Source organism: Scleropages formosus, chromosome 14 (genome assembly GCF_900964775.1).
Source record: "Scleropages formosus chromosome 14, fSclFor1.1, whole genome shotgun sequence".
NCBI lineage: Eukaryota > Metazoa > Chordata > Actinopteri > Osteoglossiformes > Osteoglossidae > Scleropages > Scleropages formosus.
This window is the reverse complement of record NC_041819.1, coordinates 13,582,874-13,654,572: the sequence shown is the minus strand read 5'-3', so window position 1 is coordinate 13,654,572 and position 71,699 is coordinate 13,582,874. Positions and strand designations below refer to the sequence as shown.

The 71,699-nt window shown below is 47.2% G+C and overlaps 2 protein-coding genes across 3 annotated transcripts in view; both read left to right on the top strand.

Moving 5' to 3' along the window:
- Window positions 1-19,798: 19,798 nt before the first annotated feature.
- galnt10 (UDP-N-acetyl-alpha-D-galactosamine:polypeptide N-acetylgalactosaminyltransferase 10 (GalNAc-T10)) lies at window positions 19,799-65,910 on the top strand. Of its 2 annotated transcripts, XR_003798152.1 has the most exons (13): window positions 19,799-20,112; window positions 36,723-36,828; window positions 36,908-37,046; window positions 39,507-39,673; window positions 50,701-50,886; window positions 51,263-51,446; window positions 54,080-54,197; window positions 58,763-58,870; window positions 60,629-60,850; window positions 61,356-61,472; window positions 61,758-61,907; window positions 62,648-62,875; window positions 63,443-65,910. XR_003798152.1 is itself a non-coding variant. In XM_029258041.1 (12 exons), the coding sequence occupies exons 1-12, from the start codon at window positions 19,954-19,956 to the stop codon at window positions 62,810-62,812; spliced, it is 1,821 nt and encodes a 606-aa protein (XP_029113874.1). In that variant the 5' UTR covers window positions 19,799-19,953; the 3' UTR covers window positions 62,813-65,910. The 2 variants fall into 2 exon arrangements, 1 of the variants encoding a protein (XP_029113874.1); XM_029258041.1 differs by having other exon boundaries at window positions 62,648-65,910.
- Window positions 65,911-68,468: 2,558 nt separating this feature from the next.
- Window positions 68,469-71,699, top strand: part of LOC108920002 (histone deacetylase complex subunit SAP30L) — a 10,569-nt gene continuing 7,338 nt past the window's right edge. The window contains exons 1-2 of the mRNA XM_029258186.1: window positions 68,469-68,632; window positions 69,048-69,342. Of these exons, the coding sequence (XP_029114019.1) occupies window positions 69,157-69,342 (186 nt within the window). The 5' untranslated portion in view covers window positions 68,469-68,632; window positions 69,048-69,156. The remainder of the gene's footprint in view (window positions 68,633-69,047; window positions 69,343-71,699) is intronic.

Genomic DNA, 71,699 nt, shown 5'->3' with positions numbered 1-71,699 from the left:
ATTTAAACTCATTATATTTTACATTTATTTACTTAGCAGATGCTTTTCTCCAAAGTGACTTACAATGGATACTATGTACTGTTATGAACCCACACACCTTATTCACCAAGGTAACTTACACTGCTAGATACACTACTTACACTGGGTCACTCATCCACACATCAGTGGAACACACTCTTTCTGTCACTCACACACCATGGGGAACCTGAACAGCACGTCTTTAGACTGTGGGAGGAAACCAGAGCACCCACACAGACACAGGGAGAACATGATAAAAATATTACTGATATTCATTCTATTTCTTTTACTTTTTCATTTTGAAATTATACATCATTTAGGGTGGTTTTGGGGTGACCCTGGGTTGGGGGTTGCAAAACACTGGAATTTTTCTTTATAAGAAATACAACAAAACTCTCAAGGACAGGGGTCTCGAACCCGCCAACAGGCAATCCTGCTGTGACAGGCTACAGCCGGGCCATGCTCATTTGTTAAGATTGTCGGTTACTCCTGGAAGCAGCTTCTTAAGGGAAGAGCAAGTACCAGGTGCGGCCAATCATATAATAAAGATCTGTATAAAAGCCTTAGGCTGAGCACTTCATAGTGTGCTGTGATGTATCACTACCAATCCATTTTTTTTTTCCCCTCCTTCCCTTCTTCTTCTTTCCCTTGCTGCTCACGGCTCATTTCACACTGCGTACAACCTTCTGGAGGTCAGCCTCCTCCGTATGTGTACCGTCTTCACACGTTGTTCCTGGTAACTCCTGAAAGTTTATTCAGACTTTTGTTTTTGTGCTTCAGCTCAGCATCTAAAACTAAGTATTACAGGGAATGTTTGTGTTTATCCACATAGCTGGTGCTTTTCTCCTAAACAACTCACTCTTGATCCAGTTGCAGTGATTTACCCATTTTTACAGCGGGGTATTTTTCACAGGCGCAGTCCAGGGTAAGTACCTTAACCTCAGGTTCTATAGCGGGAGGGAAGAGTTGAACCTTCCATCTGAGGCCAGAGGCAGCAACTCTAACCACTACATGTAGTGTCAGGTACTCGAAGGCCTGGCAGTGCCAGAGAAGCTGAGCGTGGCCCTCGCTCGGTGGTACCGCGGTGCTCTGAGCACTTCTGCAACAAGGAAGGTGTGCTGACTTCTCGTCTTCAATATTTTATGCCTCCATCTCCTTCAAATTCAAATCTTACTTCTCCTTCCCTTTGAAGGCTCACATTCTGTTCTGCTGCACTTTCAATTGATACAAACTGATATTATTTGTTATTTATGTCCTGCTTTTGGTGCTGTAAAATAGAAAAATATTCTCAGAAATGACTGACTTCAGGCAGTGAGAACGTAGACCTGCGTTTTATGTCGATTCAATATTTATTCGGTCAGCTGATCCTTTTCTCCAAGGTGACTTACAGTGGTTTACCCATTTATACAGCCTGGTAATTTTCACTGTATCAGGGTAAGTACCTTGATCAAGGAGATGGGATTTGAACTTGGGTCTTTCATGTGCAAACCACCTGATGCCCACTCTTACAATATTATCTATATCACTTGCATGTACCAATTTATCAGGTGCTTTACTATACTCTTTGATAGTATTCCTAAAATACGCAGTTTAGGACAAGACTATACAATGACTGCTTAAAAACCATCCTGGGTTTTTTTTCTATTTTTATTGGGGACAACAAACTTAGAAATGATGCAAGTTATACCTCAACTCTAATCCATTTTTTTTTTTTTTTTTTTTTTTTCTTCCCCCCCCCATTGCAAAGGTGGCCACTCTAACAACTATGCCACCTGCTGCTAGTTAATACAGTATTTCATTACAGCTGCCAAACAGTAACTGATGTAAAAAGAAATTACATGTGGCAGTCTTCAGAAATGAATGTTTATTAATAACTTTCTACATATTTAGTTGACACTTTTCCTCCAAAGCAACTTGGTATTAAGCCACCTGCAATTATTTATTTTGGTAATTTCAGTGTAAGTATCTTGCTCAAGGGCACTACAACTGACAGTGGGATTTGAACTTATGACCTTTAGGTGTAAAGGCAACAGTTCTAACCACGACAGAACCATCTAACTCTCAGACAAGAACACTGTGAGACAACTCCCGATTTGTTTGTTATGTTTAAAGGACTTCCTGCGCAAGTTCTAATCTAATGATCTTTTCTTTTTGACTGCGGCACCAATTTGCGTTTGCCGTGAATCTTTGACGATGTGTAAAAGCGGATGAAGGCGCCTCGGCCTCGGCCCCGTGAAACGCACCGCCACAAGCGGTGGAGGAGCCGCTGGATCTCCACGGATGGAGTCGGGGCTGCGCGGTGGGACTTTGAAGTGCGGCTCGCGGTGTCTCGGCACTGGAGATGCCCGTGATCGCTGGGAGGAGGGCCTGCCTCTTTCCGCTTTGATGAATAATACATTGAACCTCAGTTTAAAACACTTTCTATTTGATTTGAAATATTTATACCTCTTTTCTCTTCCCTCCATAAGACAGGCAGGTACAAGGATAGAGACTGTAAGGTGCCGAAATGTTATTTATTCGCTCTCTCTCTGAGCAGCAGTCCTGATTGACGCCTCCAGATTGATGTTTACGCACGACGGCGGTGACCGTGACTTGCCCGGCATCTCCGCTGTTAACCAGACTCTCGGGTGAGGCCCGATTCCAAAAAAGAGACGGAGGAGACGTTTCGCCGTCCTTGGAATCTTTCTGCTGTTTTTAACCGCTCTTTACTCAAGTAGCTTCGGCTCAGCGATCAGAAAAGTGGTTGCATATTTCAGAAAAAGTGAAGCCTGTTGGATTTCAATATGTCATGGGCAAGGAATCATTTGTAATTCCTTTAAAGCAGCTATGACAGACAGACAGACAGAGGCACTCTGTAGCTCCCAGCTGACGTATTTGCGCCTACTCAGGAAAATGAACCCAGCGCACGTCTGGCTTCCTTCGGATCTTGTCAGCACCTGAGAAAAGTGATACATGGTCACCCTGTGAAATAAACTTTTAGGCAGAAGAATTAAACAGGACCTCCACCCAGCAGCAACCTGTCCATCAATGATGATGTAACTGCCACAAACATTTATTTAGCAGATGCTTTTCTCCAAAGCAACTTCCAATGAACTCTATGTAGTGTTACCAGCTCACACACCTTAGTCACCAAGGTGACTTACACTGCTAGATACACTACTTACACTGGGTCACTCATCCATACATCAGTGGAACACACTCTCTCTGTCACTCACGCACTATGGGTGAACATGAACAGCATGTCTTTGGAGTGTAGGAGGAAACCAGAGCCCCTGGAGGAAACCCACAAAGACACAAGAAGAACATGTAAACTCCACCCAGACTGAGCAGGGATTGAACCCGTGTCCTCTCACACCACCCAGGCACTAGGAGATAGCAATGCTACTCGCTGTGCCAATATGCCACAAACCTCCACGGTCTTGCGTACACAGCTCCCAGGTCTGCATCTGCTTCTTTCACTTTACATTCCAACATGGATAGATACATATATATACATAACATAGATGTGTATTGGGTGTATGAATGGTCAGCTTAATAGATGGACTGATAGACACATACATATGATGGACGGATGGGCTTTCATTCATTCATTCATTGTGCTCTTTCTCCTGCTCCAGTGTTCCCCATTTCTATTCCCCACCCATTAGAAAACCCACAATGATACTCTTAATTCTATACTAATAAATTATGTGAATAGACATCAGCTGGAAAAAAATAGATTATTCCCTTCTGTCCAGAGGCATCTGATTTCGTTACGTCGTACGAACAGGTGTTTCGGAGCAGACTGCACGAAAATGTCCTCTAGCGCCTCTTCTGTTCATAAAGCCTAAAGCCTGAACGTCCGCTTCGCTTCCAGCAGACCTGAGCTCTTAAAGGAGGATCGCCAAGTATTCTCTTAAAGCTTCCACCATGATCAAATACATCTAATTACTGATTTACTAGTATTATTTATTAACTATTTAAAAGTTGTTTTAAATATTCATTGTGAGATGCCATTGATGTTAATTACAGCACATCAACACAGGAAGGCAGTATGAATTTAATAGAGTGATAACAAGATAATTAAAATTCAGCATACAATATGAATACTACTACTGTACACATTTTTGTGGAGATTATTACATTTTGTTTTTATTGTACATTCCGTAGTAAAATCCAATTAAATGGTGCAGTGCTTGATGATGAAAAGCTACTTTGAAAAAAACATGGCGGAAATCAACCCTCAATTTGCATGTCAAACTAGAACACACACACACACACACACACACACACACACACACACACACACACACAGAGACAGAGTCTGAAACCCCTTGTTCCAAGCAGGGTTGCTGCAAACCGGAGCCTAACCCTACAGCACAGGGCGCAAGGCCAAGGGAGGAGGGGACACACCCAGGACGGGACACCTGTCCATCACAAGGCACCCCAAGCAGGACTCGAACCCTAGATGCACCAGAGAGCAGGACCCAGCCAAACCCACTGCGCTCCTCTTAACTAGAACACAATAGAGTACTTTATAAAGTTGCATCATCAAGACATCGAGCTGCTCCATTGCTGCAGAAATAAGTAAAAGAGAGAAGATTTGCAAACATATGGTTTAATAATAACCTGCAGCGGACTTTCCAGCGTGTGGAGTCTCTTGGTTGATGCCGTTGCCATTCTTTCCAGTTGTACCCTGCCCGCGTGCCGTGGTGGAGGGCCCCTCGCCGCATCTTGGGCTCAGCTCTGATGAAGGAGAATTACTAATGATGCTGCGCAAGTGCTTATTTTCATCTGCTTCAGCCCTCGTCCCAATGCTTTTGTTGATAGTAAAGTTGAAGAACTGCGCTGTCCCACACAGAAATTTAACAGCTCAGAAGGGCAACTGATACAACGGGAGACAATCGCCTCCACCTTTAAATCAAGTGCCTTCCCATTAATTAAGGTAGCTGACACCTTCCTCCACAGTGATTTACCATGTTAAGCTACCTACTTACAGTGATTTAGCAGCGCAGTGACTTTCAGAGGAGCAACTCAGGGTAAGTACCTTGCTCAAGAGTACTTTAAAGGCTTGAACCTGCAACCTCCCACTCCAACGGTAGCAGCACTAAACTCTACACTTCCTGCTGCTGCTGAATGTGACAAGTGGAACTAGAACATTACATACAGTTTAAGAATGTGTTTTTTTTTTTAAAGCGCTCTGCTATACTTAAGATGAACACATACCCTCTTGCACATGTTTAGAAATTTGCCTTGATGTCCCGCATCATGTTGAACTGTAATTGTGAAGTCAAGCTGTTGACTCGTTGCCCGAAATGAAAGTGCAGATGTACTCAGGTCAACGCTGCCGCTTGCATTCACTGCTGTGCACAGCTCTCACTCATATACCTCTAAGATGTTCAAATATTCCTCAGCTGAAACAAATAAACAGACTACCCCATGGATCTAATACGGTTCTTGCAAGTCACATTTGTCTATGTTTTTTCTGCCTTCTTGCTTAAATTTAAATGTATTATTATTGTTATTCACACACAATTTCTGCAGCGAAGTCAGTTTATCCCAATAAGATTATCATCCAGTCAACCGAGGCACCATCTGTCGGCTTTTACCTGTTTTCAGATTTTTTTTTTTTTAAATCCAAAAAAGCTGCTTAAATAAATAGGGAAAGAGTTGAGTTTTTAATACGAGCCCAGCTGGTCAAGCTCTCACCGCCGAATTCGATTCAGTTTCAGGACCGCGAAGGAACGCAATCTCCAAGGTGTCAGCGGGAGAGCGATGTTACTGCATCCCAGCAACTACGGTTTAGAGCATTTTCACTCGCCACCGTCGACTTGTAGTAAGGCCTCCCCTGGCCAGCGCTTCGAGATGCCTATGTGACAGATAGCAGTCAGGTGGGAGTTTTGTAATTCCATTCATATGCTGACATCTCCCAAGGGTGAGAAGAAACACTCAAAGGTGTGTTCCATTTTCAGATGGGTTATGTTTTGGGAAGGAGAGGGTTCGAGCGCAGTTTATTTACAGCTTGTCTGGAGAGTGTAGATTAGGTGTACGTGGACCGTCTTTCCGGTCAGCTCTGACTGTACCAGGGCAGTCAGAGGGTCAAGCAATTTGACAGCCTGCCGCTCTTGCTGCCTTATACCCACATGGCAGCAGGTTTAATGCCGCAGGTGCTTCAGGTCCCCGAACCCGAGTACCTCGCAAGGCTTAGACAACCTTGAACCCAGAGCGAGGTGCTTTTGGAGGAAGGTCAAATGAGGACACGGTCTGCAGGGAGTCTGGGGTAAGCAGATGCAGGCCACGATGACACCTGTAGGCACCACTTTGAGGTGTGTTGTGCCTCTCGTGTTCAGCAGCGGATGGGGTTGTCCCTATTCGCCACTTGCCCCACCATCCTTACTGGTCAATTTATACCTTATCAGCTGACAGGCCATTCAAACTGCATTAAGAAAATGACATTTTTACACACAGGTTGTGCGTAAATAATTTTACAGATTTTGTAGACAGGTTGTGCAGGTGTTCCCCATTTCTCCACATTTAGTTAGCTGTCCAGTTCAGGGTCATGATGATCCAGAGCATATCCAGAAAACACAGGCGATGGACCGTGGTACACCGTGGACAGGATGCCAATCAGTCGCAGAGCAAAATCACACTCTTTCAGCCACAGACACACACACTATGGGTAATTTAGAGTTACAAGTTCACCTGAAACGCTTCTTTGTACTGCAGGAAGAAACCAGAGCACCAATAAGAACATGCAAACTCAATCCAGACAGAGCTGTATTTGAACCCACAACCAAATGTACATCTCGCACAGATTTTGTAGAGTGAAAAATCCAGTTTACACACACATACTGTATGATTGCTTGATCAAGATCAAGGAAGCCAAGTGAATAAAAGCTATAAATGAAATATTCTGTCTTTAAATGGATGTGTCGGAAGCAAAACTGAGATGTTAGAAGAGTTTAATACTGTCACTGACTCTCAGGATCCTCTTTTTTTTCATATTCAAAAGCAAACTGTCATGTTGCAGCTGCCGACATGCTTTTTCGGTGATGAAGGGTGCATCAGATTTTGGCCACTTGTGCAAACCAAGCGTGCAAGGTTATGACCTCCTGTCATACCGTGAACCCGGGTGCCATTCTGGAGACCTGCTTGTGATCCTCTCTCACCATAGAGCCGACCGATCTCAGAACAGCGCCAGTCAGGTTTGCTTTCCTAAGCTGAACATGTATAAATCTGCACCTTCCACTGATTTTAAAGGAAAAAAAAACCTTCTTCTTCGCAAGTTGCCCTCATTTCTCTGCGGTCAAAATAATGGCTGTTTTTCCCAATTCCTGCATCCAGCCATACATACTGATGTGTTCTGCTGCTTTCCTTTGCAAGAGACCAAGGGAATGATTAATGCAGGTGTCATTATGCTTCAGAATTAATATTAAAACATCTGGTAAAACCACGTTCCAATGTCATCTAACAGTGCATGGGAAATTCCTATCGAATACGGTTCAGCTCAGCGGCACGGATTCTACAGCTGGCTTTCGCTGCGGGCCTGTCTGTTCTGGCTCGGTCCAGCGGCTCTGCTAACAAGGCCCTGCTATCGTGTCGTTCGGAAGGATCCAGCGTGCAAAGATATAAACAAGTGAGCACGTAAAGAATCGGGTGTCGATCGGAAATCCCTGTTTTAGAGACCGTTTCTCAGAAGTGCAGATCTGCACTCGTTAAATGTCAGTTCTCTCCGAATTTTATCCCTTGGTACTTGCTCAAGGCGTGCAGTCGTGCGTACCACCAGGCTTCCTCTCAGGTCCACGAAGACAGAAGATCTCTGCAACTGTTTTGGAGGCAACAAAACACTAATGCTTAATCTCTTTTTTTAGCAGTAATGCTAGGAAGGTTTGCAGCTGCATGATGTGACAGCTCCTGGGCTGCGTGTTTGTTGATTCAAGCCCGATTCGGTCTGGCTGAAGTTGGCATGTTCTCCTTGAGTTTGCGTGGGTTTCCTCCTGCAGTCTGAAGACTTGTGTTTCTGGTGAACTGGTGACTCTGAACTGCTCTTAGTTTGTGTGTCAGTCAATGAGCGTGTATGACCAACGGCCCATCCAGGTGTACTCCGACTAGCCTCGCACCCTCTTCCTCTTGGATAGACTCTGCACCACAGTGACCCTGAACTGGACAAGCGATTAATGAGTGAAAGATTAACAATGACACCTTGACAGCCCTCACCTTTTCCTTCCATTTCCGGAAGAAATTAGCTTGCTGCCACAATTTCAATGAGCCCTCAAACTTCTGACACCATCCGGCGAGTTATTTTCCAGATAGGTTCCAGACAACTGTGATCCTGTACTGGACAAGCATCTATTGATGACGAACTGACAATTTCAGCCTTTTTTTTTTTTTTTTTTTTACAGCTGTAAGTGTATTGAAAAAGCAATGAGACAAAACATCTAAATTATGTCATAAGACATTTTAGCCATGTCAGGTGTCCTCAGCATCCCTCCTACACTCTAGTCCTACCTTACCGTAACAGAAATCACCAATTCCCAAAAGCACCAACTGTCTATTGCTCTGTCTTCGATGAACCCAGATTTGGAAAAACGTGTTGTAAGACTAAGGGATGAAGACATCATAACACCATCGCACTCTGAAACCTGACTGAAACCATCAGACTACAGTAAGATGATAAGTGGCAGGAAATTATACAGCCCATGGCAGCAGATAAAACAAGGCAAAACCTATTTATTAGATTCGGTCGTGGCTGTAATGAACGGTTTGGTTCTGTGACCTGCTGCTGGCTGCGAAAGACAGGAGAAGGTGAAGACAAGGCGTGAGGATCCCTTAGGAGTCATTCTATACCACCATGTGACAGCGAGGCATCGCACACATTTCATTACAGCCGTCACCATTTCCCGTTTACAGACGGGATAAATCCCGCAGGTTTAAATACGTGCCGTGAAGCTCGACCTGCTTTCGGGTCCCAAAAGCAGTAATGTTTGACGCAGCAAGTATCGGTGCTTATTATAAACCCCAGACAAATAAACATTTCTTATGTGATCAGTATATGGTCAATGAGAAATACCTGTAGGCAGCAGGTGGTTTGTGCAGGTGGTCTGAACGTTCCAGAAGCAGATGTGTGACCAAATGGTTGCTGGCTCGAACCCGCGGAAAGGGATCTTCCTTTGTACCCATGAGGGAGGTTCTTAATCAGAGTTGTGCCAGCAGACATCCAACTGTGCTGCTGCCATATGGCAAACCAATGTGTCTACCATAAAAAGGAATTTATTTGTAGGAAAAATATGACATCACAGCAACACATTGAACACATTCAAAATTTTGTGTTTGTTTATTAAAGCACTCATGTCCTCGAACTCTGTTGCACTGCCTTTGCTCAGACATTTTTTCATCCCCCCCTCCGTTTTTGATCAAATGCATTCAACCCTGTGTTATTAATTTAACCTTTACATGCCGATTATTGATACGCGAAACAACTGAAATACTTCTAACCCCGATAATTGGCTGTAGGAACAAAAAGACCATTGAAAGAGAAACTCATTGAAGCTTATTATGAAAGTGGTCTTAGTTTCCTTTGCCTTTTGTATCCTTTCCATTCAGCACCACTTCTGCCTTTTCACACCAGCTCACAGAGGAATATCCACTGGCTGGCAGATATTTAATGAATTCTCCTTTTTAATTACTTTTTTCTCCCACCCGCCTAAGAGTGCCTCTCTGCGGTTTTTCATGACTGCCCTCCCCGACCTCACCGTGGACGTGCGCACCTTTCCATCTCTCCCATTCTTTTACATTTTAGAGATGGGCGCCTCCCTACGTCACAGCCCCGGTCCCCACCAACGTGGTCGAAATATCATCAGCATCAGCGTCTGCACGGGCACTTCCGGAGAGTTCCAGCGCAGCCATGAAACGTGAAGAATGAAGCCCAGTACCGGTACCTTTCTCTGTAGCGTGCGCAGGCTCACAGCTGCGCGCCGACCCGCAGCGAGAGGGAAATGTGGTTAAGTCAGCCCCAGGACCGAGGGTTGACATCACCTGCTGAGCCCACCTGCTGCCTCAGAGTCCTCATCCCATGAAAACAGACCCATCCAGTCTTAAACCTGTGGTGCGTGGTACACAACCGCACCGCCATCAGAAGTCATAGTCTATTCTATGGTGGCCGTATGCGTACGTCCCGTTTGTATTCTTCCAGAGTCAGAGAGAGTATAAAGGACATACCGTGGCAAATAGCATAGTATAGTTTCTCTAGGGATTAATTTGGACATTAAGCAGTTTCTCTTTCACTTTCTCTACACCAGCACTTGCTCTGTGCTTGTGGTTTAGCCTGCATACTAGAAATGAATATAGTGTAAAATAATTATTATTAATTCAGTTAGAAGACTCTTTTCTCCAAAGCATACTAAACTATATACAATTATTTACCCATTCACAGAGCAGGGTAAGTACCTTGCTAAGGGTACAACAGCAGGAGTGGGATTTGAAGATAGGAGATACCAGGTAGAAAGCAGCAGGTCTAACTACTACGTGACCTCCTGGCACAAAAAAGTAAACTCTCTCCATCATTTTCGCACATACTTAAAAACAGTTTTCCCATTTTCACAGCAGGGTGTTCTCATGATATCAGTTCCAGGTTCATGATCTGATCAGCTGTGCTGTATCAGGAGCGGGATTCAAATCTGGGACCTTTCATTTCCAAGGCAACAGCCCTGAGCACCATGCTACAAACCTGAATGCCAAATTCAGGTGCACAGAGCCTTTTCGTGCACCTTTAGATGGACCTCTCGCAAGTTCATGCAGATGAGCGACTGAGCGACGTTCAGCTTGCACCTGAAGGTCTCCACGCCGTCGTCCTGCTCCCAGCGGTCGTGGGGAAGCCAAGCGGTAAGCGCTGCGTAACTCGGGCGACGCCAGCAAAAGGGAAACTCTGCCGAGGCTGCAGGCCTCCAAAAGTGGCTTTCCGGGCAGGATGACAGATTGCTCCTTGCTACCAATTACGGGTGCTCTTGCAAGGCAGAAGCGTCTGCATGCCATGCCGGTGCTCTATTGTTTATGACACCTCACCGGGTGTTGCGGCGCTGAGGCTGACACCCTCCCTCCTCCCATGCAGCGCGGGCCCCCGCACGCCCAGCCCGGCACTGGAATTGGATCTGATAAGCTGTTGTTTGTCATCGTTTCCCAGCCGGGGCCGAGCGCACAGCAGCGCTAAAGGCCTCGCGACAGCGGCGTTGTGCACAAAGTGAGAACGGGAGGGAAAGCTGGAGCCTCGTCATCGGGTTGAAAACCCAAAACACCAGATGTGTGCTGTCGCCACAGAGGCTTCCCACAACTCCCACATCATTTACGTAGCATTTTTTACACGCCGTCCCTTCTTGCTCCGTTTAGGGTGTGAGATCAGCAAGTAAAATCAGCCAAGCCGCATCCAATTCCGACGGCTCATTTGAACCCGTGCGGAATGAGGATTTTCAGAGCTCACTTAGCACTGTTTACATGTGGTTGTTCAGCCTGCACTTTTTTTTTTTCCAAAACGACCATTTACACAGCCGAGTGAGTTTTACAGTATCGGTGAAGGGTAAGCATCTCGACCCGAGGGTGCTCCGGCAGGAGGCGGGATTTAAACCTGCGTCTTTTTAGTTCAAGGCATGTCTAACCGCTTCTCCACGTGCTGCCCAGTTGGAGTTACTCAAAAACAGAATGATTTTCTTGCCATGCTGTTTTTTTGTGCATCAAGCATTGTGTGGCTTCCAGTTGGCCATCCTGGCCTTCGCTCTTCTGGATAACACATTGTTCGGAAAATAATCCCAATGGGGCGTGAAGGAAAACAGAAGAGGATGGAAGATCTCTTCTCGTGTTGCTGATTCGGTGTCCCTCGATGTGCCGGTATCTCTTGGGCACCGGAGCAAACATTTGCCTGGAGCTATTCGAAGGACTACAAACAGACGTGTCAGTCACTCACTTCCCAGTCGGGGAGAGCAGAGAATTCTCCGGAAGCATGCTGACCAGCAGCAAGAGAGAGGGTATGCACAAAAATTGGATCGATTGCCATGACAACTTTGCTAGGTAGAAGAATGAGGTGAGAAACCTCTGGCCGAACAAGAGAGGCTCTCCGATGCCTAATTCACCGCTCACAATATTTGTGTATAATGAGGTTGCTTGTACACTCTTGCCGCGTTATTTTTTACTCCCAATATCCGGTTTTTCACCGTTGATTAGTAGCACTTAATCAGTTCGAATTTTCATTTATCCCATCTGTGACATCCAGTCAGGCACAATAAACTGAGAGTGCATTTTAAAATCATGCCAAGTGGCTGTGAGTGACCGTGAGATGCACGGCATTGTGGGAACCACGTACCCACGCTCTCAGCTGAGTTCTCACGCCCTAAAGTCTGGCTTACATACTCACGTGTTTGTGTTTGCGTCCTCTATTTTGCACCATTATGCTTAAGTTTTCTAATTATTAATTTATGTAAATATAACATAAAGCTTTCATCTTCCTCAAAGCCAGTCTACACATGCTATCTCAACGAGTTTACTGTGTGAAACTATTTATTTAATTTACATGTGTTGTTATTATTCATTGTTATTTCATCTATTTTAATGTGTTACACAACCTTTCCATTATGGTATCGGGCATAATTCAAGGTGATTTCAGGGTGAACTTGGGATGGGCTTGGGCCGTGTTTTAAATTTTTCTCCGGAAGAAACGATGGAATATTTCATTTTATTAAACAGTTTTTTGATACCTTGTCCAATTTCAGGAAATAACTAGGACCAGATTAACAGAGTTTAGTATTTTTTCTCTATCCCAGTATCTGTAATTTGTTATGCTCCTGTGACAAACAAGGGAATATAGTGCCTGTGGTCAAGGCAGGCTATAAAAATGATGTTCAGTGTAATACAATCAACCTGTCTGAGTTTGCAGCCTTCAGTTTCCATCCTGGATTCTCCCATTAGTGGTCACTGCAGAACTGTACTTTCAGAATAAATTTCACCTTGGGTCTTAAATAGATGTTTAACCACGAGCACTAAACCAAGAGCGCACATTACATCAATAACACTGGGAGGGAGAAGCAACTAGATGCAATTAGACCCCTCCCCGTGGGACTGATTCTTCAAATAAACATGACAACGTGCATCGATTTTACAAAAAAAGAAAAACAACGGATGTCAATATCTGTGAGAGCGGGCTGCCGGTGCCAGTCCTCTGCAGATTAAACATAACAGATTTATGGGCCAGACAGGAACCTAGGAAAATCATTCCCCGGTGTGTTCAACTGTTCCACAACATTACAGCCGGCCGGCCCATCAGTCCTAGTGTCATTACAGAGACCTCATTGTGCATGTCAGCACATGGGATATGGATGCCAGTCCGCCTTCAAACAGCACGCTGCGCCCTGTTGTGGGTTCGAAGTGGTCACAAAGGTCGAGATGGAGCATGGCAGTGGACGGCGTGTTTAAAACACCTTTCGCAGGGAAAATTCATTTCAATGGTAAAAACAATCGTGTTCCTAAACCCCAAAGCTGACACCCATTCGTGCTAAAATATCACCAAATCCCATAAAAAAATGTACACATTTACTGCAGTAGTTAACATTAGTTATCATAATACAAAATAACACGGCCATTTCTATTCAGGGGGGCACGTTGGCACAGCAGGGTCTGCTCTCTGGTGGGTCTGGGGTTCGAGTCCTGCTTGGGGTGCCCTGCGATGGACTGGAGTCCCGTCCTGGGTGTGTCCCCGCCCCCTGTGTTGCCTCGGTTAGGTTCCGGTTCAGCGCGACCCCACTTGGGACAAGCAGTTTCAGCCAATGCGTGTGTGTGTGTGTGTGTGTGTGTGTGCGCGCGCATGTGCGCACATTTCTATTCATTATTACTCTGCGATACTGAATGACTGTCTGCCTGCACTCATTCACCTCTTGCATAGCTATTATATACCACACACTTAATAAACACACACACATATGATGTTGTGTTTACATACCGTATTTCTTCAACCTTCAATGCAAAAAAAAAAAAAAACAAAGAGTAATGTCAAAAGAAATAAATGGAAACGATTCAAATGAACCGACACTCAGTGGACAAGCGGACATGGTTTGGAGAGTCCGAACAGGGACGTGATCACAAGCATTACAACAGGTCAAACTAGCAAACAAGGGCTGATGGACATTGAGAACTTAAAACTGCACAAGGCAAAATATAAGTAAGAAGAGCACATGGTGGGTCTGGTCTCAAGTCGAAATTCGGTCCTGTAAATGTGGGGAAATGTCTTGTAAGCCCAGGTAAGGATATTAAATCAAGTTCCTCTTAAAGTCGAAACCTTGTCATCTGAAGAGGCGTATCTTGGGATATGAGTCTAAAGGGCTTTATCTGATATGGCAATATGGTCCTTTGAAAATCCAAAGAAATAAGAGGAAATGTGGAAAAATGACAAATCCAAGAAAATATCCAAAAACACTACAGCCAGAGGAGAAAAGGTTTGGATCCCTTCTCCAACCTTCTCTCACCAGAAATCAACCTCTCAGTGCAATTTTTTTTTTTTTTTTTTTTGGGTTCCGTTTGTTCCCACAGCAACAGGTCTTTGCTATTCTGGAAACTGACTCCAGGTGGATCCCACCGCTTCTCAACCACATTCAGCTACCCCATCTACACACTCAGGGTGCTCCTGCTCTCATTGCTATTAAACCACCATTTTTAACAGTTCTTTACATCTATATTTATGAATTTAGCTGATACTTTTCTCCAAAGTGACTTATAATTACTTACCCATTTATACAGTTGAACGATTTTTATTGAGGCAATTCAGGGTAAGTACCTTGATCAAGGATATTACAGCAGGAGAGGGAATTCGAACCCGTGACCTCCAAGGGGCTCTAACGATTATGCCACTTGCCACCATTTCTTCTGTACACGATTTTATTATAATCATTTTCAGTATTTTACAGATGGTAATCGCAACGTCAAAGCTGCTGCTGAACAATTCTTTGCTTGCTTATACATCCTTCCTTACTCAAACTTCAGCCTTGATCCAAAACAGCCTTCACAAAAGAATATTTTATAGTCTATTAATTTAACAAGGGTTTTTCAATAACACGGCAGCTGTTCTTTCCTGGAGTGTCACATGTCCAGTACCTTAACTGCTGCAGTAAAAATCAGTAAAAGTACACGTGAGTGTAATGTTGTTAATGTTGCCTGTTGCCTTCATGTGTCATGTGTCTGCAAAATAGAGGAATAGGGACCCGGGACCTTAACCACGGCCACAGAGCTGGTAAAAAAAACAGAGCAACAGCAACTCGGATTTATACCACTAATTATGTCTGACCTATGGTGGGAACCTGGGTTCAAATCTTTTCCATGGCACTCTAGGTATCTATAGTGGGGAAGGCCACCGTTTCTTGGAGGGGTCCTCTCCTCTGTTGCTAATAGCAACACCTACAGTCATCCAGGTGCCTAGAGGGCTGTAGGAGGAACCACGCGAGCAGCGACCTCCTCCAGCCTTGTGTGGGCACCTGATGCCCGCAGTTCATCCACTGAAAAGGAGAGGGCGGCTCGGAGCACCCACGTCGGAGGACAAGACATGCCGTACTTTGAGGGGGAGGCAAGCTGCTGACTTTAAAGGGGTCAGAAATAAAAAAGGAACAACATGGACAGTTCTTTATCACCTACAGGTTGCTGGTTCGAATCCCACAGGGGTTCTGCTCTTCGTAGGGAGATCACTTCAGATGCAAGCTGTGAAGTAAGCAATACAACAATATTTGCAAGACGTCAGCCACACACCAAACACATCTGGAAAAAAATGGAACACGTGGAAGATGCCTCTATATATATGTGTGTGTGTGTATATAAATGTTCCGATCGATAGCTGTCACCTTGTCGTGGTGGTTGGGCTTGTACGCTGCCGTGACCCAAAGGGCTATACTGACTGGAGTAACGCTCTTTCGGGTTCAACCTTTTCAGGAAGACCAATGGGAAGCAGTGAGACAAAGAGCAGTGATCCTCATACTGGGCTGTTGACGGCAGAGGATCACGTTTCAGTGACAATGGCAACAACACCAACATCGACTGCGCAGAAGAAAGGCCTGGCGATCTACTTCCGTATCCTGCCACGAAACCTCTATGGATAGTAATAGTCATTTACATCACAACTATCCACAGAGTCGCCATGAGTTGACATCGACTTGACAGCACCTAACCACACATATCTGTAGATATATACAGTATATATAGATACACTTACACACAGTGCACGTGTGTTTATGCACGTGTACGAGTTGCATCTCAAGTGACGCAAGTGATGCATGTGTATTAGGGAATGCGTATGCCTCTCTTGTTTAAATTTTCTCTCACTGGATTCATGGAAGTATTGCCAGAGTGAGGTCGCACTTCCCTGTAATCACTGTTGTGTGTAATCAGAGCATTCACCTTTGATTCGAAACCACGCAGGAGAGGATTTTGCATATCGCGCGTGAATGGATTCCTCCGAGTGCCAATCTGTGTATGTGGTCTATTTATTCCTGCTGAATATGAACCTGGCGAGCGATGCCAGCGGGGAGCTGCGACAGTCCCGCCCGGACGACGCCTTGTTCGGTGAGTTTCGGATGAATCGCCCAGCCATCCGGCACGAAGGCTTTAGCGCCAATACATTAGCCTGCGTCTGCCCTGTGGCACGGCCCCCCACGCGCTCCTGAACGGGGCCACGATACTGCGGTGATTTATAGCGCATGGGAAATGTTAGCACCCATTATCCCTTAAGTGCAACGCCATTCCATTTGATGGACTCTACTCGGCCAGAACCTATTACCTCCGCAAATCTTGGACTGCCCAGGCAGGGAGCTTTTTAGGTTAGTAATTAGTAAGTGTCATCTTCTCCCCATAAAACATTCTGTCAGGGGCCAAATGTCAAGAAAATAACCCCAGGCTTGGCATAGAACACGTTCATATGAATCATCAAAATTCTGCCACGGAGTAAATGTGAACGACACTTAACATTAGGGAAATACCACATTTCTCTGCCTTATTGTTAAGATAATGTAGTTTAATTGACAGGATAAATGCATTTTTATGTGTCTTTTGAGTTTCGTACTATATTTGAATATGAATAATACGATGGGAGAAAGAAAGTCAGAAGGGTTCTCGTGTACTTTCACCGAGTCCTTTTCTTTCCATATGCTACCAAGGAGACAACGGTGACCTTTCCAGAACACTGATCCAATCCTCTTCATGAGGGACTCGGCAGATTATGAGCTGTGGCAGTAGACCGTATCGCCAAAATTCATTGCTGAAGCTATATTAGGACCACGTGTGCTGGAGCCCATATGGAGTCACTCGATCACGGTTTAGAGCAGGGTGCTCGACTCTGGTTCTTCAGAGCCACGGCCCTCCAGGTTTTAGAAAACAATTCAGGTAGCGCTTCACTCAAAGCCAAAGTGCTAGGAGAAGTGTCTTAATAACCAAAAAATTAACATATTTAAATGAAAACAGACCTAGTACTCTATTAAAAAAACAAAGCGACAATCAAGTGCAATATGTTTGAAATGTCTGTTTCTGGAATATGTGTATTGCATTTTTTTCTCTGTCACACACAAACATATATATATTCATGCATATATACTCTGATTATGTATTACAGAGAAAAAAGGGCATATATTTATTCTAGTGCACAGTGCCATGGAAAAGAAAGAACACACTGCCAAGTCCATGGTTTAAAATATTATAAATCATATATTATATAACTAAGCCTCATCATGTCCTCACCAAGTCCAAACTCTCATCATATTTTATTTAATTTAAGTCAACATGCAGAAACCATGAGTGCAAAAAGGAAGTGTATGTCACAGTTCATCCATTGGCCTCCTTCTCCTGGTCCTCTTCCTCCTCATCCTCCTTCTTACAGAATGCCTTCCGCTCATTAATGCTTGAGGGAATTTGTCTATTTGCAACTCTCTTAAGGTCCCACCGTTACGTCTTGCTGAGGTTGAGGTCTGCGCTTGGACTAGGACCCTCTAAACACCCAGATTCTTTTCCATTTCAGCAATTCAGCCCTAGATTTGTGGCACTGTTTGGTATCTATGTCCTGTCACATGACCCTGAGACTTCTGCTACTAGACAGATGGTCTCACATTTTCTTCTAGAATACCCTGGTATGGAGAGGAACTCTGAGTGAGACTGACACTTGCACAGAATGAGCTTAGATTTGTCTACTGTAAGGATTTTATGAAGACTAGATGATTGTATTTATATCCTAAAAAATAAGTTTGAAAGAAGGCACAGTTTCATTTTCATATCACTCTATATTGCAGTACATATTTTTCCACACAAGGCTCAAAGAAAACCAGCATGATGTGGAGTTCATCATATGACAGCCTATAAATAACTTTTAGCATATAATTTCATGTCTGACTGTCTGTGACATATTCATGCTGCTGTTGCCATGCACTCAAAGGGCACGAGTCTGAACGTCACAGTAAAAATTACTCTGCTGTAAAATTGGGCTAAATCGTTCTACATAGGTGTGAAAACAGAATCTTTACATTTCTTGGGGCAAGTAGTTAGTGGTTTTTTGGTTGTCGCTCCCACTTTCTACACAGAAAGGCCCAGGGTCAGCACCCTTGAGAAAGGTACTTAGCCTCAAGTGACAGAGTAAACATTAAGCAGCTGTGCAAATTAGGACATTTCCACTTGTTTACATTTGTTTACTTAGCAGACACTTTGGTCCAAAGCAACTTCCAATGAACTCTGTGTAGCACATAGCACACACCTTATTCACCGCAGTGACTTACACTGCTAGATACCCTACTAATGGGTCACTCATCCATACATGAGTGGAACACACTCTCTCTGTCGCTCACATACTATGGGGGAACCTGAGCAGCAAGTCTTTGGACTGTGAGAGGAAACCAGAGCTCCTGGATAAAACCCACGCAGGCATGGGGAGAACATGCAAACTCCATACAGATACAGACCGAGCGTTTCCGCAGAGCAAGCTGCAGAAACAGTGTCAGTGACTTTGGAGGAAGGTGTCACTGAACACATGATGACTCCTGGCTTTGGAACCAATCATGCACTCTCTCCAGTTATGCAATCATTACAACCATTTTTCTCTGCTCTCTGGTTGGGTCGATCCAGCAGGGTGGGGATGACTTTTGGGGATTTGTGCTGAGTTCCAGCCCAGTGTAATTACAGTTCAGCCGAAAAGTGTCATCAGTCATTTGTTTGAGGATCGGTCATTCCGAGTTTCCACTCGATCGGACCGCTGATGCAGCGACCCGACCCCGCGCGCTCTCTTTCACTCTTTCACGTCAAAAAGGACGGTTGCTGACATTTTAACGCCTTTTCTTTTTTTTTTTTTTTTTACACACAAAAGTACCGCACCTGTGCGTTATATATAGTGACACATCGCCAGGGAGACCTTTCCGCACAGTCAGTCACCAGCTTTTTTTTTTTTGCTCCACGTCCACGTCACAACTCGAAAAGAAGATCACGCCAGTCAACTTTTTCATCGTCGTGCACGTGGACCGTGGCGCGCGGGAACGTAGACCGGCGCTGGCGATCCACCCAGGCAGAACAGCGGTGTCACGAGGAGCGAGGGCGCGCGCACGCCACCGAAACCGAACGACGCATCGCTATTTATCGCCAGAACACGGGCTTCGAAACGTCGCGCTGAGGCGAAGGCGACGCCAGGGCGCCTGTTGATGCGGAGGAGAACGCCACGCGCCGCCCACGGACTGCCCCGTGCTGAGGACAGCAGCTCTGCTCTGCTCGGCTCGGCTCGCCACGGCTCGCCACGCCCCGCCCCATTTCGCTCCACTCCCCCTAGCGGAAGTGTCCGCGCGCACATCGGTGCCGCGCCGCGCCGCGCCGCTCGGTAGCGAAAGTTAAGTCTCCGCCTGGAAGGCGCCGCGCACCGAGGCTCTTCTCGCGCCCGCGGTTTGTGTCTTCGTTCCGTGGTGGGGGGCCGTTGAAATGCGGCGGAAAGAGAAGAGGTTACTGCAGGTGGCCGGCGTGCTGCTGGCGGCGCTGCTCTTCCTGCCCAACGTCGGGCTCTGGTCCCTATACCGAGAGCGTGTGCTGGAGAACGCGCCCGACGCCGCGGAGGGGCCCGGGGGGGTCGCGCAGATACAGGTAACACACAGCGTGTGCTGGGCGGTGTGACAGATGCAGAATGATTGTATGTGTCAGAGTGTGGATGGCGCGCGCACGCGAGGGAGCTCCCACACATATATCGAAACACGCGACGTGGCACAACTGGCCCAAGTGTCACCTGGTGGCGTCACAGAGCAGAAGTAACTGGTCGAACTGGCGTCGGTTTTTTTGTCGCCGCGTTGCCACCTTCTTCGCACGGCGACTGAGAAACGGTTGTGTGTGCGCGTTCACAAACGAGTGTATGCATTCAGAGCCGGTCCGCTGCGCGTGCGGCCGCTCGGACGGGTAGGTATTCCGCCCGTGTCTCAGTGTCACGCGCTGTTGTTTTCGGGGCGCAGAGCGCCCCGCTGCCCGGGCACTTCAGGAAGTCGGCGTGCTGGAGCGGCGCGCTCGGGCGACGTTTCCGCTGAGCGCGCGGCTCTCTTTCCTCTCACTGTTTACCGAGCGGGAGCCGCTCGCGAGCCGCACTGACGGAAGCGGCGCTCCGCTTCTCGGCGGAACTTTAGCCAGAACGGAGTGCGGTCGAACAGTGAGTTTGTGCGCTGCTCTCGCCACACTTTAAAGTTACTATGTACTTCACTCGACTCGCTTTACTTTCGTTGAACCACATATGATATGTCTGAGCTTAACGGTACAAGAAGTTTACGTTGAGAACGTCGTAAATACAGAACTAGTGAGTCGCTTCTTAATCATGTAATTTTTTTTTTTACCCTTCTCATTGGTGCTGTGTTTAGCTGTGACTTGTGTCGCCCTCCTCCCTAGTGAATAAGCATTTTCCAGTCAATATTCTTTTTAGGTTCTTGGATATGACTGGAATACATATGTTGTTGGGCAAAACATCCTGTCCATCCATTCGATTCATTACATTATCATTAACAGCTTGGCCAACACAGGGTCATGGTGGGCTGGGGCCTATTCTGGCAGGGCATACCCTGGATATGACATCACTCCATTGCACTGCAGACACTCATTCTCAGACACACACACAGCAATTCTGAGGTACCAGTTCACCTGAAACTCATCTTTACACTGTGGGAGGAAACCAGAGCATCCAGAGGAAACCCACGTGAACACGTGCGCAGCGCCACATGTTCCTACAGCCAGGAACTGTGAGGTACCAGCAGTGCCTACTGCTCTACGGTATGGCCCGGTAAAAATGACCAAACTCTTTAAATGGATAAATCTAACATTGTAGGTCACGTTGGAGAAATGCATTGCTAAATAATCTTTAATAGTATAATAACTAATAATGAACCCTGTGTTTCATGGATGTCATTATCACAGTTTGACCACTTGTTTGTTGCAGACACTTAATTTTGAAAACCTGAGGACATCATCCCTACTGTTGGGGGGGGGGGGGAATGCCACAGCACAGAAATGTCCCTTGAGTTATTTATTTCTTTAATTTTATTGATTTAATGATACCAGAATTACATTGTGTATTTTTTTTTTCTGTCTATGTTGTCTTCACTCACCTGTAGTTAAGTTATTGTCGAAATAGTAACTCAAACTAAATTACAATTGTCAATAAATTGTCTAGAGTCTCATAAATGATCTGGGTAAGTTTATGTTCTGTATTGATAATATCATTGTTATGATCAGTGCTTTAAGATGATAATCATACCTGGAAGGCTGCAGACCTGCAGGTTTTCGACAGAATGTTTTAATTTGCATCTGCGCTGCAACTGTAACCCAGAATGAGAGGGTTTATTATCTGAATAATTACTACACATTACTTAGTAATGTGGGAAAAGATGAGGTAAAACAAAGTCCTGTGAAGTAAGACTCCCCAGGTTGAGGTTTTTCTCACCTGTTGCACATCACACCACTTCTACATCTTGGGTTGTGGCTACCAATTTCTAGCAGGTTTTTTAAAAATTTCTTATTTTTTGTAAATTAATTTCAGGTCACTTCATAGTCTTCATTGGTACAGTTATTGGCCATTTTTCTTGCTATTTGTTAAGAGAAGCCTTTCACCCAAAACACACTGAAATAGGTGTTTCTAAACAGCTGTCAAAATAACTGCAGTGCCGTTGAAATGTTCTTTGTTGTCAAAATGGAAATAATAAATATATGTTGATAATTAAATAAGCCTATTAAGAAAGTTGGAAGGAGACTTGCATACCATGAGCTTGCCAGCAATTAATTTTTACATTCCTGGTTCAAGTGATGAAGTGGGAACCGACCTCGGAGCTTAGAAAGGAAATGAAGCGCAACTTAAAATAGTCACAAAAAATTCTGTTCAGACAATCTGAGTGTTGTTTTCAGCTGTCATAAATATTTTAGAAGGCATCCACTGTCGACAGGATGCCAAATATTTATTAAAAAAAAAAAAGTGACATCGCTGAGTGTGATTTGCACATAGCTGGTCCTAAAGCTGTGTCTGAGAAATGAGCTTTCAAATAAAATGGAGCTTTGCAGGTTGAAGTCTTGATCTTGCTTGGACTCAAAGTTTCTATAATCTTCCTTGATGGGTTTTAATATGCATGCAAACACACTCATCTCTTAAAGAATCATCTCTCTTGAGAAACCTGAAAAATAAGAAGTCTTGCATCCTGTGTAATTATAACACACACACACACACCGCTTGTGTCAAGCCGGGGTCACAGCGAGCCAGAGCCTAACCCAGCAACACAGGGTGCAAGGCTGGGGGGGGAGACAGACACACAACGAGACGCCAGTCCGTCACAAGGCACTCCAAGCGGGACTCGAGCAGTGCAGGCACAGGCCAAACCCATTGTGCCACTGTACCCTCTCTAATAATTATAAGACATTTATTCAGTTTTCAAAAAAAAAAAAAATCATTGACTTTAAGAATCCTAAGGTTAACTCAAATGTACAGTCCTGTTTTCAAAAGAGAAAAAAATTCAGTTTTTACAGTGGTGCAGAATTATTTTCTATACGTTCACGTGTTTTGTGTCCATATTAGTAATGATTTGGCTAACGCCTTTCTCAAAGGTGACTTAATATGTTAGACTTGTAAACTACCCTCCTTGAAATTATTTCTCAATTTATTCTGCTGGTTAATTTGTACTGGGCAATACAGTGGCGCAGCTGGTTAGCACTGGTGCTTCACCACTCCTGGCTGTGGTTTCATGTTGAGTTTTTCTGTTTTCCATGTGTTCTGGTTTCCTCACACAATCCACTGACATGTTTCAGCTGAACTGGTCACTCTCAAGTGCCTGCACTGTTTGTGATTGCACTTTGATGTTTTGATGTCCTGTCTAGGGTGGACCCTCCCTGACCCCTCACGCTTTCAGATGCTGGACCACCAAAACCCAGTGTTGGACAGGTGGTTATTGATGGTAATTTTTGCTGAAGATACTCAGTAAAGGATGTTAAAGGGCGCTGCAACAGGAGCAGGGATTCAAACCCATGACTTTTGATAGCAAGGAGACGCCTGTAACAAACACACTGTCCGCTATTGATTTTCTCGGGGTTTGGCATGGTGAGCTGAAGTTTTGCCACAAATTCCTTCATCTCAGGTTGTACGGCTATGGAGGCTCTACTTTCTCCCGCCCACTGAAGTGGAGCAAAGGAGTGTGAGAACCTACTTAAGTTAAAAGCTGATTATATCGGACTGACTGGTGTGTCCGCTTCTTCTCCTCCTGTCAAGACCATTAATCCTTTCTAATAAGAACTACATGTTTTAGTAAATAACTAAAGGCCTTATATTTAGTAAAGATAAATATTAAACCAGCATCCCGAGGTCCTGATTAACAAAATATAGGCAGTTAATTTTGCGCTTTGATATGTTAATCTTTGAAAAAGATGATCAGCTTTAGAAAATGAAGTCGGATGCTGCGAGACTTAGAGTCGCTTGTGTGAGCCGCGTGCGGTTGACTCGGATGTGGGGCAGCGCCTTGGACTGGGCGGAGATGGGCACAAAGGGGGCGGTTGTTGGCAGTGGGGCTCAGAAGCAGCCACCTCTCGGGCCCAGACAAGGCGAGCCTTATCCTCCGGCGGCGCCCCCTGCCCTCGGCCTGCTCTGTATGCCCCTCAGGGTTCCAATTGCCCGCGCGGTTGAACCCGCGCCCAAAACTGAAGGCAGGTGCACAGAGCAAGGGGATGTTCTTGAGCAGACGTGGAGTGCCTGAAGGAGCACTGATGGGGAAGGGTATGGGGGGCCCCTCAGATGCTGTCGTCTGTCTGATTGTCCTTGCGCACATGACTCTCGAAGCCTCACTGTAAGCCTTGCATATTAAGAGCAGTCCTTTACATATGCCGTTTTTTTATTTTTGATTTAGTTTTTTGACAACACTTATCCAAAGCAGCACTGACCCATTTATGCAGGTGGAATGTTTTTGCTGGACCTTTTCAGGTTAAACTCATTCCTCAAGGGAACTGCAGCAGGGCCCCCATGCCGGGACTTGTACTGACAACCTTCACGGTTGATTCCCTGCGTGCTGCGGGCGGTGACCCTGGTGCTGCACTCACACTGCAGTCCTCGTGTTCTCTCGGGCCTTCCTGTGAAGTCGAGGTCGCCTCAACTTAGCCGGAACCCTTGGGCCTCGGTGTGCATTGATTTGATGTTGACTGACTGCACCTGGACACATTCGCTCTTTCATCATTTTCAAAGAGCAGCGCCACGAACTTCAAGGCTGATCGTCTGGTCCTGCCAAAATCCACCAGGAAGCCAAGCAGGGTCAGTTCTTCTTGTCCGGGAGTCCTCTGAGCCGCCCAACGATAGACATTCTTTATCAGAGAAAACTAACGCAGCCTTTTGCTGCTGCAAAAAAGTGGGATTTAAACTGACCAAAGCTTGCTCTGAGGTGGTAACCTCCATCTGTAGGGCACGGGGGGCAACCGAGGTGGAGGAGGGGCCTGGTTTCCAGAGCGTTACATAAGCCACATCTGCCTCCAGCCGGCACCCTGTCTCTAAACCCGTTCTTGTCCGAACCAGGGAGACGTGTTGACGGCGAGCGCTCTGCGCGTGCCCGGCCGACCGCGGCGCCATAGGCGCTGTGTACCTGGGAGCCACAGACAGGAACAGAGAGTGATGGTGAGGGCTGTGCCCCGTGCTTTCTAATGGAACGGAAGCGCCGGCTCGTGGGGTAATTAAGTCTCTATTACATCCACGCGAGGTAATCCTCTCCACTGTCCCTTGGCTTCCGTGTCTCCGCTAAGGCTCGTGCTAATTGGTCACCTCGGATAGAGCCACCACACGCCAAAGACCGACGCGGGCCAACATTAACGCGGCAGCAAGTGCATCGCACGTCATGTCGAATGCACGTTTGGTTTCCTCTCCCCTGACTCCTCTTGACAGCGCTCCCGCGCTGACAAGCTTGGCTAACGCAGCTCTCTTCTCCGAATGTCACGGCATGTTTTCCAACCTTTAATTTTACGATACTGACGGCTGTTTGTTGATATTTAAATGCCAGCTAAAACCAAAACTACTTAGGGTGCACTTTTTTGCGAAAAGCGCTGTTTGAAATTCACGGCAGTGGCTCGCGAGGGTAGTTTGTTCTTCCGTGCTGACGGAGGATTGGGAAAATCCCATGTCTTCATTTAATCTGTCACCCATTACAGTATTCATTTGCTGACAAAGGATTTGTGCTCGTAGACTGATGTTTGCGGAAGGAATTCGGGTCAAGTGCAGTGACTGAGTGCGAAGCAGATGCCGCCCCTGTGGGTTTTAAACTCGCAGCCTTAAAGAATACATGTGGGAGCAGCTCTTGTGCACAGCAGCCGTTTAACCCGTGACCCGTAATCCCAGACCGCCGTTGACCTTTAACCCCGCTACAAAGCTCAGTTGTTTAGAATAACGAGGGGTCGCGCCACGTGTCTCTTTGACTTCGTTTCCTGCGCTCGGCAGTCTGTGGAGATGCGTCTTGTCTCGATGTTACACTTATTGCTGAGCAGGCCATCTAGTCTGGGAATACAGCGTAAATTTTTAAACTATAACAAAAGCGACTGCAGCTGGCAAGTGACAGAAACTTGTGCCGAGAAGTAGTTGGCGTCTCCGCGAGCCGTACCCTTAGAACACTGGGCTTGACCAGCACATCGTTTATTTCGTTGTTCTAATTTATCATTTTGCTGGAGCTTCTTCCCGTCACCTTTACAGGACCCCTCATATATCGCTCATTTTGTCGTCCATTATACATTTTAATACCTTAACCTCTCACAGGAAGTAGAAACAGCGATTGATATTTAAGAGGGGTACTGTTGAAGTTTCGTCCAAATATGTGGATGACAGAAGTGTTTAACTTCTGCTGGAGGAGTTAACGTTTGATCTGCGTAATAATTCAGATGAATTCTGGAATGCTAGGACACATCTCGGTTCTACATGATCACCCTTCTGAGTTATTGTAACCTTTGGCTCTTATTTTATGTGTGTGGAAACTTTTGCCATTTCTTGGTGTTCTGATTCAGTTCCGTTTTGTAAATTTTATTTGATTTTAAAAAAAAAACACGTGTTTGTGAGAGACCAGGAGGTTGTCAGTTCAATTCCTTAAGTGGTACTCGGGTGTTCTGCCTTTTGGAGACGATTCTTTGCCTGAATCTGCTTCAGCAAAGTAAACACAGCTGTAGAAATGGGCACAGTGGGGGGGAGCTGTGCCAGCAAAAGCCGCTCACGAAGAAAAGCATCTGCTGATGGGGTAAAATGCGAAGCCGAGGCCCGTCTCGCCCTACATTCCACCAACCCTCTGCCCTACATTCAAAATGGCGTTTAGTCCTCCAGCTGTTCCACTGTGCAGGTGCAAGTTGGCCTTGCGGACGGGTGGGGGTGGATAATGTGTCGCAACAGACTGCGCGAGAGCTTCCGCTGTCCATTCTCGCCAGTTGCATCTCTCGGAACTCTGGGGCGACGTGCAATGTCAGGTATGGCGCAAATCTGATCACCTCCAGCGACTTTTCTCCATATGCTTTGTTTGTTCTCTTGAGCTCGGGTAATTCTGCAAGGAAGCAGCGTGTGACTCTCAGAAACAAGCGTCGCTTTTATGTGAAAGGAATTAACTAAGAAGCGACGGTTGCTTCCCTGTGAAGCCCCCGGCGTTGAAAAATTAGGCTCGAACGAATGTTGTGCCCTGGGTGAAAGTATTGACCAGCTGAGAGCCGCGCTTCGTCATTTAGAGGATTAATAACTTTGGACGGCTTCTGTTGTTGTTTTTATTGTTGCAGATAACATTATTCTGCTGGCAGCAGCTGCATGGGAATGATGTGCCACTGTATGGGAGGTCTGTGTCACGACAACTGCTGCCCGCCCACCCACACACACAAACACACACACACCCACCCACATGCACCCAGACTGCTACCGGCGGTTTTCTCACTGGCTTCGGTGAACCATTTACCACCTCAGCACTTTGTTCATGCTTTATTTTGTTGTGTAGCCCACACTTTTGCCCAAAGTGGCGCAGTTTAACCATTTATTGAGCGGGATGTTGATGTAGCGGTAGTTCCCGTTGAGCACATTGCTCAAGATGCTCGCCGCCTTTCTTCACATCATTAGCTCCTTCTCAGGCCTTTCTGGAAGGCTTTGCACTAGTCTGGAGCCACAGCCCTGTTTCTCCGCTTGCCTGCGGTGACTTGCAGCAGCTTAGGGACCAGTGGGACCTTCTGGGTATTGAGACAGTGTAACAGATTTTTTTTTTTCTTTTTTTTTTCTTTTTTTGTTTCCATCCCAGTTTTTGCGAAGAGGCTGCTGGTCAGACTCAAGGTGTGATTAGGGTTGTACACTGGGACTGTTTCTGATCACGTAGGATGCTCTCGGCGGAGTTGCTGTGGATTCCTGGTCTTAGGCTCATTTCTGTCTGTGCCCATGGGTTTCAGTTTTTACCTGTGATGCGCACTTGACTCAATCCTGTAGTTTCATGGGCTTACAGTGCCCTTCCTCACAGCGGGCAGTAGCATACAGTGGGGGGTCTCTCCATCGTAAGAGTTTTGAAAGCAGGCTGGAGTACCCAGTGTGCCAGCATACACACGTCTCCAGAACAGAGGAGTAATTTCTGCCTTCTCCAGTTGAAACCGCTCCACGGTACTGCGGACACAGTCAGAAGGGGGTTGGCGGGTTAGATGATTTTTACAGATGGGAAGAAGCAGCCATGAAATGGAGTACAGCACTCCGTACTCAACAGCAGCACTGATCGGTGTCAGTCTCTGCACACATCGGAAACCTCATCTGACAGCTCTCAGACATCCAGTGTGCATCAGGGGTGTCTTCGAAAAGGGTGATGGTGAACCGTTAACTTGTCGCTTTGAAGACAAAGATCTTGGCATTTGCTTTTCGCTGTCTGAGAGCCTGAAGGAACACCGGCACGTTGCAAACAAATGGAGAAAGATAGCCTTACACTAAATATAAAGTATTTTCTTAGAAGCGTCCAGCAGCCACTATGTAATTTCCACGGCTCCAGTACAGCTTATACTCTTAAGGCAAAGGTATTTCTAGTGTTCACATAATGCACTATAATCATGTGTTGGGAAGTCTGACAGCCAGCAGAACTGTTGAGTCATGGGGATAAAAATAAATGTATTTATCAACAGTGTCATGATTTTTGTGGCAGAGTATCATTAATACAGACTTACTGTGTTGTGTTACCGTGGCGTCAGCGGGCTAGTGTGTCATCCTGCATGGGTGCCAGTGATGGCAGATCCTGGAGCCAAGCCTGTTTCTGCATGTTGCGTTACATTGACTCCGAGTCAGAGATTCGTCTCGGTGCCCAGCGCCAAGCCTGACTAATCAATTCACTCGTGAACTCGATTCACGTTTTTAATTTGCGCAGACCTGCACGCGTCTGTCCAGCGCGACTCAGAGATGCCAGATGTGCGCGGGGAAAACGTTGACATGGTGCAGTTAAATCTCTCAGCTCCAGGCCTTAATCTGGCGTGGATGGGATTAGGGATGGCAGAAGTTCGTTTCAGAGCCCGCTCGTAATCTGTAAATCCCTCCATTTAGAAGCTGCTCCTGGTGTCAGGATTTTAAGGTTTAGTTTATTTTTTGTTTTATGAGGCCTGTGTTCGTTTGGATCGCGTCCAATGGCAGCGCCATCGCTGTTGGAGTGTTGATTCCGCGTCGCATTCCTCGGTGATTGTCCAATGCTGTCTTCGCTGGGAAAACCATAAACCCGGCATCGCTGCATCCTGACAGACGTTCTCCAAGAAAGACAGCACCGACGCCCCCGCAGTTTGTTACCAAGGACCATCGGATGAATTGCCCATTAAAAAGGTACATTAAAGTTAATTAAAAATCGCTCAACCAGGTGAAATTGGCTGTTTTCCCTTGTCATTCCTTTTAGTCTGATTCAAGCCTGAGGTGCAATGGACTGTCAATTAAAGGACCTGAGATGATTTTTAAAAAAAAAAAAAGACATGGGTGATTATGTTTGATTGTCTAGTCCAAATGTTTACTCTTTGCTCTGAATATTAATTATTTGAGTCCTGTGCCTTCGGTGCTACTTTGTTACTCTGCTTTACAGGAACATCTACCACACTGATCTGACGTGTCAACACGATAAGCGTTATCGCAGTGTTCTCTGAGGGCGGTGCTTAAATAAAAGATAACACTTTTAAATCACATGGTTTCCCAGTAAAACTTTTTAAAATAATGTTCTTTATTTAATCCGCTTCGTTGTCCAAGGCGTTTTCTTCTTATTTTTTTTTCCCCCCTTCAGCGTTCCAATCAGCTTTACAGTGATTTACCAATTTATGCAACAGGTTATTTTGTATTTTATCAGTTGTGGGTAAGTACTGTGATCAAGGGTTTGACAGCAGGAGGGTGATTTGAGCTAGTGGTCTTCAGATAGCAAGGCAACAGCTCTAAATGCTTCCCGTCTGAAAGCGTACTGTTGGGGTTCGTTGCGGAAGTGAAGGAGGACAGATGACGGCATGCAGGAGGCTGTTTGAGAACTGCTGCCATGAATGGCTTTTCGTTTTGCTTTTGCGGAAGAGAAAAGGCAGGTTGTTAGTGGGGGGTGTTTGGCCAGCGGGTTTTAAAAGCTGGGCGTAAACTCGGGAGAGAAAGTCAAAGAAGTCGCGTGAGAATGCGAATGAGCCGAGCGCTGTGGTGGGGAGACCTGGAGAATATTCCAGAAGGAGTGCGAAATACCTTAACCCTCGTGGTGGAAGAGCCACGCAGTACAGCATTGCGTACGCTTGTCGCCACGTTGTTAACTTTGCGTGTTTATGTGTGTGAAGGGCATACTGATCTCCATAGTTCGGTACGCAAACATAACAAAAATCTCCCTCTTCGCGAAGTGCGGTCTTTATCAAAATTTTTCTTCAGACTGATTTTCTGTTTTTCTAACGGCTGTCTTATCTCTGGAAATTAGGTTTAACTCTGCATAATATCAGCGCTGCACTGAATGTACTCTGTCTGCACTGATACTCTTTGTTGCCAGTGAGCTGTCATTTTTCGGGTGAGTACCATGCTCAAGGTCCTAGAGCGCAACGTGGAATTCGACACAGGAACCATGATGCTGTAAGGCCCTGAGCACTAGACCATCTCCTGCTACATACTTGTGTTAAATAAACCTCATAAGTGTCCCCCAAATTAATGAAATGTTTTACTGTAGAATTATGTCGTGTTTCTCAGAGCAGCTGCGTCTGAGGTACGACAAGTGGAAAGTGAAGGTGCCAGGTTTGGGACCCTGCGACGAAAACGGCAGCGCGGTTAATGTTTTGGATCGTTTGAAAGAGGGACGGTTACTGCCTGGTTTTTATGCAGGGTGTGGACCGGATGGACAAAACTGCACCCTTGGATCAAATATTGGCAGCATGAGGGTCACAGCAGGCCCGCACCTTATCCAAATGTTTACTTGATTATTGTTGAACTATTACTACTTACTGTTTTCATTTTCTTCCAGACCGCATTGAAACCAGCATTGTGTGTGTAAAGAGGGCAGAACTGTGTTCAAGAACTGTTAAAAGGCCATTAAATAAACTTTGACAGGTTATCTTAGAAAATTCATAACCACAAAACACACATACTGTGCCTAATCCCAAGAGCAATGGGTTTGAGTCCCCAGGATGGGAACCTGTCTTCTGCCCTTGTATGTTCTTAGTGGAAGACAAGTTATACAATTTCTTAGAAGTTATTTGAAGCCCAACAGAGCAAAGAATGAAGTTTGCTTTGCTTCCAGGAGTCTGCTTAGCACCTGAATAATGTAAGAGCATGATTTTTTGCCAGGATGTCTTTCTCGGCATTGTGGTGATCAGTCAACAGCAAGGAGTGCGCAGGGTGGCAGATGAACACAGCACTGTGTCCTGTGTTATTGAGTGATGGGTCGATGGGTGAGGACAGCGAGCCAATATATTGTTCAAGTAAACAACCAGTTCCATTTTCAACAGAATGTTGACACTGGTTTTACAGAGTACTAGTGAAAAGTTTGAATCCACTTCCTGGAAGCTGGGTTTCCTCGATGAGGCCTTTGATGAACAACTCTGATCAGGAGGTGAGGCTCCATGTCTTCCTAGTTCTTCTGCAGCAGTTCGCACAGCTGTAGGGCACCTGTGTGCTGCTTTGCTCCCGCACTTCTGTCCAGTTCCTCGCGCACAGGTGTTTCCCAGATGGACCCACACTTCTCACTGGTGCTGTTTGTTTAATTTAAGTAAATAAATAAATAAAAAACTCTACCAACAAGTGTTGGGAACAGCCAAACCTAAACAAATCTGTACCTCTCCACCGTTGGACTTTGGACCAGGTTGAATCCTACCTCCTCCTGTTGTACTCTTGATCAAGGTACTTACCCTTGATCAAGTACAGGATAGCTGATAGAGTAAAAATTATTGAGTTGCATAAATAATTGCACTTAGCTTGTAGCATGGCTGTGATGCCTTTGATGGGGGAAAAACCCTCTAGTGATGAGCATGTCGTGCATGTGGAGAACCTCAGGATCCTCGTAGGTCATCCAGATGCCTGCATCTCCTGCTCGGTCACGTGGCCCGTGGAATCCAGGGGGAGGTCAGTTAAGGTCTTCTCGGTGAGCCGAACACCAGATCCAGGTGGAGGAGCCCCTATAGGGCCAGACTGTTGACTGTCCTTCCTGTGACAAACACTCAGTAAAGGAGTGTATCACCGTCTGGAAGACGAGGTTCCTGGTCAATACACGTCAACTTGTCACCGTTTTCGTTCCTGCTGTTTTTCCTTGTCATCTTTCCTGTGTCGATTCCCAGAGTCCCTCTAGAAAGCAAGCGACTGTGGAGCGTCACAGTGCCAAAGTTTTGATTGGATGAAAACGGTGCCGTTGTGTGTGTGTGTGTGTGTGTGTGTGTGTGTGTGTGTACGTGTGTTCCGCCCTGCCTTTGAAGGTCTTTGACAGCAGAGTCGTCCCGCAGTGCTGTGGGGAAGGTGGCTTTTGGTGACATGTTTGAGAAGAGCTTTCTGAGCTACAGTTTGATCCTCCTCCCTCAGAGTTCTCTAGAATGTGAAGGTTGCCCTTCCTCCACGCACACATTTGTCGTAAGAGATGAGAATATATTTAGTTGCCAAAAGTTTGCTTTTTGTCAGTTTTGCTGCTAATGGCACCTCGAAAATGAGCAGCACAGGACCGGTGTTATTTCTTCAGAGTAGTTGCGGGGTGCAACACCCTCGCTTCTTTCTTCATGAGGAAAAAACTCGATAACGAAGTTTGCTCCGATCCCACGCTAGGGTGTTTGATGTTAACGTTTTGGCACACGTTGTCCCAGGTTTACAGACCCGTGGTGCAAGCGCGTCCCCGCCTTTACACAGCCCCTTCTGCCCTGAGGTCACGGCTCGGACTCGTCGGCATTCAGGGCCTTGTCGCTCCGCTCGCTGCTGGAACTCAAACTCTCCAGGGGCGGCTAGGGGGAGCACGATGCCAGGAGGCACCGGGGACGAGGGGGAAGATGGCTGCGGTTCCTCTGCAGCTCTGCCAGGATATGTTTAACACTGCGCCGTTTGAACTCCGGCTTCAGATAGACGACAGATAATGTATGAAAGGGCTCTGATACGAAGGCAGCCCTGCGTGGAACGCCAGATCTAACTCGGCGGGGTTTTTGTTGCAGCAGCGTTCTGCCGCCTACATCTGGCCATGTTTTTTCCTCACCCCAGCTGCCCTTTCGCTCGCTTGCAGGGGCTTGGTGACACAGGCTGTTCGGTACATCTCCTACAAAATGGGATATGATCATATGCACACTAGTGCCAGGCACACAGATATATGGAGATGTTGGAAAAAACTTACATATACACATTTTTTATTCAGTAGCATGGCCACTTCATGATACACTATATGGCCAAAAGTATGTGGAACGCCGCCATACCTATATGAGCTTGTTGGACGTCCCATTCCAAACTATGGCCATTAATATGGAGTTGCCCCCCCGCCCCACCGCAGCTATAACAGCCTCCAGTCCTCTGGGAAGGCTTTCCACAAGATTTTGAACTGTGTCTGTGGGAATTTGTGCCCATTCCGCCAAAAGAACATTTGTGAGGTCAGGTACTGATGTTGAACAAGAAGACCTGGCTTACCTTTGGCTTTCCAGTTCATCCCAAAGGTATTCAGTAGGAGTGAGGCCAGGGCTTTGTGGAAGCCACTCGAGTTCCTCCACTCCAAACTTGTTAAACCCTGTTTTTATGGACCTGGCTTTGTGCATAGGGGCACAGTCATGCTGGAACTGAAAGAGACCTTCCCCAAACTGTTTCCACAAAGTTGGAAGCGCACAGTTGTCTAAAATGTCTTTGTATTCTGTACCATTAACAGTACCCTTAACTGGAACTAAAGGGCCCAATCCAAACCCTGAAAAACAGCCCCAGAACATTATCCCTCCTCCACCAAACGTTTTAATAGGCACTGTGCATTCTGTAGCTAGTGTTCTCCTGGCATGCGCCAAACCTCGATTCTTCCATCAGACTGCCAGATATTGAAGCATGATTCATCACTCCAGAAAACATGTTCCATTGCTCCAGAGTCCAATGGTGGGGTGCTTTACACCGCTCCAGCCGATGCTTGGCATTGCGGATAATGATCTTTTCGGCTTCTGTGCAGCTGCTCGGCCATGGAAACCCATTTCGTGAAGCTCCCAACACACAGTTCTTGCACTGGGTTTGCTTCCAGAGGCAGTTTGGAACTCTGTAGTGATTCAACAGAGGATAGCCAATTTTTTCCGCACTTCAGCACTCTATCCCGCTCTGCTCGTCTGCGTGGTTTACCACTTTGTGGCTGAGCTGTTGTTGCTCCTAGATACTTCCATTTCACAATAATAGCAGTTAGTTGACTTGGGCACATGTAGCAGAGCAGAAATTTCACATACTGACTTGTGGCAAACATGGCATCCTATGACAGTGCCATGCTTAAATTCACTGAGCTCTTCAGAACGACTCATTCTGCTGCCAACGTTTCTCAATGGAAATTCCATGGCTATGTGCTGGTGCAGCTGAAACACCAGAACCCAGTAGTTAGGAGGGGTTTCCGCATACTTTTTGCCATATAGTGTATTACTGATGATGGATTGAGTTCTGTTTTTTAAAAAAAAAAAAAAGGTGTAATTTTAAAAAATTCATGACTTCTTAATTCAAGTTTCATTAAAATTAATAGTAATTTTAAAATGACAAACTCCCTTTCAGTGCTGACTGATTAATCTCAAAAGCTTGCAGCGTTTGTCATCTTGTAATTAATCATGGACACTCCGGAAGGTCAGATGAGCTATAAACACTGTGGAAGGGAGTTGAACTAATGTGGTCCCACACTCCTTTTTTTTGTTGCTCTTTATGCCATCTGACTCAGCAGGTAAACACAGGTCACGTTTGCTCTGCTGCAAAACATACATTTTGGAAAATAATATGCATTCACACAAACTGGAAAATGTTTGTATCTGAAAATTTGAAAGTAGGCCATTCCTAACTCAAGTGCAGTAGTGTTGCTGTTAAAATAGGGTGGTTTGTTGTGGTTACTGTGGGTATACTGTGCAACCATTCGATCCAGGGTTTGAAGCGCTCATCTTTTCTGTGTGTTGTGTTGAAGGAACCGGCAGCTGAATGTTCTGGAACATCATGCAACCTCAGAAAAAGTCTGTTTTTCGAGCATCATGCATAAATAATCCTACCCAGTTTCAGTTCAATCTTCTTATAAAGTAATCAGATTACTAGATCCTAGTGATAGTAACCTGACATGATATACTCTGTTACCTTGTGATTTATATTGCAGGTTGTGTGTGAGAGATACACACAAACATGGAGACCTCCTGTGTGTTTGCTACTGATATCACCTTTGTGATTTATACAGCAGGTGTTTATAAATATATAATTAAGATGAATATGTAAATGTAATCTGCAGTATTTTAGGTGACGCATCTTTCCTCCCCTCCCCCCCCCCCCCTTTTTTTTTTTTTTTTAAGTAACAGTTACAACATCAGCAATAACAACAATGAACATCTGAAAGTAACAGCCACAATACGTAGTGGAAACAGAAGTTTTCACTGCACCACCTACACCTCAGTCTCTTCAAAACAGAGATCCTTCGCCTCCCAGCTGGTCCATCCTCTTGTTGAGAACTCTGTCAATCTGGACAACCCGTTTGTTTCATCTACCTCGTCGGCTGAGAGCCTGTTAGTAACGATCGACTCAAATCTGTCCTCCTTTCAACATATCAATCCCACCATCCGGTCCTGCAGATATATCCTGCATAACATGCACGGGATCCGCCCTTATCTCGCTTCAGACTCTATGTAACTGCTTGTCCGGGGCATGGTGACATACCGCCTGGACTGCTACAGCTCTTTCCTGTATGACCTTCCAGCTACTGCCATCAAACCTCTCCAGCTGAAACACAGCACTGCTGCATGAGTCGTGTTTGACCTGCCGACGCGTTCCCACGTATCTCCCCTCCTCGTCTCCCTGCGCTGACTTCCTATAGCCGCCCGGATCACATTCAAGACCCTGTTGTGGCCTACAAAAGCATCGACAGATCTGATCGCTCGCTGCACCCCAAACAGACTGCTACGCTCCTCCACCTCTGTCTGCTCGGTGGTCCCACATATAAGAGGTCCGAAAACAAGGTTTTTGGTTCTGGCTTGTGGTGGAATTGCCTCCCTCTCTCTCATTGAAGATAGGTTTCCAAAACTCACCTCTTTCAGCCTTATTTCTCCCCTGATCTCGTAAGTGCTTGCTGAACGTGTGTTACGTTACCTGATTACTTTAAAAGAAGGAAAAAAAAAAGAAAACCCTGTTTGCAGCCACTTGCGTAATATATACTGATTTGGAATATTAAATGTGATAAATTGACTGTACTCAGGTGTCACATGCCTGTATCCAGATCTCTCCTTCTGTCGATGTGATGCACTCATTGTATTTTTCTCTGAGATGTACATTGCTTTTGGAGAAAAGTGTCTGCTAAATGGAAAAAATGTAAAAAAAAAAATGTAAACGGAAGTTGGCAATAAATGTTAGCTTTGGCATGTGACACGGAGGGTTGGTGTGTGGCCGATGTCTCCTCACCTGCTCTTTTTAGTCCCAGGCTGCATCCTGTGTTGCTCTGCCCTGCTTTTTTAAATCTATGAAATGCAATTCTTTTGGCTGATCACCATAATTTTGTCATCAAGCTACAGTGGATTTGGAGGCATTACTTTGAGATGTAGATTAGAGCCTAGGCATTATGAGAAAAGTGCAAAGTGTCACCTTTTTTGCATGTTGGCAGGGTTTGAATCCAAGGCCTCGCAAGGACACCCAGGTGGGACAGGACGGTGTGCGCAGGAAGGACTGGCACGACTATGAGGCGATCAGAAGGGATGCAGCGCGCTCAGGTAACCGCACCCGCGCACGCACGCACGCGTGCACGCACGTGTTTCCAGCTCACTAAGACAGCCTCTTGTGACCTGCTAGGTAACGGGGAGCAGGGGAAAGCCTTCCCGCTCACCGATGCCGACCGCGTTGACCAGGCTTACCGAGAAAATGGTTTCAACATCTATGTGAGCGACCGGATCTCACTCAACCGCTCCTTGCCTGACATCCGGCACCCAAAGTGAGTCTTTTCTTTTAATTTTGTAATTTTTTTTCTTAACCTATTAGATCTGTTGGGTCCTACACGCTTCCTGGAGATGGTTAAGCAGCTCTGCAAGTGCCAGCAGGCTGGCTGAGGCTCTCGGTCGTCTATAACCATCACAGTGGGCTCTGATTGGGTCGCAAGGTTATCCTGTTATTATCCCAGTTATGTTTATCTGTTTGAATTTTTAAAGACGATAAAGAGGACAAAACCCTTTCATCACCTACATTAATAACAACTTGGCAGGACTTAATTATTCTGAATGTTAAGTTAATTATTATTTCATTGTGCAACTGAAAAAAATGGAACAGTATGTGCCCCATTTATGTAGGTGGCTGTTTTTGGGGTAGTTCATGGTAAGTACTTTGGGTACTGCAGCACTAGCAGGGCTTGAACCAACAACCTTTGGAATACAAGTCTGTTTTCTCAACAGCTGCACCACCCGCTGGCCGGTGACAGCAGGTTGTACATGTACACAAGTTTGTACACGCACATTTGTAGGACGTGCATCAGAGGGCAGGGTCACAAGTTGGGACAGCAATGGGACACTGTAGGCCCCACCCCCAGATGTTGGATATTATAGTTCTGTCTGCAGTCCTGGCAGATCGAACCCCACCTTGAATGCGCCTCTTGGTGGGGACTCATCTCTAAATTGAATACTGCTGGGTGCATTTGTTCTGAAATATCACAATTTTTCACGTCTAAATCTAAACGGTTAAACAAATGGTTGATCTCTTGTCTATCGGGGGAGTGTGGTGGCACGGCGGCTTTGACCAGTACCTCACTGTTAGGCGGGCATGGGGTTCGAGTCCTGCTCGGGGTGCGTGGCAGCTTCATATTTCTCCCTGCGTGTGCCTCCCCCAACATACAGAAGAAGGCACTGGCAACCCCCTTCTGTTCCTCCCTTGCCATGAAAACCAAGCGGGTGGTCACTATGGGTCAGGTTTGATTCCGACATCAACATCATCATCTTGTCTGTAGTACTTAATTTAATCATTTAATTGGTAACCAAACCCAAAAAATTTTCCTTTTTTTTTTTTTAAATGGAATAATGGGTGTGGTTTTTCCAGGAAGTGTAAGAGATGCTTTCAGTGAAGTGAAAGTTTGCTGAAAAGAATATATAATACATAATTGTAATTATTAAAAAAAATTCCTACATCAGAGCTGCCCCAGTGGACTGCTCATGCTGTTTCTCCCTGTTGTTCAGGGGCCCCTTGCTGATGTTCAAAGGTTTGCGAAACGTCCATGTCGGCACCGGCGAACCTTTTAACTTCCTCTCACGGGTCCAATTCACTTGCTTCTTAATGACCCTGAATGAAAGTTAAGTCCAATTCCTCTTCGCTGTACCGTATCTTACACCGTTTCTCGTATTCAAGGCATCGGGAAGCCGCCCTGTTGCATTTCCTCACACTCTGGATCACCAGCTCCCTCTTGACACGTTTTGCGCGCGCTACCGGGACTGTTCCAATTTGCTGAGCGACAGTGAAATTTTGGTCTTGGTCAAGAATGGGTCAACAGCTGGGGCTTAGAGAAACGCATTACTGACGGCTCGAGTCAATGTGCTCCCTACAGGTGTGTTCCACCAGCGATACTGATGTTGACTCCCTTGATCTGTGTGATTATCTGCAGGGTACATGCACCTTCTTTGCATGCGCCACACACACACACACACACACACACACACACACACACACACACACACACACACACACACACACACAGAGTGCACAAAGGAGCAAGAAGGTACAAGCGGAGAATAACTTGGCAGGGCCGACGTGATCTAAGCTGACTGGCTGTGGTGCCATCGTGCAGTCAAGGTGTCTCTGAAGTCACAGAGGAGTGTGATACTCTTTGAAGTGTACCTGGCACATTAAAGATGGCAGTGCCATGAATACCTCAAAAGTCTCTCTTGCAGTCATTGAGCGCAACTCGTTTGTTCCCTTGGTCTCCTTTCCAAAGCCTCAACATCCGTCCTCCTCCTACACACTCTTGGCCTCTAAGAGCCACCCTAAAGCCACAGCCTTCCTCTATGCATTTGGCAAGCGCTTCTCTGCAAGAGGCGCCAAGAAAAACGAATCGACAGACAACTTACATCATAGACACAATCATTGAAGCACAGCTTGTGTGAAACTGTCGTTGTCGTAATGCACATATTCCAGTAGCTGCTGCGTGGACAAGTGACGTACGAGTAAGAAATATGGTGAATGAAAAAGAGCAGGTGACGAAGGACTGACTTACGAAGGTTTCTGGAGCTTGGGAGGGAAATGGATGTGTGAATTATGATAGGGATTCAGCAATGCTGAGTAACAGAGGGGGTTAGGGTTAGAAGCACCGTTCCGGAGGCACCGCCATACCGGGCCGGAGCCATGGTCGCCGGGGCGGCTGGTTTCCGGCACAAGGCACAACCACTGAGGCCTCCCTGTGCTCCCGTTTCTACAGCTGCAAGCAGAAGCTGTATGCAGAGAAGCTGCCCAACACCAGCATCATCATCCCTTTCCACAACGAGGGTTGGTCGTCGCTGCTGCGCACCGTGCACAGCGTGCTTAATCGCTCGCCGCCGGAGCTCATTGCTGAGATCATCCTGGTGGACGACTTTAGCGACAAAGGTACGACCCGCTCTGTTTACCGCCGTCTCTCTTGGCATCTCACAGCCTTTTAAACAAGCCTTTGTTGCAAGTATGTAATTTGACTTTAACCATTTCTTCGCCACATGATTCATGCTGAAGGATGTTTTTTACCTTCTGCTTTGTTAATGAGCTTCTCGGCATGGTTTAAAGCATGCGGATGAGGAATGTGGACGCTCTGGCAGCAAACTAATTCTGTTATGGTTTGATAGTGTGCAATGGGATATGTAGCCTGCCATAGAGTTCAGTCAGCTCCAACCCCCCACGGGGAGTGTGCGGTGGTCTGAGTTCTCATGAAGGAGCAGGATGACGCTGGATGATTGTAAAAAGAGGGAATGTTGGGGTCCAGACCGTAGATGACTTTGTTAGTTTCAGCGCTGTGGTGGTGTTGTTTGTGCCTCTAGCGTTGCAGTTTCACGTGCATCTTTGCCCTTGGTCTCATGGCCACAGTTGCTTTTTGTCTCCCTGTTCTTTAGAGGCAGGAAGAGAAGATACTTTCGATGAGCCAGTCATGCTTACTCTGACCGTTTTGGGTGGCTGGATAGAGTTTATGAGCTGCTCCGTAGCAAAAAATAAACTACAACATTCAGTCCCCACTGGAGCGTCCACTTGGTGCGGTAATGTGAAACGACATGTCCAGATTCCCATTCGCTCCACTTCTCCCAGGTGGATCACCTCCATGCTGCGGTTGAAGGAGCCAGGACCCGCTGCTACCTCTGTCACAGAGTCCATTCAAACCTCAAAAGATTACATGCCTTTTTGCCATGCTCGAGTCCTCGACATATGAACACAGCTGGAACATGAAGTCTGTTTATAACTTGATTTGTCTGTAAATCTGGGCATGATGTCAGATTCAGAAAAAGCTTTATAATGGTAAAGTCCCTCAGGCCAGGTTCGGTGGAAACCTCTGAAACTGCAGCGAATAAAAAATTTGCTGAAAGACTTCCTTTTGCTTTCATCAGCTACCCATCTGATGTAGGTCATTGGGTTGTAGAGCCTATCCTCGTACAACAGGGTGTGACGCAGGGAAAACTGTGGACGGAATGCCAGTCTATTATGGGACTTTTATTTTTGAAACGACATTTGTCAGCATTCTGACTTTATTTAGCTGTGCAGTCAATAAAAATGTAATAATAGATGCGCCACAATTTATTTTTCTGGGTAGAATGTAGCTTGGATACAGGAATAATAAAATACACTATAGGACATTTATTTTGACATTTTATTAAATGCCCATTGTTAATATATCCCATAAACTTGGACTGTTCATCATCCTGTTACTAATCACCGTCATTGACAAATACTAGGCATGAACTGTAAACACTGTGAAAACAAGTTGAATCTGTTCAGTCCTATATTGCTACTCTGGGCACGTTGCACTGCCAACAGATGGACACGGAAATTCCATAACTAATGTTTGAAAATGGTCGAGTGAAGGAAATACCACTGAAAACAAATAAACAAAACATGTTACTATCTAAATGTTAAGATTCATAACCAAAACATGTGTAAAACACACAAGGACCCAGTGGAAATGTGAAGTTTCAGTAGTGATGTTGGAGGTAGAAGAATGGCCCAGGACTCTTCGTGCGCGATGTGCTGCGGTGGTGCCCTCGTGCGTACGGCTGGCAACACGGGCTCGTACAGCAGAGCGGTTCGGTGGTGCTTCCCGCTCAACTACGTTTGTTTCTGTGGTTAAAAATAAGTCGACCATCTGTTGTGCTTCGTGTTCGGAAAACCCGGAATAGTCTCATCGGCAGGACGGGCGGCGGCGGCTCCGCGGTGACGCCGTGGTTCCCGGTGACCCCCAGCAGAGGCGCGTGAGGTTCTGAATCATCACACCCCCCACTCCATAGAGTTTCCGCTTCTACGTACAGGAAGAGCCCATTCCGATGACCTCATAAATCGACCTTTTGCAAGTTGCAAACCCCCTTATGCTGTTCTGTATAAACCGTAAGGATATATAGACAACACACACGAATGGCACGGTGTACAATGGTGCTTTGCTATGTGGGTGCACTAATCCACAGTCATGTTAAAACACTAATGGGGGGTCTGTTAAATATGGGACAGAATTATAATAATATTTTCAAGATGCACACTTTTCATTTTCACATTTTCATGCTTTCTTTTACTTTTCTGTGCCACCACAACATTTTTGCTCGCTAACTATTTCAAATGGGAAGTGACTCAAATGGAATCATAAACTCACACACACATTGTCTGAAACCACTTGTCCCAAGCAGGGTCGCAGCGAACCGGAGCCTAACCCGGCAACACGGGGCACAAGGCTGGAAGCGGGGCGGGGGGGGACATGCCAGTCCGTTGCAGGGGCGCCCCAAGCGGGACTCGAACCCCAGACCCACCGGAGAGCAGGAGCCGGTCAAACCCGCTGCGCCACCACGCCCCCTCGTAATCACAAACCGAATGTGTAAATTAAACAATGTTTTTGTTAATAAAACATCGTTACTGACAGACACACTGAGTGGGTAGGAAATATGGCGCCTTGTGGCAGTGCGGTCAGTCGAGGTTGTCGTACAGCGCTGTGGTTGGCGGTCAGCATTAGACCAGAGGCGGAGAGTCGACAGTAATATGAGGTTGGCAGGACGGCTGTCGCGAGTCCTGGTCGTCGTAAGTCGAGGACCACCTGCAGTGGTAAAAATGTGCTGTACGTGAGCCGCACTTTTTAAACACTTTGAAGACCTGTTCACATGAACAAACCACAGTACCACTATGTCCCCCAGTAGTGTTTATTAACACATGTTGTTTTACAGCAGTGTCGCTAAATAGGCTCTCGTTTTTGAATATATGCTCTATTACATTTCATGTTTCTCAAAATAGATGCAAAAAAATCACTTTATTTGCTGTACTGGTTCTGTTCAACACCATTTTAGGATGGTCTACTTTAAAATGCAGCCCGTTTAGAACATGGTCCACATGACTTGTCTCGTGACTACCACGTATAAATTGGTCTGCTTTGTGAGGGGGTGTCGTGCAGTAATTATTAAACAAATTATTACTCATTTTAATAGTAATTATAATGACCCAGTATGCTGGTGTGATCATTTTATGATATGCAGTGTCTTTATTTTGGTGTTTTGGACCACCACCCCCCCCACCCAGAAGTAACTGTAATGTAACTCGGTATAACGGACCCCCACCTGATGGGACCAATTCACAGAATACAGAAAGCAGCCCTCACTCTTTGAAGAAGTGCAAGAGAGTGATGAGGAGTCTTCATGACCTGGGGATCTGCTTCTAGGTGCAGTGGCCGGGAACGCCTCGTCGCAACGAGCTGACGATGTATTCCTGCGATTTCACCCAAAACCAATTAACCCTTAAGTTGGGGTTTAATTAACCTGCGCTGAAGTGTCTCGAATTATAATTGCTGCGAAATAATGATCCCTTACACCATGTAGAGACGCAAGAGAACCTGCTCTTTGAATGTTTCTCACTAGCTTCCGCAACCAAACGGTCTTCTGCCAGCTGGCAGCGCACAGCCAGCTGTAGATCCTCAATAAAGATGTGTTGTAAAGACTGCAAGGTGGAACAGAGGGTAGCGCTGGTGCCTCACAGCTCCTGGGCGTTGCGTTCAAATCCAGGTCAGTCTGTGTGAAGTTTGCTTTCCTCCGTGTTTTTGTGAGTGTCCTCTGGTTGCTCTGGTTTCCTGCCACAATCCAAAGATGTGTTTTAGTGACTGATTACTGCAGTCTGCCCTGTGTGCGTGGATGTGTGTGGGAGTGCCCTGTGGGACACCCTGTGTTTCCAGGATAGACTCTGGACCACAGTGACCCTGCATTGAACGAGCAGTTATTGATAAACAGACAGAGGGTCTTTTGTTGTTACACCCCCGAACCCAGCGGGTGAGTTTCTGCATGGATGTGGAGCCACATTCCCTGTGAAGGCAGTAACGGCCCACGTGGCTTGTTCTGCAGGTACAGAAGCAGCAGGTCCCACTCGGCGTCTTTCATTGTGGAGACCAACACCACCTCCTTTCCCTGTAAACACTCTGTTCTTCTCCACCCGCCTTCAGTTGAGCTTTTCTCTCTTTCTCGGGCTGCAGCTCCCGGGGGCACAAAGGCAGACACCCCGCAGAAATAAGTGTTTCCCTGTGTCATCATCGCATTTCGTGCTTCCCTCTCTGTTCTCGCTGGCTGTCCTCGGCTCGCGTTCTCCTCCGCGTCCCTGTTGTTAACGCTGAGAGACGACGAGCTCCAAGATGCCACTTTGGTGGATTATTGTCACGCTGTGCTGAACAAACGGTGCCGTGGAGCAGATTATGTTCATAATTTTGTCAGGGTTTTGTCAGCCTCGACGCTGCAGTTAGAGGATAAATGTCCTTTTCTCTCTACTGCTTTATTATTATTATCATTATTATTATTACTACTACCTTTATTTGCATGACACCTTTGCCCAGGGTGACTGACGGTGTTAGATAATCAACTTAACACTGATTTAGCCGTATTTGCTGCAGGGTAATTTTTTTACTGTATCAGTTCAAGGTCAGTATCTCAATCAGAGGTCCTGCAGCAGGGATGCGGTTTCAAATGTAGGACCTTCAACTCTAACAGCCGACTCATTTGTTTGTTCTTTTTTTTTTTTTGTGCTCTTTCTTGTGTGCTATTGCTTCATAACCCGAAAGATAGTTTTTTTTGTAAGATATTGAAGCCAATGGCCAAGGGTCTGGTGGGGGGGGAAGTGGAAGTCTGAAACATTGAGCACCACGGATACAGAGCTTGTGTCTCGGCGGGTTCTGGGTAATGACGACGAAGAGGACGCTGCGGCCGCAGTAATCTGCTGTCGTACCCGTGTCCTCAGATGCATCATGCCATACTTCAAAACCAAAGCCTTTAATCTGGTTTTCCCACATTATGACGATTGCCATTTACCACATTTAATCTCTCGCAGCAGAAAACAGGTATAACCTGAGACTCGTATGGCCTTAACAAATATGACGTGACAGTTTTATACGTGCAGGAACACGACTGTGAATAAAGGTAACTTTTCGGAAACTAGTGGATCCCTATTCTCTTGGAAAAGAAGGTACTGTCCGGTCAGAACTGCGGCACGTTACCTGTGCCGAGCATCCCCTCAGGCACAGGCGGTGTGAGTTGCGCTGGAGGAAACGTTGACGTCCCCCGTCTTTTTGGTGTCTACGTGTGTCACGGGTATTGTTTACAGCCATTTTGCCACCATCTCTCCCGTCTTCTAGGTGATGCTGTGCTGATGGACGATGGGTTGTCCTCCGTGCCCAGGCAGTATGGGGCTCAAAAAATGAACTCCTTGCTCCTGGAAACCTGGCAGCAACCAGACACTGTAAAAATGCATGTAGAAAAGCTACTGGTAAAAGGGTCCCTACTTTTGGTCTGTCCTGGTGTCTCATCGGGGACTCGACACCAGTGAGTGTATGACTGCACGGTCTTCCCCGCACCAGTGCAAGTTTTTCCTCTCCTTTATCAAGCATAAAGGACACACAATGGACCATATTACACTCACTAATGACCACCTTCCCCATTATTCCTGAACATCATCTTAGTTTTATCATATCATAAACTGTAGTTATAATTATTTTACCTGTAGTGCACAATACTCTGGTGCTGCTCCACTGCAGAAAGTTTTCGAAACTTTGCAACCCTGGCGCCTTGTAGTTTTCCGCCAGTAGACGTGCGAGTGCAGAGGATCTCGTAGAATGGCCGACAACGTGAGTGTATGTGTGTGTCGGGGTGCGTCTCGCTGTCAAAGCAGGTGTGTGCGCGGAGGGAAGCGGGCAGCTGCCGAAGGATGACATCTGGAGAGAAGACCCTTTAAGATATTCCGTTCGCGCAGCACACCGTGCCTCATGACGGAACCTCCAAAGAAGCAGGAGTAGTGTGAAGATAATCGGTTCAGCAGTACTCGACCTGGTGTACTTTTGTAGCCCAAATATGTATTCCGAATGTTTTCTTAATACACACACGCACATTTTCAGAACCGCTCGTCCCATACGGGGTCGCGGGGAACCGGAGCCTACCCGGCAACACAGGGCGTAAGGCCGGAGGGGGAGGGGACACACCCAGGACGGGACGCCAGTCCGTCGCAAGGCACCACAAGCGGGACTTGAACCCCAGACCCACCGGAGAGCAGGACCCGGTCCAACCCACTGCTCCACCACCCCCCCCCCAGGTTTTCTTAATATTTCCAGCTATATGATGAACGGATAGTTTTTCCCGATTTAAGTGAAAGGCCCAATGTGTTGGAGCTGCTCCACAGAGCACCTAAAAATGAATGAAAGGACGTGTGTGTGTGTGTGTGTGTGTGTGTGTGTGTGTATACAATACATGTCTAAGAAAATAGCATAAAATGAATCATAATAATCGTATAGCACCCTTATTAATTCCATACAATGGCTTGTTTGTCGTGGAAATGAGCATTTAATTAAAACCTGTTTTAGACGAGTTTATTGCCCAGGGAACCCTACCCTTTGACCTCCAGCAGAGATTACCTGTGATGGCATTGACCCGCATCCTGGTTGAGCGAGGCCCATTTCACAATGACATTTACTCGACCGTTTCTGCCGTCCCGCCTTTAATAAATGCCGTCGGTTCGGGAGGTGTTCGGTCCGATGATTAACAGCGCCCCGTTGGAGTAAACGGATTTATTTTAGCCAAATTGACCGTCACGAAATTGACGCGGTAACCTTTCGGTCGCTCGCTTTTTCAAAATTTTCATGATGCGATAATGGATCTGACTGCGATATTAGATGAATGTCGCAGCTCTTCAGTTCAAATGAACAAAATCAATCTCGGAGCGGGAACTTCATTAAACATGATTTATTGCTAGTACAGCACCTATCAGGGTATTGTTTTCTTACTTGAAGCCAAGGAGGGGTGGCCCGCCAGCCTCGGACCCCCACGGGCCTTTTGTTCTTTCCCAGGCTCACGAGTTTCCTGGAGTTTCCCGTTTCCTCCTTTTTTCTCCCATGTGTTGCCCTTAATAGTGTGTAATTGGTATCATTACTTGCGCTGTTCACCGCACATCTGTCTTGATGCTGTTTGCGGCGCTCTGTGCTCGGCGCTTGGACAAGACCCGCTGGGAAGGGCGCTATACGCTCAAACGCAGCTGGACTGTGAAGATGCAGCAGGTCGCGGTCTGCGATGAGGACCAGAAGACGGACGGTTACCCTTTCCAGGCGGATCTTGTTAGGGTGGCTCCGTACGCCATAGCGAGGCAGGATGGGATTTGAAATCCAGCCTTCGATCGAGAGCCTTCATGGCACCTTCTTACCACTGAATTACTGTTGCTCTTACAGTAAGATTCCAGCCAACTGGAAATAAAGAGCAGCGGTTTGTTGCCCATATCAATTGGCAGCCCGCTGGCACCATGGGTAGTGCTGCTGTCTCGCGACACTTGTGGCCTGCAGTTGGACACGGGTTCGATCTTTGCTCAGGCTTGTGGAGCGTTCATGTTCTTCCCGTGCCTGCGTGGGTTTCCGAAAGGTCCGGTGGTTTCCTCCCACAGTCCAAAGACGTGCGGTTCAGGTGGACTCGTGACTCCCAGTTGCCCATCGTATGCACGTGTGTTTGTGTTGCGTTGCTCTGCTGTACCCTGGATATATTTGAGTAATAGTAGGTGCTGTACCGTAGTGCATCTAGTCCTGCAACTCACCCTGAGGAAAGGTGTCGTCTAAATACTGCTTATTAATCGTTGTACGTCAGTTTGGGGGAAAGCGCCTGATAAGCGAATAAACATTCGCATCATTTGGGTGACTCTTCAAGGCATTAAGCTTCTTACTTGCTCGGTAGTACTGCAGAAGTAGGTGGGATTTGGACCCGTGACCTTCGGATCCGAGGACAGCATCCCTAACGTCTGTTCCGAATGGAAAAGGAAATGCAGACGGCATACGAACGTTTGTTTTTGGCCAAGCGAACCCATCGCGCCCCAGGAGGGAGGTGCGGACCGATCAGCGATGCATCGCAGGCTGTCGCTCTGAGGGCAGCTCTCCTGCAGCGGATACCTGCAGACACACGGGGGTAAAACGTTGCACGTAACGCCGTCTCGTGTGGACGAGGCGCTCGCGTCTTCCCACCAGTCTGGCCCCGTGTGTGGCATTCGCTTGAATGATTTATAACCGCTGGGGGGGGGGAATAGCCAGGGCTGGGAGGGTAAAGGTGTGGAAAGCTACAGGAACCACACTGGACTTGACTGAATTTTGAACCCCTCGGCTCCAGTCTCACTCAGGCTCCTGCAAACCTTTTTTTTTTTCCCCCCCAACGCAAAGTTTTTTTTTTTTTTTATATAAAAAAGAAAAAAAAGATTGTTCTGGACTTCGCCTCATCTGCAGCTTAAGGAGATTCTCCAGGAGCCTGCGCAAGAGTCCGAAACACACTCTCGTTCCACGGTGTCACGGATCGTGTTATATCGATGGGCGGTTGTTTCCACCATTTCAGCGCAGCCCACTGCGAGATCATTCTGCGCTCCTCACCCATTTATCAGCGGTGGAAATTAACCTGCTGCCTTGGCTCTTTCTGCTCCCCATTATTTTGTGTGACTTCAGGGCAGATGAGCATCTCTTCCCTCCTGCTGTACTCTGTAGTCCCCTTTTCCTTTAAGGAGATTACAGTCTGACTGGTTACAGCTTTTTTTTTTTAGCTGACCCCTCCAAAGCAACTTACACTGTTAAGGTTACAATTATTTTACCCATTTATTCAGGTGGGTAATTTTGCTGGAGCAATTTAGGGTAAGTACCTTGCTCGAGGGTACTACAGCTGGTGGTGAGGCTCAAACCTGTGACCTTTGGGTCCAAAGGTAGTAGCTCTAACCACTATGCTACAAGCTGTCCAGAGACTTTTTTTTTTTATTAATTTTTTTTTTTTTTTTTTTACACTCCTGCTTGGTCCCGTTGTGTTCGAGATGTCATGGATGGCATCTGCAGTGCGATTTCCCCCCCGAGCAGGACCCCCTTGCTGCGAGCTGCTGTGGTACCACAGTAAAGGATGCAGCGAGCACCGTATCATGTTTGAGGTAGTTGGCTGTGACCGTGGAAACCGGCTTTCTTGGAAGTCAAACACCCACGTTGGCGCAAACCGCGTCTGCGGTGCCGAGCGATTCGGAGAGGGGGGCCATCAGCTGGACGCCGCGGAAACCGACTCCGTTAATGGCCCGCCGGAGCATAATGAATAGCCTCCATCTCGCCGTCTCGTCCCCGGGGCGCTCGCAGCCTTCAGCGAAATCAGATTGCCGCGGCCACACCAAACTTCTGGATGCCGTCGGATCCTGGCGCTCCGCCGTCGGCCGACGTTCAGGGCACGTCGCCGTCGCGCCGACCGCACGTTAGCAAAGCGGCCTTCGGAGGCGTCATTACCGCTGCGTGTTAAACGTGTTCCGCACGCAGCGCAAGCAAAGTAATTATCGCTCCTTGATCCGTGCGGGGAGACGGACGCGCGGGGCGCCCCGAGTCGGACTGAGATCCTTTGTTTCCGGGTGTTTCCGCCATCCGCGGAGCCAGGAACTGCGATGTAACGGCGAATGCCGTTCGAGCTTGTTCGCTTTTATCGGACGCAAGCTTTCCGAACTCCCACGGTGCACGATGGGTCTTTTTAGCTGTGTTCGTAACCTGCCCGTCTACTTTTGTGTCTCATTTTTAATTGTTTTCTCGGGTCTCGTGTAAACAGGCTGCAGTATTTACTGTGTCGGCTACACGAGCGTAAATGGGCTCTCGCGCTGCTGCAGGACAGGCTGCGAGGCCTTGCAGAGGAGAGACGCTTCGGGGGAGAGCTCATTATCTATGCTTTCTTATGTCTCAGGGACACAGGTGAAATGAGCTTTGTGTCTTGGAATCTGAAACACCTTTCTCTGAATGAGTGTGTGTGTGTGTGTGTGTGTGTGTGTGTGTGTGTGTGTGTGTCATCCTAACAGTATCTAACATGTTTTTATATAGAATTTTAAAAAGTAAATTGAGACCAAAGACCTGACTGTCGCTTATCGGTGTGGACATGGTACCGCTCCTACGTGTTCACGTGGATGGGCCTGGTGCAGCAGGTGGTGTAGTGCTTTGAACCGTTTTCTTTCGGTAGGTTTTAGGTTCACACCCCACTCTTTCTGAAGGTTTGTGGTCTGAAGTCCTGCGCCTACTGCAGTACCTTTGATTGAGGTACTTACCCTGAATTGCTACTGTAAAAAGTACCCTTCTGTATAAATGTGTATATCATTGTGGGTGGCACGATGGCACAGCAGGTAGCATTGCTGTCTCTCAGCATCTGGGTGGTATGTCAGGACATAGGTTCCATCCCCACTCAGTCTGTGTGCAGTTTGCGTGTTCTCTCCATGTCTGGGTGGGTTTCCTCCCATAGTCCAAAGACATGCTGTTGAGATGGTTTATTGACCCTTTAAAGAAAAAAAAAAAAAAGTCACCCGTAGTGTGTCTGAGTGACAGAAAGTGTTTCAGTGGTAACAAGTCATCTTGGGTGAGTAAGGTGTGGGCTGATGTTACATCACTGTGTTTTTTTGGAAGTTGCTTCAGAGAAAATCTGCATCTGCTAAAAGAAGCAATGAGTAGTGACAATGAACAAGTATCCGTTCCACACTGTACGCGGAATTATTGTGCAGATCTCGTCTTCTCTGCAGTTTCTTTGTGTTACCGACTGTTTGTCTTCAGCAGGAATCCAGGAAGTAGCTCATAGGAACCGCAAGACGCATCCGTGTGTCCTTCGCCACACATGCTTAGTGCCTCTCTCTGCTTGCGTTGTGTATAATCCGCTTTAGATTGTTAAGGAAATACACAAGAGAGGCGTTTCTGTTGGGTGGAATAAAGAAAGTGGATACCCCCCCCCCCACTCCCAGACTCCCAGAACTCTTCGGGGCCTCTCACGGGATTACATGTTCTAAGTAACCCTCCTCGACTCACTCCAACACTGCAGGCCCCTAGTGCAGCGATGAGCGTAACCACGGCGACCTACGGCTCCCAGAATGTCTGAAGCCTCCAGTGTGGCGCTGCCTGCCTGTAACGGTGTTGTGCTCTCTGATTCTGCCAGAACACCTGAAGGTCTCGCTCGAGGAGTACATGGTTCGCATGCCCAAGGTCCGCATCCTGCGCACCAAGAAGAGGGAGGGGCTCATCAGGACCAGGCTTCTGGGAGCTTCAGCTGCCAAGGGGGAGGTTATCACTTTCCTGGACTCTCACTGCGAGGCCAACGTCAACTGGCTGCCGCCACTTCTGGGTACGCAGGGCCTCAGCCCGTACTCTGCCGCGCAGGTCCGATAATGCGGTGCTGGCCCCGGTCAGCTCGACCCGGTCCGCGTAGGCCTCGGTCCGGCTGATCTGGTGCGTTTCCCTGTCCTGGTCATGGAGACCATCTTCATAGGTTGTACCATTGTTTATTCCCACTGAGCTCTTAGTTAGTTGTTCGCGCTTCTGAGTTACTCCTGGGTTAGTGACCAGGTAAAGCACATGTTCCAGGTGCAGGTGAGCAGCATGGTGGATTTTTAGCTAGGGGGTGTGAATTAAGATCTGTACATCTAAGGAGCTTGAAAGTCTCATTTCCCTGTCTCATTAAATGTCTGTTCCTGTCTTACCCGCTTCCCGTTTCCCCACAGACCGCATTGCTCAGAACCGGAAGACAATCGTCTGTCCGATGATCGACGTGATCGACCATGACAATTTTGGGTACGAGACGCAGGCCGGGGATGCCATGCGGGGGGCCTTCGACTGGGAGATGTACTACAAGCGTATCCCCATCCCGCCCGAGCTGCAGAAGGAGGACCCCAGTGAGCCTTTCGAGTGAGTGTTCATCGGATAGGCCTTCATCTCCAGCCGAACCCCTGCAGCCGTCGTCGGCGAGCGCTTCCGCGGTCAGGGTTGCGGTGGGCTCGAGGTCACCCTGGGAAACGGGTGCGTGGGGCACCAGGCCAGCGTAGGGCAGTTACACACACACACACGTACCCCAAAGTACTGTTCGGAGTCTTCGGTTTTGATATCGGATCAATGCGATGAGAGGAAAACCAGCTGAGCTCTGGGAAGATAGTGCAAATCCCGCAGAGACGGTACTGCGGCTAGTTTGGAGCTTGGGGCCGCGGGGTAGGCTGTCATCGTCGAGAGACGGTCGTGTCCCTGGCAGCAAGGCGGAAGAATACACGGGTTCTGCAGACCAGCGCTGTTTGTAATAATTTTCGAAAGTAACTAGGTGTGCTGTGTCGTTAGCGCCTGGCCGCCGCATCGCGGTTGCTCTTTTAAAACATGGCGCCGCTGATATGCACTCGGAGCGTTTTGCGAGCTGCCAGAGGTCAGTACAGTGGGGAAGGAGGGAATCCGCTTTGCAATTCTAATTAAAGAGAAATTGTGACTCAGAATATTCATGCACAATTAACCGGAATTCTAATTCTAGCGGAGCGGCTCAGGATGGCGAGATTTAAATCTAAGAGGGAAGGAGAGGAGTCGCTGAAGGAATTGCCACAGATGAACCCTCCCCCCCACGGCAGGAGTATTTTACATAAGATGCCCCTTTGTTTCCACAGCTACCTTCCTTATCTTTGTGCCGCAGCAAGTGGGTTCGCAGCTGTTGAATGGCGGCGGCTGCCTTTTCATCCCGCAAAGCAGATGTAATTCTGCATGCTAGCCTGAAAATCGTTTGTCCTTGGAAGAAACCTGAATGTTACCCACCGCCGCCGCAGTGCCGCTGCCGCCGCCGCCGCCACCACCCCGGGCGCTGCCTCTATTCCTACCGGTCGACGCCCTTGCATCGGCTCCGCTCCGCATTGATCTGCAAAATGAAGGAGAGAAATGAAGTGGTTACGATGTTGATAAGTCAGGAGAAAGAGTCAAACCCTGCACCCGCCCTCCACCCCCTCTCCCAACCTTTAAATTTGCTAGAGCAGTTGCCATGGTAGCTGGAGTGAAAACATCGTGTCCCCGTCCGGTGGTCCTGTAATACGATGCCGTGTGGTGCCGGCGGCCTTTATCTCATTAGGACCCGCTGCCACTTTAATCGTTCCTCGTTGTCGTGCGGACGGGGATCTGAACCCAGGCGGCATTTCCGTAATAAGGAGCCGTTCGCTGCTGGCATTTGGCTCAAGGCTGAGCATCCTTCGCCGCTCTGCGCCGCAGCATCGGCACGCTGCCGGTCTCGTCCCCGTCGTGGGGTTCGGCGGAGGAGCCGAGTTAATTAGCGCCCACGGTGATTAGTTGCCAGCGAGAGCGGCGTTGGTGCAGCCCGTAGCAGGACGCCGCAACGGTTAAACGAGCGGCGGAACCAGTAGCTAGTGTGGCATAGCATGGCGTAGTGACTGGAGCCGCAACGTACCCGAAGACCCAGGGTTCGAATTCGCCGCGTGCCGCAGTGCCCTTGATCGAGGTACTTCCACTGATACGGTAAAAATTACCCACTTGTGTAAATGGGTAAGTGGAGTTAATTCTCGGACCATAACGCTGCAAGCCACCTTGGAGAAAAGCGTCTGCTAAATAATAGTTGGTGGTAATAAAAAAAAGATTTTGTTCCGCTGTGTATGCAGGGAAAGGGCTTTCTTCTCAAGGACAGCGCTCTCTCCTTCTCTTGACGCCAGCGTTACGCAGCTCTGGCTTCTTCTCATAACTGGAAGGCCCTGGCGATATTTACGCAGCAAACATCTTGTGATATTACACTTAATGTGGGGAATTGACCGAGCAGCAGGGAACACCGCACTTCTACCTTGCAGTCCTTTATCCGTGACGTTCCGATCAGCGCAGACAGTTGCCGGCGTTCGTTTGTTCCTTTTATTACTGTTGTTCAACAAATGCTTCATCCGGTCGGACCACGGCCCTGCGTTAGACCCAGCTGTGACGTTTTATTTTTTTGTACAGCCGGGTGCTTCACCCCAAGCGCTTCAGGAGGGGAATCTTATCGAACTGCACAATAGTAATGGTTTCTTAACCGCAGTGCTGCCACGCGCAATGTTAAAATTATTCTTCATGAGCAGAAGTCGGTTTTTGGGTTTTTAATTTTTTTTTAAAATTGGGACCGGCGCTCTGTTGATGGCTTGATTTCTCCATACATGTAAAGTCACGCAAAGTCACTACGTTGCCATCAGTAAAAGCATAATAAAACAAACCCCCCCCCCCCCCCCATCCAGATTAATTCACAGGTGAGGTTCGCGTTTAAAAGAAAAAAAAAAACTGCGTCAGACTTGCTGTTGATCAAAACACAAGACGCGAGCTGTAAACCCAGTGGAAATGAGTCGAATTAAATCAGCCCTGTTATTTTTGGTTGCGTTTCACTGCTAACTGACAGCTGGGTGCAGAAACGGAGGTCACGTTCTCTAAGTTCATAAGCCAATCATTCCCAACACGTGGATCCAGTGTGTTTTGTTCCATTTATCGTTCGTTAAACTGTGTGCCGACTGCTGACGCGTCGCTTTGTCGTTCCGTTTTCCGTTCCCCAGATCTCCGGTGATGGCCGGGGGGCTCTTCGCCGTCGACAGGAAGTGGTTCTGGGAGCTCGGGGGATACGACACGGGACTCGAGATTTGGGGAGGAGAGCAGTACGAGATCTCGTTCAAGGTACGCACCGGGGCTGAAGGCTCCCGCTTTCTCGTCCGCGAGGCTCTCGTCGCTTCCTGCGGGAGCACGGCGTGTGCGGCACCCGCGGAGGAGCTGCGGACGCACGCCGTGTCGGCTGTCTCCGCTCTCGTTCCCTCCGTGTCAGACATACAAATCGCAGCCAGTCTGAGCGGCACGTTTTAGGAGCTGCTCTAAATCCAAGAAAGAAAATACGCCGCTCTTATGGCATTGATGACTAATCTCGCATCCATCATGTTCAGAATCAATTAGGCTAACAGTTAAATTATGCTCCTATGCAAATTAATTTTAAAGAGCACTATTCATTAAGTGTATTCCAGTAATGCGTGGACGGGCCGGGCCGTCGTTCCGGCCGGGCCCCATTTTGATCGTGAAAATAATTAAACGGAATTGATTAAAACGGCAAACTTCTCTTGCCTGATTAATGGGTGCTTAACCGTAACGTGGTGTGAAAGGCACGGAGCGCGTCCTCGCCGGAGGCACGCGATAAAGCGTCGGGTAGCAGACTGCGGGATTTTGTAGAATTTACCATGCTCTGGTGCGGTGGGGGTCCTGTCGGTGAAAGGCGACAGCGTTCCATGTTCGCCGGCGTGAGAAATGAACATCGTTCACGCACAATGGCGAGTCGCTTCCATTCCAGAGGGACATCGACCAAGGCCGCCGCTTTGTGTGTTTTCATCTACCTTTATTCATCTCGGATGCTTTTCTCCAAAGTGATTTACGATGCGGAGGACAGATTTAATCGGAAGGAGCTCCAGATACAGACACGTGAACGTCAGAGCGCTGCTTAGGTTCTGCTGTTCTGTCGGTACTTATTTTCCATATTTTATGAAATTTGCTGATTTTACGTAGGAGCTTGTGCCGGAAGTAATTTGCGCGTGAAGAATTTGTTGATGGTGCCGTTAGGAGATGGGGACCAAAGCGATTTTCGCGCGGTGGGTTTTGAAACCCTCGGGGCCTGTGCGGGGTCCTGCGTCGCAGTGGGAGCAGTCTGCGTGCATTTTGGACCCCTTGCAAGTCGGACAAATAAACCAGTTGAGGTGCAGAAATATAGCGGTCTTTACCTTCCGCGCTTCACTACGGACTGTACGCTCCCAAATTAAGCCCGTGAAATTCAGTCAGAAGCTGCTCTGCGCTCTGCCTTCAGATGGAGCCATTAGCTGCCCGATCAAAGTGACGATTACGGACATTAAGCTCACGTTCCGGCTGCTGCGGGTAGCGCTGCGCCACGGTACAAATGCGCAAAGACGGTACGACGAGATTAACGCAAAAGTGGGACGCCGAAGAAGGAAGAACTGCGGGCGGACGCATAATTAGACGGGCCGCTTATTACGAGTCGGCGTGCGCCATCGCAGAGCGATCGCACGGCACCGCGTTGCATACGCTGTCACTCGTCTCTCCTGGCATTTCCCTCCTCGAGTCCCGCCGTACACCGAAACTGCCACGTTATTTACTTATTTCTTTATTAGTCTATTTAAATTCAGCGGTTCTGTTCCCTCTCACCACCTTGTGGCAACCAGCGAGTTTGAGGAGCAGCAGCTGGCCAAGCCCGTCCCATCCAGGCGCTCGGTAGCCCTACTAGCAGGGGGTCAAATCAAATCCTATGTCAGTTTCTGTGCGTTCCAAAATCGGTTCCTTTGTGTTAGAATGAGCTCCCACTGTCCTTCACAGCTGCTGAATCCCTTTCACCGTTCAAGAAAGGTCTCAAAACCGATCCATTTCAGACCCGCTTCTCCTCGGATCTCCTGACGGCTACATAACTTTGCATCACACCCTCTGTCAGTCGCCTTCCTATTTCCCATCTATATGCAGCTGCTCGTGTAATGTGTGCCCGCAAAAACGGTGCCGTCGGCCTAATTGACAGCACTTCGACAGTCCTGCGTCTGCGTCCGAAGCTCTTCATCTGTTGCTGATGCGCTTTAAGTTGCGTGTCGCTTTGCCGAAAAGCATTTGGCGAACGAATGAAGATAAATGTCCGGTGCGTTTCAGTCTGTGTGAAGTTTTTGAGTTCTTTGAGCTGTGTTCAAGTCTCCCTGGTTGGATGTCTTCGGTATACCAGTAAAAAGTGAACATTACCCAGCTATATGAAGGGGTAAATCGTTGTGAGTATTTTAACACCAATTAAGTGGACAGCTGGTAGTGTAGTGGTTAGATCTACTGCCTGTGGACCCAGAGGTTGCAGGTTTAATCCCCAACCCTGGCTGGAGTACCCTTGAGCAAGGTACTTGCCTTAAATTGCAGTGCAGTAAAACTAAAAATCCAGTAAAATTACCCAACTCTACAAATGGGTAAATAATTGTAAGCTTGTAATAATTGCAACCTCACCGCTGAAAAGTGTCGGCTAAATGAGGAAATTGCGAATATAAGTGAGCTAAATTAATAAATAGACTGCAGGTAGCGTAGTGGATAGAGCCACCAGCTTGAACTCATAGGAGCCAGGTTCGAATCTCATTTCCTACTGCAGCACCCTTAAGCAAGGTACTTACCCTGAATTGATGGTGTGTAAATAAGAATACAGGTGTGATGCTGAAAGTTCCTTTAGAGCAAAGTATCTGCAAAAAGAATAAACGTAAAAATACGAATAAGAAGGGCGTATTGTGTATAAATGGGTGCTAATTGCGTCTCTCGGAGTACAGAGGTTTTCTATGCCGCTGACTCACCCGGAGGTGTGCGTCGCATTAATCGGTTGTGGTCTGGAGGAGCTGTGCCGCTACTCGTTGAGTAAGAGGGAAATGAGCCGAACCCGCCGCCGGCTGCTCTCGACCCGTTCGGGGAAAACGCGGCTCCCCTCCAGCAGACGTGCAGAACTCGAAAACAGCCCCCCCCCCCAGTGTTTATCAGCACCTCCTTACACCCCGTGTACAGCACAGATGGTTTGAACTGGCGGTCAGAGTTCTCGCTGCATTCGGAGGTAACTGGGGTCACAGAGGCTGAGATTCAGCAGACAGCTTTTGAACGGAGGAAGAGAAGAGAAGTCATCTGAGGATGTTCCGAGGGCCTCCCACCAGGCCCCGGGGTTAGCGAAGAAGATGAGTATAATTATTTCCTGCCGCGAGAGTTATAATCACTTAGTCCACATCAGCTGACGCTTGACCTGCAGTCACAGTGGGGTCCGAGCGCTCTGGGGAGCGCACGTGCCAGGTGAGCGCTGCGGGGGAGGCCTCTAACAAGAGGGAGACCCGGATCAAATTAAAATAAATAATACAAAGCAGCCGCGCTACGCTGCTGTCGCACCTCGCAGCAGGAGGGCCATCTGGGGGCCCCGGGGCCTCATAGCAGACGTGATCAAAACAGCGGAGGGCCGCTGGGAGCTCCGTTGCGGTACTCTTGAGGACAGCGCTTCTGCGATGTAGCTGTGTAAACAGCAGCGCTGTGAGGCGTGTCCCTAACTTGGGACAAAGGCAGGAAAACGGCGAGCGCGGCGATGAGGGCCGCCGCCTCCGGAGCAGGAGGCGCTTGGTTCAGAGCCCACCTCCTGCCGTAGCATCCTTCGTGGTACCTACCGTGAATTGGTACAGTAAAAATTTCCCAGCTGTATAAATAGGCAAATCTGTGTAAAAGTGATGACCAAACACTGTAAGTTGTTTTGAAGAAAAGCACCCGATGAATGAATAAATAATGTAAACGTAAGCAGAACTTGGTGTGCTGTGCAGAGACGCAGCGGCATAACACCGCAGATCATTAAGATTGATCGGGTGTGATGACCGCGTTCGTTTGGACCGCCCCCACCGCAGCATGCTTCCAGCCATCTGCCATGATGGGGGGTCTCTCCCCCCTCCCGCGTGGGACCGTGCTCCACCCGTGGGTGAACAGATCTGCCATACGCACAAAAACTCTGATGTATTTTTCATGCCGCTCGCCTCTCCGGCCTCGCTATGCATCAAATATTCATACGGCAGAAACATATTTACATACCGAGAGAGGCTTCGGCCAACTTCCCCCCTCCTCTTCGCCTCATCTCTAAGGCGAGCAGCCACCCTCCTTGCTGGAGCTCTGGAGTGCGTCCTGTGTGTCCCGCTGCCATGGGGTGAGTGCTACAACCCCCCCTGTCGGTGCCGGAACGCTCCACCCCAGTCGGGTGTGCAGAAACGAAACTGGAGCAAATCTGGTCTGGAAGGTTCCCGGATGGGGGGGGGCCCCGGAGAGGTGAGAATAAACAGTTGGGCGTTGGGCTGTCCTAGTGATGCTGCCGCGTAGCCCCCCCCCACCCCCTTGTCGCACAGGGGCCTTGGCAGATTCCTTCACAGGCAGCCAGCATCCCGCTCTCAGCTGTTGCACTCTGGGCGGTTTGTGCAGCGCTTCACGACGTCTCATTCCTTTTCCGTCTCCTCATGCTCGGTCCCAGGGCTGTTCCACCTGCCCCGGGGGAACCGACCCCGCCCCGGTGCAGAGTAGCTCCTCGGCCCCCGTCTTCCATCAGCGCGCTGTGGAGAATTTTGAAGGGTTCGGCTAGGTGGATTCGGTCGTCGAAAGTGCTTGCGAAAAAGCTCACGACGCGTCTCGCTTACCCACCTGTTTCCACAACCAACTAAACCTGCTTTCCACAGGTGTGGATGTGCGGCGGGCGAATGGAGGACATCCCCTGCTCCAGGGTGGGCCACATCTACAGAAAGTATGTCCCATACAAAGTGCCCAGTGGAGTCAGCCTGGCCAAGGTGAGTGTGATTTTTAGGCGGCTTCTCTCGAGCGTCTGACTACCCTACCTGGCACGCTCGGAGGTCTTTCGGGTACCAAAGAACTTGGTGAACGTCAATTGTGCGCCGTCTCCGCACGTTACAAACCACCAGCTTGCGCGTTTCCGAAGGTTCGCGCGCTTTACGGTTGAGTTTTCACTGCATGATCTCACTTATCGCTTCTGTGCCATTTGCTTTTAGCAGAGTGGATGTGACCTGTGTTTACAGTGGCAGCGCTAAAGAGCACTGAGATGGGGCAAAAGTGCGGGACCATCTTAACGGGGCTCGCATCCGGTGTTTACGGCTCGTGCCGAGTGTTCTGGAGAGTTGGTCATCAGTAGCTAGATAGAAGAATGATGAATCTGTCAACAGTTAACACTGAATTGGGTTTCTCTCTCTCCCCCCCCCAACACTGCACATTTTGTAGTCATTTTAAGGCTTTAATGTTGCTAAAAGTTAATAAAGCTCTTAAAATAGGCAGCTGAAAGCGTCGTGGTTAGAGCCTTTAGATCCAGAGGTTTCCGGTTCAGATCTCACTTACTGCTGCAGTACCCTCGAGCAAGAGACTTACTCTTAATCGTGCCGGTAAAATTAGCCAGTGGTATAAATGTGCGAAAACTGAACTGTAGCCAATATAAACTTATAAGCTGTGGACCCAGCGTTCTCTCTCGGCTCGTTTCCGAAAAGGGCCCGGACTTTTGGCGCCTTTCTCCTTTCCACCGCCGAGGCCGAGGCGCATTCCGTAAACGCTCTCCCGCAGAGTTGCGAGGGGAACGAAGAGCACTTTGCCACACGGGCGCCTCGCTTCACCGGGACAAACGCGCTCTCCCCGCTCTCGCCCGGCGAAAACGCCGCGCTCCGTGTTGCGTTTGAACGGCTCGAGAACTTTTAAACAAGCTCGCAATCGAATTACGCCGCGTTTCGCCAGCCTCCTCTTTCTGCACCGAGACCTCTGTCCTCGTCCGTCCTTGTGAGCTGCGCCTCTTATCGATTTTGTTCTCCTGGCCCCGTTTTAGCCCAGATCTCTGGCCTGCGTCAAGAATTCGCTCGTATCGATTCGGTGCGTGTTCATCTTCGCCGCAGCGAAGGTCTAGATCAGAGTCGGCTTTACGCAATTACCATTTAATACCGTACATCTGTGCAGGGATTATTATTTGCTTTCAAAACTGCAGAATCCTTCGGAATTGAAATTAAAGTACTTGCACAACCTGAACGCTTTCCGAAACCTCGCTACGGTACTCGTGGTCTAGTTCGATATTATTGAGGTTTAATGCGATGAAACCCAGTCCAAAGATATTCCTCCTTGGATTATTTTCCTATGCAATCAGCCAATATTTAGACAGAGTTTGTATGGTCTACAGGAGGAATTTTAATGATGGGGAATTAATTGCTTTGGATCGTAGTCGCTGGAACACGTGATTAGTCTCGTCTCCTTCGCGTGCTAGCAGGTCGTCAGAAGACGCCAGAAGTGTTGTTCTGCTAACTGGGCTGTTGGCCCTCCAGTGGCGTCATGGCTATTGCGCAGCGGTCTCCACGTCGGCTCAGCTGAGAGATCGGTGGCCCTGTTCCTTAAAAGCGCCGGGGATCACCGCGCACCAACACCAACGCCGCGCTAGGAGTTTGTGTCCCGTGGAACGGGGCTCTTCTCGGTTTCACATACGCTGCTGTCAGTGGTTTCGGTAAGCGGTTGAGTCCTGATAACGTTCAGCGGCTGACGTTTCACTCCCGCCGCCTCTGCAGAACCTGAAGCGGGTGGCGGAGGTGTGGATGGACGAGTACGCGGAGTACATCTACCAGCGGCGCCCTGAATACCGCCACCTGTCAGCCGGCGACATGACCATCCAGAAGGAGCTCCGCAACACCCTCAACTGCAAGAGCTTCAAGTGGTTCATGACGGAGGTGGCGTGGGACCTGCCCAAGCACTACCCCCCGGTGGAGCCCCCCGCAGCGGCCTGGGGAGAGGTACGCTCCCTCCTCCTTGCTCCGCCCCATCCCGCTCCCACCAACGCACCCCAGGCTCATCTACAAGGGCCTGTGCCTACGGGTTTCTCGGAAACTACAAGAGGAGCTCTCGACATTTGTAGCGTACCGCATTTTTATACGCTGTACATGCCAGAACGCATACTGCAACATCCTGTGTCAAGGCAGCCGAACGTTTCTTACCCGTCTGACTTTGAAAAGGGATCCCTCGAGTACATGATGCACTTAAAAGGGACTTATAAAGAAAAAATGCGATACTTATGCTATACTTCCTCTAGGGCAGATGATGCATACTTAGAGCCCAGAATCTCAGTACCGATCGCACTCTGAGCTGCTCAGTGCGGTGGCGCAAGTAGTAGTGGGCATTGTAACCCTAAAACGGCTCAGCTTTGACCAATATTTGGCTGCGCTGTGTGAGCATCTCCTAATTCTCCCGATGCCTTAGTGGACGCTGCTCGTTGATTGGCCGACTTGCTTGTGTCCTCAGCTGCGCAACGCGGGAAGCGGCTTGTGCGTCGAGAGCAAGCACTTCACCTCGGGGTCACCCATCCGGCTGGAGAGATGCACGAAGGGCAGGGGTGAGATGGGGTGGAGCCACGGACAGGTGAGGCAGGGCCGTAATGTAGGGTGGAACCTAATGAGCCACGAGCCACATGCTGCATTTTTGTTTTCTTATTCTTTCTTTAATTTCGTGGTCCATTGTGGTTTGTTCGCTTCTGACAGGTGAAATGAATCTGCTCTTGGCTGCAGGGTGGTGTTGTCATCAAGCTTATGGTTGTTGATCTACCTGTAATACAGTTATAGCTGCCATCTGGCTCCTTGAAAGTGAAAATGGATGCAGCGTGGCATGGTGAAGTATCGCACCGACACTAACGTGCACAATTCCCAGGTGTTCACCTTTGGTTGGAGGGAGGACGTACGGGTAGGTGACCCCATGCACACCAAGAAGGTCTGCTTTGATGCCATCTCCCACAATAGCCCTGTGACCCTGTATGATTGCCATGGGATGAAGGGCAACCAGCTGTGGAGGTACAGAGAGGTAAGACTAGGCTCATGGATCTGCTCCTGTTGAACGTTGACATCGGCTGAGATTATGCGTCTCCTCCCGTTGGCTGCAGAGGTGGATTGAAATAATAGATCTTCCCCTGTTAGCTGTCAAGGCGGATTGAAATAACGGATCCGCTCCCGTTGGGTGTCAGGGTGTACTGAAATGATGTGTTGCCGTTACCGTGTTCCTTTTCCACGGGCAGGAAAGACGACTTGAAAGGGAATGTGAGAAATAAAGAGAATGACAGTGTGTCTGGGCACAAAACTGTCTCTGCTTTCTGTACAACTCCAATAAAAACTGGAGGACAGTGTAAGTCAGTGTCTCTGACTGGTACACTGTTCATTACAGCTCTATTGATCTGCCCAGACTTTAAGAGACCTTCTCTGTTACCCTTAAAACATGATACAGAAGTAAATGAAGGGAATTTCATTTCACTCCCCCCCCCCTCCCTTTTTGGCATTTTCCTTCTTCGTGAACAACATGTCATTTAGAATCGCAGCTCAAGGCTGCTAACACCAATAATCATGTTGGCATTTTAAAGTAAAATCCCACAAGAGACGGCGCTAATCCTGCGACCTCAGTTCTCAAGTGGAGGGATTTGTTGAAACGCCTTAAACTCCGTTAACTGCTCTTTGTTCCTACTTTGCCGCTCGCTTTGCTCTCCTCTAAATCTCCCTCTCCCTCTTTCTTCACTCGTTCCCACCCCGTCCCTCTCGCTCCGGCCCCTGCAGGATAAAAGCTTGTACCACCCCGTGAGCAACAGCTGCATGGACAGCAGCACTTTGGACAAGAGGGTCTTCATGAACACGTGTGACTCCAACTCGCCGAGTCAGAGATGGATATTTGAGAGGACAAACGCCACGGTCCTGGAGCAGTTCAACCGTGGCAACAACTGACCCGACGCGCAGTCCAGAGGACGGAACTGACGCAGGATGTGCTTTGGAGTCGACGGTGGCACGGTACAGATGCCGGACTGTGGGAAGTGCACTCTGGCGTTGATACGATGCTGCTGGAGTGGCGAGGAGGGGCAGCGGTCAGGACTTCCTGGCAGATGCGGTGAATCTCATCTCCAGGCATCTCACAGGCTTCTCCTCCGCTGGGTCCTGTATCCGTTACAGTCGTCATCGACCTGCCATCCACCTGCCCCCCACTGACCCCCCAGGCCCCTGAGCTTACCTCCTAGTCCTGCCTGCTCCGTTCTGCCACATCAGGGCACCAGGCTCTTCACCCCAGCTGCTGTCTCCAGAAGCGAGCAGTTTTACACCCTGTAGTGGTTCTCATCTTCTGATGTTGCGGGCGGTAGTGGTTGTAGGAAAAAAAAAATTAAAAGTTAATAGATGTGATTTTTTTTTTTTTTCTTTCTTTCCTGTTTAGCTGTTTCTGTTAGATCTTGACTCTCAATGAGTGTAAATAATAACATAAAAGAGCAGCTGTGGTCCTTTGTAAGGGCCTACATGGCATTAATGCATTTTATGCACAGTTTTTTTTTTTTTTTTTTTTTTTTTTTCTCCCCCCCCCACCCAAAGGCTGTGTCAACAGGGAAAGGAACATAAAGGGAACGTGAAGGGAAACGGACTAACATGTGGCGTTATTGTTGGAACCTCCTGCAGCTGAATTTGCCGTTTGCTGGGACGCATACGGACCGGGACGGCTTGAACCGGTCCCCTGGAAAGGGGCCGCGATATTTAGTCGCCCGCCGGGAAGCGGCGCTTGCATCTGGGTTCCACGGCGAACCGCGGTGAGGAGAGCTTTGACGCCAGTCCAGCAAGCCAGTCACTGCAGGGCAGAAGGGCTGAGCCACCTGCGACGCAAAAGCACTCATGACGCTAAACTTGAACAAAAATATTAGTGCCTTGTTTGGATGAGAGCAAAAACAGGATTAGTGTGATCCAGTCGTCTGTCTCAACACTCCGTTGCTCGACTGTCTCGGTCATGGTATCTGTGCTCCCCGGTTTTATTTTTTTTTTAAAGGATGCTAACCTTTTCTCGTGAACGTAGCGTGGTTTTTATTGATTGGTTCGATTTGTAGATATTTGTGCTGCTGTCGCATAGAAATATTGTGTCAGACAATGAAGCAGCTCCGCTTGACATTGTGCGACCCCATCAGGACAGAACCGAGTCCACCTGGACCAGGTGACTTCCTGAGGCTCCAGGAACTTCCTGTTCTGTAACGAGATGCAGCGTCCCGCCGCAAAGACCCTGTTGTTTTAAAATACCAACGGTGACCTTCGTGATCAGTGTCATTTTTACATCTCTTCGTCTTTACGTTTTTGGAGCTGACACAAGCAACCGTCACCAGGTTTATCGCAGAGGTTATTTATTTTATTAATCTTAATATAATAAGTTTAATCAAGATGTTTGCAAATATTATCGCATCATGTCAGTATCTGCAGTACTGGATGTGATGGTTTTTAGTGGGACAGCAGATATTGTCAGTATACTTTTAATGAGAAATGTGCATTTGTTTAGATCAAAATTAATCTGTGATCATTTTGATCTGCTCTAATTTGACCTTTAATTCATGCTCTTTTCTACAGTTTATCATTCCATCATTGAAATTACTCTTAGGGAAATAAATACCGGGAGAGAGTGATGACTGATTTGAACAACAATTTTTATGAAAATGGGCTCTCTTCCAGATGTTTAAAGGAAAAACGTCCAAGGACATTTATATAAAGGTGTCAAGATACCGATTAACTTTACTGTTGTCCCTAACCCTAAGTAAAGTGAATTTTTTTTTTAATATATCTTAACAGCCACGATTTTATTTAGTTTAAAACCCATATTTTCTGTGGTTATTTATTGATGTATACCTTCGGTAGAAATTATTTCCTAATAAAAGCATTAAGAACAACTTTGTGTTAAGAGTTGAGGTTGGGGGGTGTAGTACGTGTTGCACTTTAAATTGGCATTATGTACTTTGGCCTTTGAGCTCCAGGTTCAAGTCCCACAAAGACCAAATATCGCTGCACCCTTGAAGAAGGTACTTAACTTGCATCGTTTCAGTATAAAGGCACCTGTTTAAATGAGTAAAGTTAAAATATTAATGTCTACAGGGAATTAAAATGACTAGGAATCACATGGGATGCTCAGACTTTGACGATTTTTACTTTTATTCCCCAATCTTTCTTTTTCATTAATGTCATACGAGACTACTAATACTGAAATGGAAAGAAGTAGAAATAATCCAGCACATTGTCCAGCACTGTAAAGCCAAACTCTTTTTAAAGTTGTATTAATATGATTGAAAACCAACTTTCCAGAGCACACTGTGTGGTGATAGTGTTGTTTTATCAGTTAAGTCCTGTCTTTGGTCATATAGTGCAATTCTTATTTTTTTTGTAAATTTTTTTAAATTTTTTTTTTTTTTTTTTTTTTTAAGTGTTGTGTCTGTTTCTGATTTTATCTTACTAAATGATATAGCACTAACAATCATGATTTACAGGAATACTTGAAGGCTGTCTGAGTCGAGTGTTCCCGGAGCGTACCGGCATAACGTAAATGTCGCGGTATGAATGTGCCCCACAATATGGAGTGTGAGATCCTCAGATTTATACCAGTCTTATGATGTTTGTGTTAATATTTACAGTATACTTGAGAATTATCCCCTGCAAGTGTGCACATTTTAAAGGTGAATTGGGTCGAACTTTAATTACTTTTTTTATTGTAATTTGTTACTTTGTTCACCTGTAGATTGGGGAAGTGTATATGAATTTAACAAATCACTTTGATTATAATTTACTGTACATTTAACTAAGATGAATGGAAAGATAACCTTGACGTGGTCATTTGATTGTGTTCATTTTGAAGAGGGCTTTGGACTCTGTTTTATCTGGAACATGCTCTTTAGCTCATGCTGAATAATGTTCAGCTAAAACTGTTTCCTTCTTGATGCTGTTTTTATTTAGGATCATTCTTGGTAATTCGCACTAAAATCTATACACATGATGTTTAGCAAGTCAAAGTGAACATTTTTTATTGTGCATTTTTTTCTACGGACTCAAAGGTGAAAATGTAAAAAGGTATTTAGATAAACTGTAAAATTAAACTGGAATCAATATTTTTGCTGAAATGTACAATTAAAGGGTTCTATATTTGAATAATTTAATCTCTTTGTGACTTCATTGACTTGGTTCTTCTGTGGCAGTAAATAGCACCTACTGTAAATATTTATATGCTATCACTGAAATGCTCAGGTGTCATCTGACGAAAGCACTTTTGGTTTGTCAAGCTTAAATCTAGGGAGTAAGACACTTCATCTGGAATTTTTTTTACAGTACTGTATGGGCGGCACGGAGGCACAGCGAGTAGCACTGCTGTCTCGGCACCTGGGTGGTGTAAGAGGACGTGGGTTCGATCTCTGTTCAGCCCGTGCGGAGTTTGCACGTTCTCCCAGTGTCTGCGTGGGATTCCTCCGGGTGCTCTGGTTTCCTCCCACAGTCCAGAGACATGCTGTTCAGGTTCCCCCACAGTGTGTGAGTGACAGGGAGAGTGTGTTCCGCTGACGTATGGATGAGCGACCCAGTGTAAGTAGTGCATCTAGCAGTGTAAGTCACCGTGGTGAATAAGGCGTGTGGGCTGGCAACACTACATAGTATCCATTGTAAGTTGCTTTGGAGAAAAGTGTCTGCTAAGTGAATAAATGTAAATATATGTTCTTCCACCATACGTGCTCCATTTCTGCCTTCTTTCACAAATGTGGTTGACAGCAGAGAAAGGAACCCAAACTCAAAACGTTTAGCCTGCAAGACGGCAGAGGAGGAACGGACAGAATGAGCGAGACCGAAATCAGGCAAATCAGGCCGCAGGGAGTAAAACGAGGCGGTGAACAGGATGGAGGGGCAGCGCAGCCGTGAGCAACAATAACGCCACGTGAGCCACGTTACACCGTACGCGTACGGGGCCGCACGTCACTCCAGCGGGGAGCCCTGTAAGAGCAGCCTGCAGCGCCCTCTGGTGGCCTGACCGGCGCTGCTCAGGTGACACGCGTCGCTCCTGCTATGGGACGCTAATAAGGACGGCGACAGGGAGTCGCTTCGAAACCGCGTGTACCGGTTATTATAGCAAGAGAAACGCCTGATGTTCGGCAGCTGCATCATGTTCAGCTTTTCGTCTGTTTCCTAGAGGCGCTTTAGATTGATCGTTCATATTTCAAAAGGTACTCTGAATGAGAAGGGAAAATATTTTTCTCTTCCCTGTCATCTGCAAAAGCGGCTCAGGTCTATTCGAACCCGCACTGCAAGGTGGTACAGGAACAGCTTTTACCCCACTGCTGTAAGACTATACTACAACACTAACCAATGTGCCTTTAGTAACTAGAGTTGGACTGCTCCTCCCAAGCACACTGGTAAATTACACTGAGACTTTAAGCATTTTCATTCTCATTCTCTCGTTCTGAATTCTCTGGCTGTCAACTGGCATTATTGTTACTACTCTTACCATTATTTATTGCTATTGCTGTTGCACTACTTACTGTCATTGTTTTGTTTTGTGCAGTATTTCTATTCTCTTTATCCATAGTCTGTGGAGAAGCATTCAGGAAAAGAATTTCAGGATACTTGTACACGGTACTTGTACCTATGACAATAAACTTGAAACTTGAACTTGGAAACGCGACCGGGACGGATAGTGGACTGATCTCGTTTTTACCTTAACTGTTCCTTTCTAATTACTGTACCTGATACTTGTAATACTTTTTCTGAGTTGATGATAAGTGACAACTTTATTTCGGTATTCCGGCTTACGTATCAACAGAAAAACGCACCTTCTCTGCAGAAACTAGAGCACTGTGACTGTGTATTATTGTAACAACTATAACGGCGCAAGATCATGTACATGTTGTTAAAAGCGCGCCTGGCTACAGCCGCGTAGTAAAGCGGAATTTCAAAAACGAGTATGAAAATGCCGTTTTTGTGGCGTCCTGAAGCCTGCACACCCAGAATGTGTTACAGCGACACACGGCCACGCCACGACCCCGTGCTCTCCGCGCGCGCGCGCGTCACATGCCGAGTACAGACAGCGCGCCGCTGTTTCCTCGTGCTGCTCCGCCGACGACGTGACGTCAGCCTGCAGCATTTTTAGTGGCGGTACTCAAGACACAAGGAAAACATTTTTCACCAGGGTAGATCATTTGGAAGTAATTACGTGACTCACTTAATGTGATTATACGTAATACCTATTAGACACTGATTTATAAAAAAGATATTCATATGTACTTTGAAACGCGTACATCACATAGTAAGCGCTTGATTAACTCGTCCGGCACAGTACCAGTGCGGATCAGCCAACCCCGGAAGTAAGACAACCGAACGATTCATGTTTTGTGGGCGTGGCTTACCGAATGTTCGCCTACATTTGAAAAAGGACCAGTAGGAAATCAAAAATGACACTTCCGCTTCAAGGAAACGCATACGTTTCATTGTATGTGACATATTTATGGGAGGGGTTACACGCTAAGGTCCGCCCACATCTCAAAACGGACCAATGGCAATTCAGAAACAACACTTCCGCTTCAGGGACAGAGGCACGTTTCATTGTGCGAACAGTGCGGAGGAACTTACTGGGTACCGCGGCTGCTGTGGATTAGCTATCCGGGTGAAACCAGTTCAAGTGTGCTGCTGTTGCAGAACTCGTTTTTTCTTTTTATTTCTAATCAACGTAATTATATTTAGTTCATCATGTGCAGGTTCTCTCTTCCAGTTGGAGCAAAGTGCTAAGTGAGCAGCGATCCCAGTTAATTCGGAGTGGTGGCTGTGTTGTTTTGGTAGTTACTAGTTGGGCAAACTCGTAGTAGTAAGTTAGTTCTCAGTTCGCCGTAACGCCGGCTGCAAACTGCCACGCGCGAGATCTATATATTATATATTTGCATCATCTGTTGTATCCGAGAGAGGCTAAAGTGCAAAAGAAACTTGCGGTTTTACTTAACGCACGTAAAGTACATTGCAGCGAGGCGGTTAACTAACTAAGGTGAAAATATCAGGTGAACTTGAAGAGCTGAGGACTGTGCGCCGCTGCGGTTCTTCGTATTTAGGGAAGCGTCACGAAACACAAGGAAGGATGAGGAGGCCTCCAGTGGAGCTGTAGTTAGTCACTCACTCACTCACTCACTCACTCACACACACACACACACAGAGAGAGCAGCAGCAGCAGCGCGTTCATTGTTTACACGCGCGCCTCTCACTTCCTGGTACCTCCGCTGCTGAAGCGCCGGCTGCCGTGGCGTGGCTGGCTGGGAGCTGCTATGAACGGCTTCAGCACGGAGGAGGACAGCCACGACGGGCCCCCCGCGCCGCCTTTCTACGGACAGAGCTGCTGCCTCATCGAGGACGGCGAGCGCTGCGGCCGCGCGGCCGGGAACGCGTCCTTCAGCAAGCGCGTGCAGAAGAGCGTGTCGCAGAAGAAGCTCAAGCTGGACATCGACAAGAGCGTACGGCTCCGAACACACGCGCGTTTTACTTATACACTCAGCACACCGTATGCACGGTGACAGATGAGCACACTTCATCAGTGTAGCTGTGCGTTTAAGATAAGACTATGACATGATAACGTGATGATGTGACCATCATCATCATCACGCTCGCTTTCGTACAGCGCTCTTTTCCCAACATTCACACCCTTTTTTTTTTTTTAGTCCTCGGATTACATTCTGTGTAACTACTGTAAGCATGCGCCTAAGGCCCTATTTAGCCGGTCTGAAAGTTTGAGTAAAGATCATGTACTTATACCTATGTAATCCTAGTCATTTGCTGATGCGCTGTGTGTTTACTTGGTTTCATTTTTACTGCAGCTATTCAGGGTAAGCGCCTGCTTCCTCATGCCATGGGCACTGCGACATTTAGCAGGGGGCGGGACAGGAGCCCGTAGGCTTCAGGTTTAAAATGCAAACCCCTCTAGCTGCTCCTTTTAGTTTGCGAGTGAAATGATCGCAGTGACAGCACGTGCGGCATCTCTCAAAAGTGTACGGACCTCGTTCTGTCTCTTCACTTTTGCTACATTGATTGTATCTGTATCCACTGTGCTCACTATCCCTTCCTGGATTATTCTTTGTTTCTGTTTCAGTTGTGGGAAAGCTCGTGAACCCTTTGGGCTTGTCTTTATTTCTCCCTGAAAGGCTCCTAAAATGTGATCTAATTTTTCATCCATTCAAAATAAATGCTCTTATGTAAGAAATAAAACGCACGTTTTATGTTAGACAAAGCATGCGAGCCCTTATGTTTAGGAACTAGTAGAACTTGAGACAAACACTTTCTGTAGCTGCTGATCAGGTCTGTGACAACTTAAGCATTATGGCCCATTCCGCTATACAAAACCGTTTCGGTTCCTCTGTATTTTTGGGACATCTTGTTTTAATGGTTTGTTTCGACTCATGTGTAGCTGTAGAATTTTTGGATGCATCTTGGAATTTGTTCGTCCAGCAGCAATTGCAAATTGTCCAAGCTCCAAGGCAGTAAATACAGCCCCACATTATCATACTGCCTCCACCATGTTTCTCAGCTGCAATGAAGTTTTGGTGTTACCATGTTTTGTTTGCTCAAAACGCTGTCCATTTACCAAGTTCTTCAGTCTGTTCGTAGAACATTGTTCCTGTAGTGCTTTGGAACATCCAGGTGGTCTTTAGCAAACCTGGGATGGGCAGAAATGTTTCTTGAAGATCAGTGGTTTTCCTCTGTGGTAGTCTTCCCAGAAACGCCATCCTTGTTCAGTGTTTTTCATATGGTAGATTCATTAACGCAGCATCATCAAGTGGAAGAGATGTCTGCAGATCCGTAGCTGTCACCCTAAGAATCTTTGTCACTTGTTTGAGGATTGTGCACTTTCACTGATCTTTGTAGGATGTCCACTCCAGGAGAGAATAGCAGCAGCGGTGAATTTCTTGCAGTTTGTAAACTTAGTCTGACTGTGGCCTGAGGTCTTTAAAAAATCTTTTTATAGCTATTTGTGTGGCATAGCAGGGTGGGCCAAACCCAAAACTGATGGGAATACCTGACTGTAATTACCCTCTTTTAAAGATGTCCTTGAGGATAACATACTTTTTCTGTCAGTGAGCTTGATTTAAAACATTTGTTCAGTAAAAATGTCAGTGTTCAATGTTGCCAGTTGTTTCTTAAATAACTCTTTATTATTATGATTTTAATGAATATCAGATCATATTTCAGGAGTCATTCATGCAGAAACCCAGATATTTTGTAAGGGTTCACAGACTTTTTCCTTACAGCTGTAGGTGTTATATGGTGTGTGTGTGTGTTGATCTTACACCAGCCAACGTAACCTGCAGATAGTTTAAGGCAAGAGTGGCTTTTGAAATGCCATATTCTTGGGAGCTGGAAAAGTCTTGGTCAGCTTCTCCTCTCTCAAAGTGAGCCATGACCCTGATATTCCTGAAAATACTGATTCTGCTATCTAAAAGAGTAAGGGAATTTCTACAACTGTCAACTCTACACATTCTGATGTCTTCCTCTGAAAAATTTGTTCCCAGATGTGTTGTCAGAAGCTTATTTAACCATCGCATGCCCCATGTTGCAATCAACCCCGTGCTAGTGACTGTCACTGATTGTCTTTACGAACTCGTCAAGTGCCTCGACCAGTTCATTCCGTAAACATGCAACGTTGATCTTTTCAGTACTTTCGACTGTTGGACTCATTAACACTCTAACACTAGATGGGAGCTGTGAACACTGGAAATGGGTTGAATTAGGGTGGTCCGGCACATGTTTGGGTACGCTTTATTACCGTCTATTTGATAAGTGAACGCATTTTCTCTGCTACCGATTTCAGAAACTTTTA

Coding starts and splice junctions, on each gene's coding strand:
- galnt10 (XM_029258041.1), top strand. CDS start 19,954: ATGCGGCGGAAAGAGAAGAGGTTACTGCAGGTGGCCGGCGTGCTGCTG. Junction 54,198..58,762: donor AGTACGAGATCTCGTTCAAG/GTACGCACCGGG, acceptor TGCTTTCCACAG/GTGTGGATGTGCGGCGGGCG. Junction 61,908..62,647: donor AGCTGTGGAGGTACAGAGAG/GTAAGACTAGGC, acceptor CGGCCCCTGCAG/GATAAAAGCTTGTACCACCC.